This window comes from Delphinus delphis, chromosome 11 (genome assembly GCF_949987515.2).
Source record: "Delphinus delphis chromosome 11, mDelDel1.2, whole genome shotgun sequence".
Classification (NCBI taxonomy): Eukaryota; Metazoa; Chordata; class Mammalia; order Artiodactyla; family Delphinidae; genus Delphinus; species Delphinus delphis.
Window position 1 is genome coordinate 68,831,744 of NC_082693.1, and position 63,070 is coordinate 68,894,813.

At 35.4% G+C, this 63,070-nt stretch overlaps 1 protein-coding gene across 1 annotated transcript; it reads right to left on the bottom strand.

Moving 5' to 3' along the window:
* Positions 1–20,795: 20,795 nt before the first annotated feature.
* Positions 20,796–47,934, bottom strand: RASSF9 (Ras association domain family member 9). Its single transcript, XM_060025326.1, has 3 exons — positions 47,829–47,934; positions 47,282–47,590; positions 20,796–22,298 (listed from the first exon to the last, which is right to left on the bottom strand). Exons 2-3 carry the CDS (start codon positions 47,326–47,328, stop codon positions 21,038–21,040), a joined length of 1,308 nt encoding a protein of 435 aa, XP_059881309.1. The 5' UTR covers positions 47,329–47,590; positions 47,829–47,934; the 3' UTR covers positions 20,796–21,037.
* Between the last annotated feature and the right edge of the window lie 15,136 nt (positions 47,935–63,070).

Below are 63,070 nucleotides of genomic sequence, written 5' to 3' on the forward strand. Positions count from 1 at the left end.
CGTCCGGAGCCTGTGCTCTGCAACGGGCGAGGCCACAACAGTGAGAGGCCTGCGTACCGCAAAAAAAAAAAAAAAACAGTGCCTGGTTCATAGTGTGAACTGTGTAAATGTGAGTTCATATTATTGTTTATCCCCATCCCTGTTCTAGATGGCCAGGGTGTCTTTCTACTGGGGAAAACCTTTAAATAAAGTTTAAAGGCATAAACCTGGACAGAGACATAGAATTTGGGTGACTGATGGCTAATTTGAAGATCCTAGGGAAGTGGACTCAATAGTAGTGTGATAATTCCCATTAAAATTCAAACCTCAGGATCATGGACAGAGACAGCAATGAAAGGTCAGACTTTTATATTCTGGCTCTTTTTTCTGTTTCCTAGGCTATTCTTAGAATGGGATACTATAGGTCCACTTTCAATGTAGTTTTGGTTTACAGTATTCTCAATCTGTCTCCAAGAAAATACTCAGAAAATGTTCAAATTTTGAAAGTAATTCTAGTTCTCATTTTACAGATAAAATAACTCAATTTAAAAATGATTGCTTGATCTTTCTTATGTCACACAAGTAATCATAACAGTTAATCCCATGTTGGAATCAACTAGTCACAGATTGAAATACTTCCATTTGGAATCTCACTATATCAAACCAATCAAGGGTAAATTCAGTTAAAAAAACTGAAATAGGTGAGCTATAGAAAAATGAAAGATTTTAGCATTAGAACAGACCATGCTGTCCAAGTTAAAATCACAAAGACTTGTAACCCAAATGCCTAAGAGAATTTCATATTCTGAAGTAATCAAAAGTGTGTTTTCCTAAGTCAGTTTTGTTTGCTCCTCTGATATTCTCTCTTCAGTGTTAATGGTACCATTCTGTCGATGTGAATGGCAATCTGGTGATTCATCCTAGACTTTACCTTCTCTTGCCCCTACTTCTTTGCAAAAAGCCCAATTATTGGGGCTTCCCTGGTGGTGCAGTGGTTAGGAGTCCGCCTGCCGATGCAGGGTATGCGGGTTCGTGCCCCGGTCCGGGAGGGTCCCACATACCGTGGAGCGGCTGGGCCTGTGAGCCATGGCCCAGCCAAGTTTTCAGAGATGCCAAGATTGCAACAGATCTTCCTTTAATTGTCACAGAATCTTCATTATCTTTACAACATATCTAGTTTTTTGTATAAGCAACTTAATTGGGTTTCTGTCACTCACAACCACAGAGTCCTAACTATAAAAATACACAACCTGGACCACATGCTATCTGAGCACTCTCATTTTCTATTGATTTATGTTTGTGTATTTTATTCCCCAAATAAGACTGAAAATTTAATGGAGGAGGGGAGAGGGTGGTGCTTCATACATGATTCTGCAAATATTAACACAGTAAATAATACATAATTGTTGAATAAATATGTTAACAGATCACTAATTTAGCAAAGCTTTGAAAATAAAGCAAATTTAAACTCTTTATATATAATTATGGATTTTGAAATAATAAATATTTATAAATCAGTTTAAATTTTTTTCTCAAAATAAACTTATAATATTTGACCACAGTAGTCTTATAGCCCAATGTTACCATTTTGCAGATGAAAGATATAGGCCCCAAAGTGATGAAACTTGACCAAGATCACAGTGTTGATACATGGCAATCTTCTCAACCTTATCCAGACAAGAGGCAAAAAAAAAAAAAAAAGCTTTATAGTATTTGCTTGGAATATCCAAGCAAAAGTAATTCAATGAGTTAAGTTAGATAAAATTAATTAATCATCTTTATCAGTGTCATTGCTTTCATTTACTTAAAGCTTCCTTTATTTATATTTATTGTTTCTGCTTTTAACAACAAATTTCCCAGGAATCAAAATTCTAGTCACTATAAAAAATAGATTTCTTTCTTTTTTATGTGTTTATGTTTGTCCAACAGAGAGTAAATCAATAGTAAAGAAGAGAGTGAGTCTGTCAATATGACACTCCAGGATATGTAATTGATTCTTAAGCTTTTGATATTTGCCCTAAATATATACTGAGTATTGTCCATCAAGACTTCTTAAAGATTTTTTTTCTTTATTAGAAATAAACAGTGAAAGTTGATGTGAATCAGTCTTACAAAATTTTCTCTGAGATAGGCTTCTCACAGAGTACTTAGTGAGAAATGAAATATTTCAGAAATATTCATGAATGTTTTAAAGTTGAAAAAAATTCCAAATCAGATAAAGAGCATGTGAAATTTAAAAGGGCAAAATTCTTTTTTTCAGTAAAAAATATTATTTCCTTTAAGAAAACTAGTTTAAGCTGTTTATATGAAAATTTCATCAGTAAAATTAGGGATTCATTTTATCTGTTTAATTTAGTATCTGCAAAAAAAAAAAAAAAGCACCTACTTTGTTTTACTTATACACCACATCTAATTTTTTCAGTAAAACATTCACCACACATCAAAGTATACCCCAGATGTGGTCACTTCTCACCATCTCCACTGCTGTCACCTTCATTCAAGCCACCATTTCCCACCTGAATTGTTTCAGTGGATTTTTACTGTCCTGTATACCCCACCCCCAGTGTTCTCTTTTACATACAATATCCATAGGGATCCTATCAAAACATTGCTTTGATTTTGTCCCTCCTATGTCTTCCCAGTTTACCCAGAGAAATGGTAACCTTTATGATGGCCTACCAGGCTGACACAGTCTAGCAGTTTCCTCTCCGATTTCCCATTACTGAATCCTCCTCGCCATGCTTCCAACCATCCTCTCTTCCTTTCTGTTCTGCGAACACATCATGCATGCCCACAATGCAGTTTATGCACTCTCTCTTCCCTCTGAAGTGCTCTGCACCCTGTTATTTATACATCTTGCGTATTTTCTTCTTCAAGCATCTGCACAAATTTCAGCTGTTCAGGGAGACCTGGATTGACCATTGTACATAAAATTAGCCGCACTTCTGTAACATGCTTTGCTTTCTCATAGCAAGTTACGCTAGCTAAATGTTGAATATTTTTTTATCTCCATTAACTACAGTACAAGCTGAATGAGAGCAGGGACATTGTTTTGTTCGCTGACATATCCTCATAAACAAGTAAGGGTTCAAAAATATTTACAGGATGAAAGAATAGATAAAAATCTATTTTTAGATTAGATAAAAATAGATAAAAATAGATAAAAATCTATTTTTAGATTAGATAAAAATAGATAAAAATAGATAAAATCTATAGTGAGGGGCTTCCCTGGTGGCACAGTGGTTAGGAATTCGCCTGCCGATGCAGGGGACACGGGTTCAAGCTCTGGTCCGGGAAGATCCCACATGCCACGGAGCAACTAAGCCCATGCGCCACAACTACTGAGCCTGCGCTCTAGAGCCCATGAGCCACAACTATTGAAGCCCGCACACCTAGAGCCCGTGCTCCGCAACAAGAGAAGCCACTGCAATGAGAAGCCCGAGCATCACAACGAAGAGTAGCCCCCGCTTGCTGCAACTAGAGAAAGCCCACACACAGCAACGAAGACCCAACACAGCGAAAAGTAAACAAAATAAAATAAATAATAAATAAGTAAAATCTATAGTGAGGCATTTAAGAAATTTTTAATTGTTTCTAACTATTTTCATTACTTCTATCATTTTCATTTCCAAGTTTGTGGGTTTTATTCTAAATAATTTGGACAAATTCTGCAGTTGGAGTTAGATTCATGACTTTAAGGTAAATATGACGTATTTCTTCCAGGTTAGTGCTTGAGGACATACCCTTCCTACTTTGAGCCTTCAGATAAGACCACCTTGATTACAGTCTTGTGAGAGCTTTTGAAGGAGAGGACCCAGCTCAGCTGTTTCTAGGAAACTGTGAAATAATAAATTTGTGTTGTTTCTAGGCTGCTAAGCTTTGAGATAATTTGTTATGTACCAATAGATAAATAATCAGATTAGGTAATTTTGCATGAATTTATCTGTGCATAGAACTTGAAATATAAGTTTTTCTGGTGTTTTCTAAAGACATATTTTCTTCCTTTGGCAGTGCAGCAATTTATCATTAGCAAAGTATAGTTTCTTCATCACCCAGGCATCATCACCCAGGTCTAAGAATAAGCAAAACTCTTTGAAAACTTTTTCAGTTTTTTTAGTATAAAGGAGATGTTAGAGAAATTATTCCATCATATATTATATGTAAAGGTTAAATATGCTCTGATTTATTTATTGTCCTCAGTTTGTTTTCCACATATTCTATTCTATTGTTTCTAAGAGAAGTTGCTTATCTGTGGAACTTTCCGTTTCCTATCTCTTGTAGAGCCTTTTTGATTGTTTATTCTGTTTTTGTTTTTGGCACATCTCTGAGATTATTCTTTGCCTACATAATCGGTCACCTAGTTTTATGACCACTTTTTTTCTTTGTGAGTCACTACTGTTCTCTTTTGATTTACTGGATGTTTTTCCCCTCACAGTGATATATTAGCATTTCTTCTTTTGCTTTATGTAATTAAGAACTTGTATTCAAACAAGACAAAGCAAAACAAACTACAACCAAAACAAACAAACAAAAACGCCACAAAGACTACCAAGACTTTAGGGGATACTATTATACTTCAACAAAATCACCTCAGCACATTTGTGTTACAACACAATAGCAGATCATTTGTAAAAACAAGAAACTCAAGAACAGCTTTTTAAAGGAAAAATAATTGAATATAGCTAAAGTTAATAGAATTTATAAGTCACGAAACCAGCATCATTAACCTAGAATTTCTGTCTCTAAACCTTCATGAAAGAAGTAGGTGGTCAATATCTTGACTAGGAAGAGAATCAAATAAAATATGGGATCAAATAAAATATGCTCAGTTTTCAACAGGTGAGGATTGAAAACAGAGAGAATCTTATTAATTTAAGATAGTTTCATCCTAGAAAGAAAGCAATTACTGTGCCCTTTTCTCCTATTGGTGAGTTACACTGCATCTGTATATAATTAAATGTTTACTGTAATCTGACCTAAACCCTTCATCTCATTAGATTCCTGAAAGAAAACTACTGTATCCTCCCCATCCCCTGCCCATCACTTAGTAATATGTGTTTCTGTGTATAACTACACCCTGGAGCTTAATTATGTCTTAAGTATAATGCAAATCAAATTATTATTTGTCCTTGGAAGTCCTTGCCATCAGATATAAGGAAATAAGAAAAGGAAAACAGCAGAATGACTTTTCAGTCCTAAACAACAACAAACATCCTACTTACTTTCTTTTTTCAAGTTATTTTCTGCACAGGAACTAGCTCTCAATTCAGTAGATGCATTCTATTGTAAATTATTAACATCCTGATGACATGCATGTTCAAGTGTTAGTTTGAGCCAAATGAAATTGCAGATTTCTTAAGTGAAAAATTGTTTAATAGCAGTAACTTTATATTGCTTAACCTAGCAGGATACCTGATTTTCAATTATTCTTTTAAGAAATGTTAACCTACGTTTGGGTTATTATTCACTTGAAAGGAGCTATTTGTTTCCCACATTGTTTTTAAAATCCATTGAACACCTTTGCATATGAGATTTTATCTTTTCCAAACTCATTTATAATCATACTTCTCAGCATATTCCAGACTTGAAACAACACAATATTATATATAACACCAACTAGATTACCTCTTGACCCAGGTGTGGACCTGTGCTGGTGTAGGTTTACATTTGTGTTTCAGTTGTCTGTAATTTTCTATGAGAACATAAATCAGCCTTTTAAAGCCAGGATTGAATTTCTCTTGTGATCAGTGGAACATTTGGTCAAGCTGATTTTTTTTTTTAATTACAGATATAGAATATGCTCACTATAAAAAACTTAGTATGTATAATTGGACCAAATGGAAAAAATGAAAACCAATTTCTACATAGAATACCTAGGTTACTATTCTGATGTATGCTCTTCTAGTTTTTCTTCCCCTATATTATATTTATGTAAATCAGCATATGCACTTGTATCGTATATTTTGTGTATGTGCATGTATGTATATACAATTGCATAGAAAAAAATAAATGGTTGGTGAGCCTGTTAACATATTCTCTTTATGAATTCTTATTACTGTAGTATCCTCTACTCCTCTGCATCTATGGACATTTTGAGGCAAACATTCACCCATTCTCTCACATTGTTTTAGAAACATGAGTATTTGTAGATTCCTATAACACAAGTACACAAAGGTGTGCTTCGACTCATGTAAAATCAAACATAATAGAAATGAAGCTTTGTCTACTAAGTTAAAGACAAAATAGAAATTAGCTGGCTACTTATTTCAATAAATAAAGTAAAAGTAGAAAAAGTAAAAACTTCCCGAATAATTTAATTACTTCTCAATGAATGTGAAAAAAACAATTGTTAAGACTACAATGTAATTTGGACTAGGCAAGCCAGTGTTTCCCAAGATGCTTCATAAAATGCTACTTTAGTGGATCTTTTTTAGGTGTAATCGAAAAAACGGAGTTCAGAAACCAAATAATTTTGGACACATTCAGTTATCTTAAGTGAAGCAGGTTATTTGTTGTTGTTGTTTGTTATTGTGTATTTTTGTTTGTTCTTAACACAGATATTCTCAGATCTTTTAATACACTAATATACATTGCAAATATCCAATAATAGAAAGTAGGATACAATATTTTCCCAAATTTTGGGCCATGGAACTCCTCCACTTCTTTTATTTAAAAGAACTGACAAGGGTTTCAATGAACAATTCCTGACAAATGCTTGTGTACAAATATCAGAAATGATTTTCCTTGAATGTTTAAAATGTTGTTTCTTTTAGTAGCTTCTGTTTAGTGGTCTATGTAAACTAGATTAGAAGCCTTGTGCAAATTTTCTAACTTGATAGCCTCACATGCCTTTAAACTCTTTAAATTCAGTGATCTTTATTTACCCCTCTGACTCTTTAGTCCCCAAGGTATTTGGATGTTAATTTCCCCAGCTTAATCTTAAACTCTGAAATATTTTTCTTTTATCACCTCCTCTATTCTTCTTCTTTCACTTCTTTACTTGACTGAATAAATTCCCAATTACTAGACATCGGTATTTCAATGCACCTCTTCCTTCTTTCTTCCTCTTTGGTTTTATCAATATAACTAGTCACAGCTCTTCTTAAAGTCATTATAAGGGATAGCCAAGGCTTAAGGCCACTGCTCTGTGAATTTTCTCTTAGTTATAGAAACTAATTTTTCAATTCTAACAATATCTCAAAATCAGCAAATCAGAACCTTTATTTTTTAATCTACTCTTGGTTCTACTAAGTCCCAATCAATTTACAATTTTATATATCTTTTGTCTCCTTCCTCAACCATAACCCAAAGTTTCAAACACTTTCCTACAGTTAATACTGCTGAATATCTCTCCTGTCTTTCCCTTTGTAATCCCAAGAGCAGCCACCATTTAGTACCTCATTCGCTCCTAGCTACACTTTTGCAATAGCATCTATTCCGTGTGTCCTTCCAGAATAATAGTCTCAAAAAGGTTTTGATCATGTTATAGCCAATTTATTGACTATTTAAATTAAATAGAAGCAAATGCAACATTTATATATCACTTTTGCCAAGTCTATTTCCTTTAGCCAGGCTACACTGGCTCAGATCTCTTGTTCATTTGTTAATCTTTGTATTCCTTTGCTTATGCTTTTTCTCTCTACCTACAGCTTTCTAAGTCCTTCAGGGTCCAAAATAAGATCTTTGACATCATGCACTTAGTTTCAAATCTGACTATATTATCATGGGAAATTTGCTTATCCTCTTTTAGCCTCAGTTTTGTTTTGTTTTTTTAATCTGTATGTTTGAAGTGATAATATCTATCTCACCCTTGTGCAGTTGAAATGAGATAATGATTGCAAAATCCCTTGTTAAATATAGATCCTCAAAAATGTTAGGTTCCTTTCCTAACTGATTTTCGCTTCCATATAGGCTTTCTTTAAAACTCTGTCGTTACTTTTTATTATAATTATCACTTCCACTCTTTCATGGCTGTATGTCTTGCTTCTTCAGTAAGCTCTTAGAGACTGCACCCATCTTGAATCATACTTCTTTTGTCTCCACCACAGTATATAACATGTATTATATTCATTGTTAGGATCATCAAATATTAGTTGAATGGATTTTGCTATATAAGTTATAAAATCTTCTATTGAAGTACAAACTAAAATCTTGAAAATTTAAATTGTGAAGGATTTCATGTGAGCTCCTCATCTGTAGATGACGAAAAAAAAGTCATCTAACTTTTGGTATTTAAAAGGAAAACACAAAAAGGAGGAAGGAAGGGAGGGAGGAAGGGAGAAAGAGAAGAACAATTAAAATCTGGTTTTTGAAAAACAAAATGTATATACAGTTTAAGATGAGAAACTGATATGAAAGAGCTAGAAAACGAGTTTTATTCTCTGTCTACAACATTAACAGCATGGTAATGCTTGGAGGAAAATACTTTGATATGCCTTAGTTTCAGCAACTCTAAAATGCAGGTAAATTCACTTTTAACTCTCTTCCATGTGAGTTATGATGGTAGGACAATATCATATGTGGAAATGTTTTGAGACTTTTGGAAAGTTTCAAAGAACTGCTATATATAAAGTGAGATCATCATTGTGTATACTATAAATATTGTATAGATGTGTTTCTTACAGATTTATAATATTAATTTATTCTTATAACTTATTAGTCGTGATTTCATATTTACATGGCATTCATTATACCTGATATGATGTACTCTTTCTTCCCTGACTCTCTTGATGAATGTGCTCCCTGAAGTTCAGGTGTCTCCAAGTTCAGCTATTTCACCCATCCGTAAAGGCTGTGTGTATTAAGTTTCTAAAGTTCAAGATGTTTTTTTATAATTAGAGTACAGTAAGCTCTCAATTATCTATGATAGTGGGTTACTGGGAGAGCCTATATAAACAGATTGGTTTGGAGATTTGTCACTTTGAGTAAACTCTCCCAGGGTGTCTGCTGGGAGTGGCAGAAAGGGTAGGGTGAGAGGAACAGGCAGGCTGACTCCTCACAATGACTGGAGCTCCAGAGGGTGGCTCAACAGATAACTTCTGGAATGTCCCTGTGTCATTCCACCCTCGAGGATGAGAAGACTGACAAAGCTGAGAGCCTCTAGCAACAAACATTTGTTGAGCAAACGAGTGAGTGAGAGGATTGACTTGGTGTGGCTCCAGCAGGGGAGAGGTCTCTTCTTTTACTTCCATCCCAAGTTTGGAGTAAATAAATGCATGCTCTAAAGAAAGACTGTGGTACTGCAAACTCTTATCTCAGGAAGCTAGACTTCCATGAGAGACATTTCTGTCATATGTTCTGTAAAATATATTCACTGCAACAAGGCAACAAATAATAACGAAATATTTTTAAATCAATGCTAAATATGGAATATTACTTCTTTAAAGATTGTACAATATTTATGACATTCAGAAACAATATTTCTGGGACTTCCCTGGTTGCACGGTGGTTGAGAGTCTGCCTGCTGGTGCAGGGGACATGGGTTCAAGCCCTGGTCTGGGAAGATCCCACATACCGCGGAGCGGCTGGGACCGAGCACCACAACTACTGAGCCTGCGCTCTAGAGCCCACGAGCCACAACTACTGAGCCTGCATGCCACGACTACTGAGGCCTGCGCGCCTAGAGCCCATGCTCCGCAGCAAGAGAGGCCACCGCAATGAGAGGCCCATGCACCTCAGCGAAGAGTAGCCCCCCACTCGCCGCAACTAGAGAGGGTTTGCACGCAGCAGCAAGGACCCGGCGCAGCCAAAAACATAAATAAATTTATGAAAAAACAAAACAAAACAATATTTCTTCTGTTCCTTTGGAAACTGCTGTTGATTTTCTGTAGTAGATATATTGAAAATTGTAAACTATTTATTGAGACAGGGGAGAAGGTGCACACCTTCTAATTGTACAACCAGTTGTCGAATGATTGATTCATTTGAATTCAACCAATATTCATGAAATACTTGTCAGTTCCAGGCATTTTCTAGTTACTAAGGATGAAAAGGTAAACAAGATACTTCACCTGTCCATTTGTTGCTTCTGTGGGTACGTTGGTATGAGTTGCAGAGAGATTTGATCCCAGGCTCTAACTCTTCCAAGGCTACATGACACTTTTCTATCAGTTCCGTTTTGTTTTTTTTTTTCCAAAGAAGGAAATGACACTAAGATAAATATTCTTAGACTATTATAATTGGGACAGTAAGTGTCACATTAACACAGACTGCGAATAATCCACTTTCCTAAAGGCAACATGTGGAAAGAGAACTCTATTGGGGATTCAAAGGTCTGAATCTCAGTTATAATTCCACCATTAACTATCTATAAAACTTCAGCTGTCTGGAACTCTGTAATATGAGATGTTTGGACTACATGGACTCTTAAAGATGTCTCAGACTCTAACTGCAATAAGACCATAATAAAAGAAAGATGGGATTTTTGAGAACTACGTGGATGACAAAAAGCAATGGAACATGGAATATGAGGATTTGGTAGAGTGAAGAGTTTAAGGAGGTTCTGAGGATTCCAATTTGGATAACCTGTGTCTGGGTAAAAGTTTTAGAGAGGTTAGTTAACTGCTAACTCCTTCAAAATACAGGCGAACTGAGGAGAAAGCAGCAGCCAGGATGATTCATATATTTGACAACTGAACACTAATTGCCTAAGAAAACTATAATCAATCTTTTTTTTTTCCTTTCCCTGACTTGTGTGTTCTTGTTCTACCCATCTAGAAAAATTCCACTGGCATATGCATAAAAACTCATTACTCACTTAGCATGGAGTAAGCATACACTCTTCAAGCCTCATTTAATTTGTGTCTACAAGGAATGATGAATGCTCAGCATGGGATCTAATTATGATTTTAAGATAGTGGAGTAAAGCATAAAATAGTGACCACCATGATCCCAGCTAATGGTGGTATTAAGTACAATAAGGTAGAGACAGAGACTTACAGAGCCAGTTTCAGCCGAGCTTCCATGGTGACTGAGGCCTCCACAGAGTGCTTGTAAAAGTCTATTTGTAATGACACAGCACTGCATCAAGGCTTTAAAGTATTTAACTCGCATCACACCCTCCAACTGCATTATATACGGAAAGTTGCTTACTTATTTATGTGTGTATATGTGAAAAGCTGAAAGATTTTAGTTCAAAATAAGTAGATCATTTTATCTTTTTATAGTATTTTGGGATTCTTCATCCTGAATCATTATCATTGATATTTTGGTTATAATGTAATAGCCATATGATTTTTTTCCTATAGTATTTTTATCACTTGTATCTCCAAATATTAATTGCTAAAAAAATCTTTTTAAAAACTGTAACATTGAGATAGAGGTCAGAGCTGTTTTCTTTCCAGTTGTATCATAACCATCATCTAATTCCTCACGTGCCAAAGTTACAAATTGCCTTCTCTCTAGCTCAGCTAAAGTGAAGTAACATTAGAGGAAGATGGTCAGCAATCCCCTGCTTCCTTTGGAAATTGGGGTCTTGATTATGTCTTTCTCGATGTTGTCTGTTATGAAATAATAGTTGTAAGGTGAAATGTACTATGCATAGAATAATGCATATTTGCTCAATAATGTTTTTTGAGAAATAAAAGAAACACTTCATGTGATAGCATTTTTAGCCAAAAATTATATCACTTTCTTATTCTGTTATAACAGGAGTGTAGGTCTGTCTTCCCGTTAAGAGCTCCTAAATTGTTCTAAGTCACGAAGCATTAGAAATTATGACTCCTTCTTATGTATATAAAATGCCGGTTATCATAAAAAATATTTATGAACTTGATCTCTATCTTGAGAAAAAACAGAGAATGTAAACATTCTGCACCTCTCTTTTGTAATAACTTGATTCCTTAACAATTAACTATTACTAGAAATTAATTTTTCCTGAAAATCAGTCAGATGTTTTTGACAAATCGTCATTTGGTGTCTGAGAGAGAGTCTTCACGACACATAAGTTACTCACACCAACATCTCTTAACTTTGAAAATTCCATGGTCCATTCTAAGATTCTTGGAAATTTTTGCTGCCTTTAACTGTCTGTTCTGTGAATAGACAATCCCTTCATAATTTGTCTCAATGACCAGCTATGGTGCAACTTTATCTTATTTTTGTTAAAATTTTGGTTGTTGCTTCAAATTCAGTATAAACATGTAGTTATTATATTTCATTTCATTGCTCTATTTCTGTCCTTTTTCTTCCACACACAAATTTTTAATTTTCATGCTGGATTGTAGTCAAGTATGTAAAGTGAATTTTTATGATGTAGCACAAACCGTATAAATAAATACACAGCTGAAATGGCAATGGGATGAATAGACAGACACTGTAAATAATCCCCAAAAACTCACAGCAAAAACTACAGCATAACCTACTCTTCAACCTGGTGGGCATTTAAATTTTTTGACAAATAAAATGATGCATACTTCTTTTATTATCCTTAGCATATTAAAAAGTAATAAGATCAAGAATATATTGTTATAATAATACTTGCTATAATAATAAAAGCCTACTTATGCCAAGTGCCATGCTAGGTATTTTTTTTAATTAATTTTTATTGGAGTATGGTGACTTTACAATGCATGCTAGGTATTTTTCACGCTACATCACTTATCCTTAAATTATTACAAAAAGTCAGATACTATTATCTCAGTTTTCTAGTTGAGGAAATTCAGGCATGAAATGCTTGAATAATTTGACTAAAATCATGTAGGAAAAAAGGCTGGAATCCAAACTGAACTGAATAGATCTGGCTTCTTGAATAAAAAGTGTCTTAGCTATTTTGTAGACGAAATCATATTTAATTTAAGCCCGTAAAACACAACATTTTTGGATAGTTTATTATTCTTAATATGCAAGCCTACTTACTGGCCTGTTTGAGGAAAAAAGTATAAGACACATCAAAAATATCTGCAGTACTTATATGGCAACAGTAGTCCACACAATAGTCTAATTTCTTCTATCATTTTTGCCTCAGAATAAGCACTATTTAAAAAATGAGACAATAGGCTTCTGTCCTTGGTCACCTGCCATCTCTGGAGCTAACTTTTAACAAGTGTCTGTTTCCAGATTTCCTTTGGCTTCTGACCCTAGAACTGTTTCTGTCTTTCCCAAGCCAATGACCTCTCTTGGTCATTTTGAGAATTCTTGCACTTCACATCCTTTCATTTTTGCTTGGTAAAGCCTTCAGTTACTCACCAGCTCTGTTAGAATTAATAAACTGCAATTGAATGTCATTGCTTTGGAAACATTCAGGTAGCTATTTTAAAGCACAAAAGTTGCCATCTAGACCTCCTCAGTCAAATTCTCCAGGGTGAAGTTTAGGAATCTCTATTTTTAACAAGAACTCTTTGTGATTCTGTTGTGGAGACAGCTTTGGGAATTACTGGAGAAAGCTTCATGGCTCAGAATGGCCAAAAAAGTTAAATTTCCAACCCAGGGCATGTTCCTCCCTAGTTTGACCTACTTTTGAATTATAAATCCCGGTTAGCATTACCACCCTTCATCCCGGGAAATTGCTGTTCCTCTCAATATTTGACATTTGTCATGTTATAATCCTTTGGAAGATGACCTCAGGAGTGAGTGGTGTGAGTGAATGCTGAAAAGGGGATATATAGCCTTCCTGTCCATCTTTGAGCTCTTTCCCCTTAAGGTAATTTATCTTTTCTGTCAATACTTGAAAAGCAGAAAAATTATTGGTAATCACTGTGTCAAATAGCTGCACTTACTAGAGGAGTGATTCATGAAACTCGTATACATAAAACGTAATGCTGAGAAGCTTTTCAAAATCTTAGTTTCAGTTCTGAAATGGTATAAAACTTTCTCCACTGTCTTGTGTGGAGTATGACGAATGCTACTTAGAGTGAAAAATAAACTTTAAAAATATGATTCAGAATGGAAAAACCTTACCTTGAATATGCATCTATATAAATGCCAGCGTATTTGTGCTGAGTGATAGTTACGATATAATCTTTCCAAGATACTTAAATTATAAAATGGAAATAATTTATAGAAAGGGAAAGAGGTAGTGTTCATTTTGAATATAGTATGTAAGCGTATTTTACTCAAGGATAGAAGTTTCACTTTTTTTCATTACTTACAATAATAGTTAACATTTACAGAACAACTTTTATGTTCAAGGAACTGTGCTAGCCCTTTGAGTTATGAATCTGATTTTACTAACACTTTTTTTGGTGACTACTAGGTGCTAATCTCTATTAGACACTAGAGCAATATAAAAATAAATAATACAGGCGCTTTTCCTCTCCATCTCTATTTCCAGCATAGTTTTTCTGTTCTGGAAGCACAAATGATGTTCTTTTTTCCTGGCCATATATTGTTTAGCTAATGTAACCATGACTTTTTTGTCTATCAGGACTGGTACTAACAGCCCTACAGCCCTGCCCTAACTAATTTGGAAAGAAATGATAAGAGTGAAAATGTTGGGAGAGGCAGAGTTTTGAGTTTTAACTCCTCTTTTGTCAGTTAGTGGGCTACTTTAATTTAACCTTGTGTAGACTCTGCCAGAGATAAAAAAGAGAATAGAGCCAAGAACGATAAATGTATATCTAACATGTGTTGTGCATGTACCAGATCCATTGAATACATTACCTGACATAATTTAACCTAGCTTAAAAAAAAACCTTAAGGATTATCTAATTTATTTTTAACTTTTCTTTTTCTTAAAGCTTTTAATTTGTTATTAGCCCTAAAACTGTGATAAATATCATAGTTTGTGTGTGTTTTCACAAAACTTTGCATATGTTTTTTCACAAACTTTGGAATATATATTTTTATAATTATTTTATAGGTAGGTATCTGACATCCTGGGATTCAAATGGTTTGCCTACAGCACTCAGGCTTTCTGTTCCCAGTTGGTTGACCTTGCCATTACTCATCACTCTCTAGCTGTTTGGTGTTCATGAAGGTCTCTGGAAAGCCTCAGCAAAGAAATGAGAGTCAGAAGGGTATTCTATTTTATACAAAAAACCATTTTTAATGTGTTTAAATTATAAAGATTATATATATATAATATATGTATTATATATACATATATACATATGAAGAATATTGTGCCCCAAATTATCACTTTAATATAAAAACCCAGCAAAAATTATGCATCTCCATTTTTATATGATTTGCTTTCTGGTATGCATGGGTTTTTTTAAAACAGGGTTGGTCTATATACATTTTTAATTCCTTTCTTTTAAACTAGAATTTCACTGTTGTATGGTCTTATAAACATCAGAATTAATATTTATAAATTTCTCACACAAATAATACCTCAGAATTTACCTAATAATTTGTCTATTATTGGACTTTTAAATTGCTATTATTCATAAAACTATAAAACCTAAATGCATATGTGTTTTCATAACTTTTGGAATACTTTCTTGCCATTTATTATGAACAATAGGAGTACTGACTGAAAGCTGTGAATAATTGAGAGTTGTTGATAGATACCAATATTCGCAAGTTACTTTCCAATGTTAGTTATCGCAATTGCCTTAAGTAAATCTAGGTGACTAGCAGGCCATTTCATTTACAGTTGACCCTTGAACAACACGTGGGTCAGGAGCACGGACCCCCAAAAGCTGAAAAATCTGTGTATAACTTCACAGTCTGCTCTCTGCTAGCCACAGTTCCATATCCTCTGATTCAACCAACCGTGGACCATGTAGTACTGCAGTACATATTTAATGAAAAAAATCTGCATGTAAGTGTAGTGGACCTGTGCAGTTCAAACCAGTGTTGGTCAAGAGTCAACTGTATTCTACTTCCAAAGTGAGAAGTTCTTCAGTAATCTGAGTGGTGGGGCCCGTACATGGTAATAGCACAAATTCTAATAAAATACACAGCCAAATCAATGGACTGGTATAGGAAGTCCAGAAATAGACCCCAAATACATACCAGAGATTGGTTCACCAAAGAAAGGTGGGACAAATTTATTTGGTAAGTGGTGTGGGATAACTGGTAACTATCAAAAAAAACTCTTTCTACTTCTGAACATTGTAACAAACTGAATTTCAGATAGTTCAAATGTTTAAAAGTAAAACATAAAACATAGTATAAAAAAGACATGATAGAAACTTATTTTTAAAATTACTTATCACGCAATAGAAAGGCCTTTTTAAGAATAACCAAAAACAAGGAAAAAACCCTCATGTGTTATTAATGAGAAAAATCCATAAATTCAAATTCAAAAAATTAAAAAACATTTTTGCATTCAAATAAAATAAAAAAGACAAACACACACCGTGGGAGGGAGGCGTACATTTCCAACTCAGTTCTTAAAGAGTTAATTTCCATAAAGAATAACCAGCAATGTTTGTTAAATTTAGAAACATCCATTTGTCACTCTTTGACACATTTCTACATCTAGTAATCTAGCCTCACAGAAATGCATTGATGGGATAATAGTAAATCATTGTTTATAATAGTAAATGATTGGGAGACACAGAAATGCCCATCAAAAGAGGACTGGTGAAATAAAATTATGATAATTGATATAGTGAAATTCCCTGCTGCCATCAAACAGAATAAGGAATCGCTACATGAATAATGTAGGAATATATATGTATAGATCTGTATATGCATAGATTATCTCTAGAACAATAAATAACAGTGACATTTCTGAGGAGGATATCTGGGTAATTAGGCCATGGGACAGAAGGGAGACTGACTTTTCATGGTGCACATTTTTTGAGTAGTTTGAGTTATAGTAATAATAATTTGAATATCATGTGTCTGTTTTACTTGAAAATAAATTCAATGGTATTACACATGCATTATATATACATATGAAATGTAAGGAAAGACTTAGTAGTCTTTTGTAAAAAGGTGTCTGATATTTCTATTCAGGAAAAATATAATATTTAAGTAGCTTTTTTTTTAAATATGAAGGTAATCATTTAGTTTTTCACTTCCTGATATGGAACTATTAATTATGAAACCTACAAATTGTGATTCTCAATTCCAGCAGTTGTTGAAAACACAAATTAATGCTAGATTAACAAAATGACTATTGTATGTTTTCTCCCACTATTGAGATACACTGGCTAAGAAAATAGTGTTAACTTATTTCTGTGTGTCATTACTGAACATTATATACAGTCTTTTAATAGAGTAATTTCATGGTCATTTATAGAAGGAGCAAATGAGTTTCCTTAATTTTCAAATGATTTAGTTATCAAAGACAGTCAAAATTAAAGGCCTATTCTGAGAAATAAGGGTAGTGACAAACTGAATAATAGCAAGTAAGATTTACACTTGAGTATTTTTACATTAAAATGGATTTCATTCTAGAAAGCAACATACCAGGCCATAAAACCAGCTATCCAGTGTAAAAGTGAGGACATACTTTCATGACAAATTGAAACAAATATGTATGAAACCTAACAAAAAGTTTTGTTAGATCTTTTTTGCCATATATATTGTCATGAAACAATATCTGATCTTAACTTGTGTGAGTTAGCTCAGCAATTATATAATTTCAACTGATACAAAATTTATTTTTAATATAGCCAAGTAACACACCCAGAAAAACAAACAATATCTCATGAAAGAATACAACCATTCCTTTTATTATTCTGGATCAGTTACACTTGAAGAAATTATTTGTACTCTATATTTGTCATATCAGGTCATTAAACCAATCAGGTAGTATGAAATGAAATAGCCTAATAGTTAAAAGAAATCTATGTTAAAAGGTATTCCTTTGTCACTAGAAAAATATTTTAAATCGAACAATAATCCTACTTAGAAAAATTATGAAATGCAGCCACAGAAATATATTTTGTCATGTACAATAGATGTTTAAATAAATATAAAAATAAAATTTCAATGGATTAGAATAGCTTCTGCACGCTAATGAGAGGCCATTTATGTTTTTAATTAAAAAGAAAATAAAATAGATATTTTTAAAAGAGACTTTGAAGTTATTTTGTGTGTCTACCACTTAAAATCTAGTTCTATAAAATATAATTTTTCTTACATGCAAGGGATGCAGAGGAAAATACCATAATTTAACCATTGAGGGGCTTTAAAAAAAGACAATATTTCCATTGTTTTAAATCAGTAACTCTGTGAATTAAAAGTAAAAGAGAAAATTGACACTACTTTAAAATTTTTTCATAATAACCCTAAGATTTAGTGCTTTCCCCAAAGAATATATAAGTAGAATTACTGTTAATATTTTGTCTTCTAAAATGCATATTTCTGTATAAAATGCACAAGCATCATTTACCATGTATGGAAATAACTTTTTTAACAGGTTACAATCTTCTAAAATTTAGCAATTCAATTCCAAAACTGAGTAGGGGCAAAGAGGTTGTTGTAGGGAATAAGGTCAACAAGATAGAAGACAAAGTAATATAATCAAAAATACATTGGGGGAGGGAAGTTAGATAAGTACATAAATAAACATAAGCTAAGCTAGAATATAAATGTTCCTCTATGAAAAATACACTAAAATATTTGTGGGTTCAGAGATTTACAACAGGTTGAATGGAACAATATATGCTTTATAGAAGAGATAACATGTTAAAAACCTGAAATGGGTGGGATTTCAGTGTATAGCAGATGGAGGAAAAAGACATTGCAAGTGGGAGGATGAACAAGGCACAGTCAATGAAAATCTGTCTTGTTATAGGAAAGATTAGTCAGCTTTGGTTTGCTACTTCTAGCTGCATATAGCAATTTCATAGTTAACCTGTCAGGTTACTCAAGAATTTATAAACATTTTATTTTAAAGCCTCTATAACTAATTAAAACATGAAGGTTTCTATCAAGTTATAAATTCATAATATAAATTCTCACTTAATTTGATAAAGAATAGCTCAGTATCCAGAGGTGAGTGCATCGTATTTTAGTATTTTTATTTGTATTATTACTCTAAATTAGAGATTCACCATGGTAACTGATGATTTAATATTGTAATGAATCAAAAGCACAAATACATTTGTATATAACTAAAGAACAAATAGAAATTCTAATATGAATTTAAAACTTGATGGTCTGGCTTTCTGACAAGAGTTTTTAACGTTATCTACTCTAAAAATATAGAATTGGCCCCTAGAATGCATCCCTGTGCTTAACTGTATAAAGGAAGACATTAATGCAGTTTCTAAAATGAAATTATCTGTCTAGTCCTGTTTCTTATCAGAACCTCTTTTGAATTCAGATAATTAATCAAATTATATAGCAGATAACAATGTTCTTTTCATTATTTTCTCACTAAAGAGTAATACAAAGAGATGACTTTCACTTTAGAAAAACATTACGATTGGTTTATCTTTGATGATGATCTTCTGAGTTTAATCCCCAGTAGTGAACAATAAATATCTCAATAGCTTATCATAGTGCTGAATGATTTAATGGGATATTAGGCAAATAAACTTCCATTTCTCAGATGACTATTCAATTCCCTTCTTATTTCTTTTAAATTAAACCCATGTTAGTGTTATTACTTACTGTTTATCACCTCAGTTTCCCTAGAATGGAAATTCCTACTTTTCTTACCATCCAACTTCAAATGAGGCCTTCAGCAATATCTTGGCATGAAAAATAATAACATTAGATGTTCTCCAAAAGTGAAATATTAAGAAAGTTCTAAATATCTTCCCCAAAATAGGTGAAATCTGGGGGATGGAGAAATTTTAAAATAGATTAGGAAACTGAGTTAAAACATACACTACAGTAAACATAAGGATAAAAGGGAAGAAATGAGAAATACTGGGAATCTTAACCAATATTCACATATTAAAACTAAGTAAAATAATATTTCTACTTACATGTGCACTGACATATGGGAAAGGTGTTAGCTAGAGAAAAAATAAACTGCGGCTGTATTCATTGAACAGTACAATAAAACAAACTGTTTTCAATATGATATATGCTCAATAGCAAGAAATAAAGAAGGGAAAGAAGCAGGAGAGAAGAGAGAGAAAGAGAAAGGAACTTCCTAACTAAAAATGAAGCAAAACCAAGCCTCTTCTGGCACTGTAATGACTGTCAGTCAAGATAGGATCTAAATAATCTATTCAATTTGTTGAATATTTACTCTCACGCTTGAGGGTGGGGTAGAGAGTAGAGCTAGCACTTTTTTTTTTTTCAGTTTGCACCTTAGATGAAGTACTACAAAGATAATCTGAATTATAGTGTAGCAGAATAAAAGATTTTTGTCCATATTAGGTCCTATCTATATGTTCAGAGACAAAGTGCTAATATTAATACTTACGGCACATAGAACTCTATTTTACCCACACGAAGGACCCCAAGTTGCATCCCTTCAACCTTTGTACATAAGGTATAATCTAACAGGACTAGGACCCTGTGATTTTCTCTGTAACCCACGCCATATCTCATTCAAGGAATGAAACTGCACAGACCATTGGTCTGACCAAAGTTTTGCATATCAGAGAGAGAAAGCACATATATATCCCTTAATAATTTTAGGCTTCTATACTCCTCTCTGATCCACTGCTGGTATTTGTACATGTCCCAATAGCAACCCTTCCCACTTCCTGTCATCTAGGCCTAACAGGTAGAGGGGTTCAGGAAGTAACAGAGATGATACACATTCTAAATATCAATGAAAAGAATCAGAATTTGAATTAATACATTTACAATATAGTAGCTGTCATGTACTTTACAGATTATGAAATTCCAATGATACATTGTTGAAAAATATATAACAGTACATTTTAATTTTACTTGTTCACGTGTATAGTTTCAATATATTGACTAATATCAAGAATTAGTTTGCAGTTTGAATAAATCATTTCTCACAGAAGCTATGAGATGATAATTCCCATCAAATTATTTCTGTTATATACCTGCAAGCTATCTGTGCTGCATTCTTAATAAAGAGTTCATTGTTTGAACTTGCAATAATTAGGTCACATTGGAACTCTTAAATCAAAAACAAACTTACAAAATTCTCTAGTTTTTATTAACTACCGAACACTTTAACGTGATTTACACTTTTTTGCAGAATGGAATATTTAACGTTTCCTACTAAATTAAACAAATGCGAACAACATTGAAGTAGGTCAGAAAGAAGCCATTCAAATTATGTTGACAACAGCACCATATCTCCTACCGTTGTTTCTGAGTCCTGACTGTGGTTAGAGCTGATACCAGTGTCCGAGTCTGTGTCATTTGAATACATGTTAAATACTCTTTGAGTAAAAGGAGGAACCTCCCCACTGCTGGTAGGGACCTCAGATTCCTTTCCTCTGTTTTCCTGTAGCTGGCATTCATCTTTGTTGCTAATATGAAGGGAATTCAACTCCTTGGCCAGGAGCTCATATTCTTTAGCTTTCATCTGAAGCAATGAGTCACTGTATTTAATCTCTTTCTGGATGCCACTCAAGTAAGAGTGGATTTTCAAACCAGCTTTCATGCTTTTCTCCAAATCACACTTAACACTTTCTAAATTAGAGCCTTCAAGTTCACTTGCAGCTGCCCCTTCCGCATCTTCATTTATCTCTGTGCAAATACTTTTTACCTCTTGTTCTATTTCGGCAGAGAGCTTATCAATGAGCTTTCTATAATATGTTAGTCGTTCCTCCAGCTGTACAATTCCATCACTTTCTCTCAGGTCCTCCAGAATCTGGTTTTCATCATACTCCAAGCCTAGTTTTTGCTCAACTTCACCGAAACTGGGCATCAAATATGCATCCTGGACATAATTTTCTCCATCATTTTCTACCCGGTTGAGGTGGAATTTAGCTTCACACTTTTCAATTTCCAGATCCAGCTCTTTCATTCTCTTGACTTGTTGATGAATAGTATGATCCTGGGAAATAATCAGATGAACTAATGTCTCCATACTATCTCGCTCTTGGGAAACTGTGTCCTGCTTAATTTTAGCCAGTTTCCGGAAAGTTTTTCTGACTATTCTCTTTTGCTTATCTGGTGGTAACGTCTTCATGTAATTTGCTGGGCTGAGCTCCCACAGTTTTTCTGTGTTTTGCATTAATTTGGCTTCAGCTGTCCGCCACAAGGGAACTGGAAGAAAAGCATCTGCTTTAACCAAAACAAACTGCATATTAGGCTGCTCATCTCCCCATGCTTTCCAAAGCTTCAGGATTCTTGTTAGTGGGGGAAGAACCCGTTCAGAGCCTCTCCACTTTTCTATGATGCAGTAATCACTGGGCTTCCCCAGAAGAAATCGTTTGTCTCCAAACGTAGTCTCGTGTTCCTCAAGCAAAGCCTGGATGATGTCAGCAGAGGTGGTGCGTTTGGTTAGCCCACAGACAATCTTCTCTTCTTGGCAAACCCAAACCACAATTTCTTTCTCTTCTGAATCCATGTCTTTAGTTGGAGATCTGAAAGAAAAACAAAGTACATTATATTACTGTCATCACCTGTGTAAACTCAGAAAGATGATTTAACTTTAATACCCTTTCTAGATTTTACCATTAATGAGAGATGCATTTTGAGGTTGAGACTACATAAGAATCAGAAGTTTTATGGCAAGAAAAAAAAAGTTAAGACCATGAAAGATATCTTAATTTCCTTTTTAATTCCTAGTGGGCTCTGGAAAGAGCAAATTGTCATCAAAGACAACGGAGGCTATTTTATCGTTAGAAGTCAGCCACAATATAACTACAGTTAGAACTGGCAGAGTTAAGACAAGAATCAAAGTGGAGATTAATGAGAAGTAGAATAAGACTGTTTTGCTGGAGCCTTAGGACTGGGGAATAACCATGGAAGCATAAGTAGGATGTTATTAAAGTCATAGAGTTGAAAATAGTCCATTACTGAAATTAGTGATTATTTAATTCTACGAGTATTTATTGTATGCCAGCCATGTGCCAGACATATCAGAAGATGCTAAACATACAGCAATAAGCAAGGGAGACAAGGACACAGACATAAATGTGTAATTAATATAATATCAGATAGTGGCAAATGCTAGGAAGAAAGTTAAACTGAATGAAGGGATAGAGAATTACTTAAGGAGAGGTCTAATTTAAAGAGCTTAGGAGAGACTTCTCTAAGAAGGTGACGTTTGAATAGGAACATAAATTCACACAGTTAGCAGTGACGCAAGTGAAGATTCAACCCAAGGAAGAAAGCTGGCTCCAGAGTATACTTCTAACAGATACACTATAAAAACAAGTTTACAAGTTTGATGGTTTAGACGTGTGGATTAAATTGGAAAAAAATCATTAACTACTTCTAAAAGAGGAACTTTATAACATTAATTCGCTTTTGATAGCAGTGGAACCATAGCATCTCATTAGAGCACCCAACTGGTCAAGGAAGGACTTTTCCCAATGGTCGGCCATGGAGAAAAGTATGTGGAAATGTGTTACCTTCTGTGCCTTTTTCTTATTAATCTCTTTCCTGCTTCGATGCAGTAATAAAGGATTTTGACTGGCCTGGATGCCTCCCTTAGCTGACAAAACTCTCATGTATATAAAAGCCCTACTGCTATCTCCTTAGAGTAATTCCTACGTCCTGTTCCACTTTCTGGCTCGGGAAACATCAGTTCTGGGTCTGTAGCTAAGGATGACACATGAGTTATAAAGGCTTCAGCTCTACACTGCAGCTGTGAAGACTGGGAAGCAGGGATCAGGGAGTCCTTATGTATACTGAATAATAATAAGGACATACATGACAATTCCCCAGTACTTCCAGGATCCCCGCTCTAATTGGGATTCTCTTGTTTTGGAAGGAGCAAATTCTTACATATTACAGCTTCCACTAGAGATCTGCTAGTTTTCAGCTCGTGTGGATTATGTAACACTGACAGTCATTACGCACAATCAAGAAAGATATTATTATTTCCATATGACATATGAGAAAATTAGTGCCTTTATTAATAGCCTCACAGTCCAACTGGTTCCAAACCCCTTTTTTTAAAAAGTCTACTCTAAACGTCCTTGTATTTTCTTGAGTCAGTTATTTTCTAAATATTTTGAGGAATTTTTACAACCATCATTCAAACCAGATAATTTTCAAAAACTTCTGCCACTTGACTGAGCATGTTTAAAAGTAATGACCATTCTTTATTGAATGTAGGCAATAAATCTTCCATACCTAGTATAAACTTCATCATGTTTAATTCTACTTTGTAGCAGGCTTAGGGTTTTGAAAACTGTGTTTATTTTATAGTGTGGCTCCAATTGAGTTTCTGTTCATTCATTCATTTGACAAATATTTGCCGAGCACCTCCTCTGTGTTTGACACTGTCATGGAAATGTGGATCATAGAAAGACTTGTATGATTTATTAGACAGTATCCCTGGCTAATTGTGGGAAACACTGCTTGGGTTGGGAAGGAAACACTTACGTGTCAGTTCTAGTGCTAAGTTTCTTATTACATCAACAGTTCCCAAATGTTAGACTGATGACCCCTGGTATTATTTCATTAAAAAAATTAGAAATATATAAAAGATGCAAAATAAATATTAAAAATAAACCAATTTAGGAATCTTATAGAATCACTACTTTTTCAAAATAATTGTTTTCATTTGGTCCCAGATCCATGTAAACCTAGTCATCTGATATAAGTAAGGAATTTAATTCTAGAGCTGGGACTAAATAAAATGCTCCCTTCCCAACCTTTGAAAGTTTACTATCTAGTATAAGTAATGACACCCCCAAACACATATATAACAAAGGTTAAAAATACAAACTTAACACTAGATAATTTGGTTTGTTATGTAATATAATGTAACAAACTTCTTACCTAATGGTTCAAATTTAGCAGTTGAGACATATAACCTCCAATTCTAATGCAACAAAATAAAAATAAACACATCCATTGCATGACTTAGTGTTTGTTTTGTTTTGCTCTGCTTTGCTTCTGTGTATGTTTATTGGAAGGAAGGGATAAAGATTTTTACTGGATCTTAAACTTCCCAGAGAACATACTATAACCACATAAAGATTGAAAAATCATAAAGCTTTAATTCATATAATCGCATATTCCAATAATTTACTTCTATTTTCTGTTTTTATCCGTGTTTTAGTTCCATTTATAAATAACTTCATTGTTGATCTGATTAATTTTTTTTTTTCTTTTCATATTTTACCTTTGCTCACTCAATGTTACTTAATGGTGCAAATTAAATTTTTTTTTCTGTATATTGGAATATGTTTGTTGATAATTACTATTTCCAATCCAACAAAGTTACTTTTATTTTAGAAATTTCTTGGCTTGCAGCATTCTTGATTTTACTTATGTACATGGTAGTTACTAATATCATCCCCATTTTACAGATAAGGCAACTGAGATAAAGACAGGGTAAGTAACTTGCCTAAAGTCACAAAGCTAGAAAGTAGAAATGTTCCTTCCAACTCTGGCTTTAGATGTTAACCTACAACTAATCCCTGAAAATAAATTACAATAGCCATTATGACCACCCACTCACAAATATTTCCCAATTTGTGAACTGATTACATTTCAAACGTGATTTTTTTTAATTACTTGAAACTCAGTGCATTTTTCCTATAAAATTAAAATTCCACCTTATATAATCAATGAAATCCCCGTTTTGAATGCTTTTAGGTAAAGTATAAATTTGGTTCCTTCAACTCTATCATTCTTTTCTTTTTGAACACCCAGTATAAAGGCAAGTATTGAGAGAGTCCCATGTATCTGATTCTGTAATATTAAAGGAGTAGAGACAAAGAGATTCTCAGCAGATGTAAGGTTAACATGGATGGAGGTTACAGGAGTGGTTCTCTCTAGATACTATTGGAGAAAGTAACAGCAGGTGGACATTGAGATAGGAGGCTATATAGGAATATGATAGCTGTTCACAAGTATAGGTTATTTACAGTGCAACTGGCTACAAATTGGGAACTGCTTGGATTAGAGGATTCAAAATTTATAACTTCTATGTTACATTATAGGGTAAAAGCATTTACCTAAAAATACTACGTTAATCAAAATAAAGTAACTACCACACTGACATTTAATTCACACCAGTTTAAATTTTTAGGTTAATTTGCTAAATGTTCATGTATACAATTCGAAAGTAGATATGAAAGTTGATAAGCCAGAATTTAATCAGTTCATGGTTTCATATAGCAAGGATATTTTCTTTAACATCCACTTCAGGGAGGCAGAAACAAAGGAGACATAAAATGTTTTAAAATGCCTTGCATAATGTTACGTAGGGTACCTCAAATTTTGCTGATGATCAAAACACACAAAAACCAATAAAGCTTAAGAAATTTTACCATGAAATAGTATTAACAATTGAATAAGATTATGGCTGTGTTTTGTCTTGATTTGAACTAGTTTGTTTATTTCAAGAATGGTTCCTAAGAAAAGAGAAAATGCTCTTGATATCTAAACTGTGACTCCCACCAACACATAACTGTTGTACCCAATCATCTTTAACTACGCTTTAGTCATTGGAAACTGAATTAAAAGTAATTTGAAACACTGTTCAACAGGTTTTACTACACATTCTAAATATATGTTATACTACATCTATGATTATGTAGTATACATTATGACATTTCTCATGCACACACTTTTAAAAATTGTGTATGTATTTAAACACTTCATTAAATTTGATAATATTAATATATCCTAAGATTCTCATGGAAGAATTGTCTTGTTGCTTAGCATGCTCTGTTTAATTTATTTTAAAATAGTTTATAATCACAAAATATGTTTGAAAATCATTTACATATACAGAAGAAAATAAAAAACATAATGCTACAGTATCCATTTTTATCTAATGCTTTAAATTCTTTTTTTTCCCTCTGAAACATTAACAAGATTTATTTGTGAAGATTTGCAAAATAGATATGGTGGGAACAATCCTTGATATTTTAAAATATATTTCATCCTAACTATCACTAATTCATTTTGAATTCTGATAAATCATTTTTTTCTACTCCCCTGTACCCTTCACTGTAATACTGCAGTATATATATATGAGACTCACATTTCTCACAAGATTGCTTCAAATATCAGATAAGTGAAAGGAAAAGAGTGCTTTAAAAATTGTGAAAAGTGTAATGGCTAAATATAGGTTATTAACTCTAATGGTAAAATTACTGTTATTACTACTTAATGCAGAGAAGGGTATAGTGTTTTTAGTATTGTTATTCAGTAACTTTACTGAGCTTGCCACAGTAGTTAACAATATTATTTTATAAATATTTTCCAAGCTATCCCACAATATTTGTTCACCTGCTTTGACTAGTCAATATTTTTGCAAGTACACTTCCCACATAACACAACTGTTTAGCTAATAAGAGATGTTTAAAAAGATCATTAATATAATCTTTGCATCACAGATGAGATGAGAATGCTTTTAATCTTTCTCTGATTTATAGCTCTCTGATTCTGACTGAGTGTGTTAATGAAGCATATTACTCTGAAAATAAATATATACATATATTTATATATTTATCTGATTATTCTTCTACGACTATTTCAGTATTCAGTTTTTGCCTTTTTAGAGTATCTTCATCAGACAATTAAGAAAATTTATATGCCAAATGAAGCTCTTCAACAACGTGTGTCAGCCTCACTTACAGGCACTTTTCCATATTTATTCTGAAATAGAGTGAAATATATGAGAATTTTTGTGAGAATTTTTGCATTTACTCTATTATCAATCAGGAACTTAAAAATATTTCTCCAGTGATAATTAGTTTTAATGCCACAAAAACACGCAGAATTAAGATGCGTTGGCTAGGAATTACAAATGCAACATTCATACAATCAAATATTTCTTCAACAAACTTTCACTGAGTATGGTGCACAAAGCACTAGGGAATAAATCAACTATTTAAATCTGGAAGTCTTAAGATAAAGTATTAAATAGGATATTTTGATGTCAAATTGAAGATCCCACAAAATAAGTATTTACAGAAAAAAGATTGTGTGAGGGCAGAGAAAAATAAAGGTAAATGGATAATATTTGGTTATCTTTATTCAGTTGTCCAGAAAGAATAAAAGGCATTGAAGTTGGGGCCCAGGAGAATAACTCAAAGGACAACATTTCTTCCTAGTATCGCAGACATTAAGGTTTAATTGAAATTTGATGTATAAAACTTATCAGGACAAATATTTCATATTGACCCCTACTTTCAAAAAAATAAGAATCATCAAAATAATAAATTATTAATTAAGAATAATTACATTATGATATGCTTCTAAAACACAGTATATGAAAACTAGCAACCTACAGGTATTTATAGAAAATATTTGGATTTCTGAGTGCATCTTTCCTTAGAACCTATGTTATAATTCTTTGTTTCCTAAGCCAGCCTGGAAAGTATGATACTAACACAATCTAGCTGCCATATATAGGAGTGATTCTGAAATGCTCTTATTGCTTGGCTCTCTGCAGAATCATATTCCATGCTTGGAAATCAAGAGTTACAACTTTTTCAGTTCCAAGCTATTGGTGGCACCTGTGTCTGCAAATAGTGACGCACAAGTCTCCAACAGATTAAAGGATAAAGACCTGTGAAGCTTTGGGGGCATATTGGGGGCATATCTGAATGTTGGCCCAATGCCCGAAGACAGTTCTCTGTTTCCTTTTTATTACCATTACCATTACCATTACTTATTATTTACCATTACTTACCATTACTTATTATTTACCATTACTTATTATTACCATTACTTATTATTTAAACTGAATACTCTCCTTATAAACCAGTTGTTCTCTACTAGGGGTGATTTTGCCCCCCAAGAGACATTTGGCAATGTGTGGGGACATTTTTTTTCACACTAGGGTCTGGGGGTGCCACTAGCATGGGCAGAGCAAAGAATGATCTAGACAAAATGTCAACAGTTGTGCTGTTGAGGAATCCTGATCCATGTTTACAACAAAATATACTTCCATCACAGCTTTATCTATAGCCTTTTCTTCTTACATCTTCTGGAGAATCTATGAGTAAAATACATGAAAATAAAAATAACAAATAAGGGAGACATTTCCAATCTCAAGACTAAAATAAACAATACAAGTTGGTATTCTACTTAATGGAATGCAAATAGAACTTTTTCTCCTTTCACCCCATAGCCAATCTTTATGCTTATTATTATTAATCTGCCTAACTGGACTTCCCTCTGTTAATCCCAGAGCTGGTCCTACGAATACTAATATTTGCATTAAGATGCTATAGAAACACAAATATTCAAAATAGGGTTAATTTGTTCAGGAAAAAACTTGTATTCACAGACTTCATTAAGAAATAGTAAATCTTCCTTCTTCATTAAGAATAGTATTTGAGGGCTTCCCTGCTGGCGCAGTGGTTGAGAGTCCGCCTGCCAATGCAGGGGACACAGGTTCATGCCCCGGTCCGGGAAGATCCCACATGCCGTGGAGCGGCTGGGCCCGTGAGCCATGGCCGCTGAGCCTGCGCGTCCGGAGCCTGTGCTCCACAACGGGAGAGGCCACAACAGTGAGAGGCCCGCGTACCGCAGAAAAGAAAAAAAAAAAATGTCAGTAAATAACACTTGGAATAGACTAACTCAACAATGCAAGGTTCAGAAATGATGATTAGGAATGGGAGCAATAAAACAGCAATAAAAGAAATTTGATTTCAGTATATTTATTGCAGGCTCAAATCTAACAATACCTTGTAGAAAGTCACATTGCTTTGAATAAAAGCATATAATTAAAGAATAAAGATGGGTGATGATGAAGAGCAAGTTTACTGAATCATGTTCCATACCAAATGTTATAAACTGGTATTTGAATTTACAAACCCAGCTCTATACCAATTATGAAGTTTAAAATCCTGAGGATGCCACAAATAGTTTGGATGGTGAAGGTTTAAATTACATGTCACAGCTATTTTCGAACTAAAAGATCAAACTTCCAAATTTAATAGCATCTCTTCCCAATAATCAAAATTATCACAGTACAACTACAGTGAGTTTAGGTAATAAATTACTTAGCTTCACTATGATTATGTAAGAGAAAAATTTATATCTGTGTACTATAATTGGCTTTTATTAAGAGAAAAGTAATGACCCAAACATGGAAATTTCAAGACAGAATTTGGTAAAGATAAATGTTTAAATAAACGATTGACAAAAAAGTTCTACGTAAATCAACTGAATCCATTCTAAGTTAGTTATCCCCCAAATAAATTGTCCTTTTGAATTATGGTACAAATTTTTATAACTGGATTCAACATTCATTTCTTAACAGAACTGTAGTTTTAGTAAATGTAAACAAATGCTGAGGGTAAGATGCTACAGAAAATAAGATGATCTCACGGGGGGAAAGTGGCGTGTGTGTTGTGTGTGTGTGATGAATTGGGAGATTGGGATTGACATCTATACACTAATATGTATAAAATGGATAACTAAGAAAGAAAAAAAAGTGCATCAAAATTTACTTATAAAACTGTTCATCCAGCATTGTTTGTTATTAACAATCCAACAAGATCTACATTCATACACTGTAAAACTATTCATTTTGAAAAATTAAGAAGTATGTAAAAATTATATCATTTCTGTGTAAAAACGCTTGTATACACATCACACATTACACATAAAATGTATTAAAAAAGAAAGAATAAATACTAAGGGAGTAAATTTAAAAACAAAAAAGAAGATGATCTTTACGTTCAGAAATGTGTCATACATAGGAAGGAGAAAAGATATGTTTAGAGAGAAAGAGATTTTAAAAGTTCAAGACCGTCTTAAACATTATTGGAAATCATGAGATACATTCTGTATAAATATGCTACAAAATTTAAAGAATAAAAACAACAAGTATCAAAGTTGAGTAATATTTAATAAACAATCATAAGACGCAGAAGTTGACCTCAGTGTCTTCAGTTCATTCTCAATTCCCATAACCCTTTGAAGAAAGTCAGATTAGGTAAAAGAGCCTCATGAGATTTCATTTGGGACAGGATGCTGATTTGGAGCTTGTCTGTAAGGAAGATCCTTTCAGATTTTTACTTAACATGATTATGTCTGGGCCTGGTAGCTGAGGAAAAGCTACTTGGAAAAAAATAGTAAGGCGACTAGGGAGAACAATGGGATGTGTGTAAAAGGAGACATTAGATAATAATAGCTCACATTTATTGACTGCTTAATATGTGCCAGACATTGTTCTAAGTGCTTTATACATACTAACTCATATAATTTTTGTCACCTATCAGATAGGTCCTATAGTAAAATCCATTTCACAGATTAAAAAGCTGAGTCACAAGAGATTAAGGATTTGTTCAATACCACCCTCAGCTAATAAGTGGGGGAAAATAAGGATAATGTGGAACTAAGGAAAATAAGAATAATTTGGATAAATGAGTTAGAATTGAATCCACACTGAGGAACTCCCTACTGCCTAATACAATAATCAACATGTTTCATTAAGTTTTATCTCTGAAAACAAGGTACCAAATCTGATTCAGATGTAGTAATTGAGCTTCCCTGGTGGCGCAGTGGTTGAGAGTCTGCCTGCCGATGCAGGGGACACAGGTTCATGTCCCGGTCTGGGAAGATCCCACATGCTGCGGAGCGGCTGGGCCCATAAGCCATGGCCGCTGAGCCTGCACGTCCGGAGCCTGTGCTCCGCAATGGGAGAGGCCACAGCAGTGAGAGGCCCGCGTACCGCAAAACAAAAAAACCTATTTTAAGTTTGTTTTGGCTATTTTATTTTTTTATTTATTTTTTTAATTTTTAAAAAATTTATTTTATTTATTTTTGGCTGCGTTGGGTCTTCATTGCTGCGCACGTGCTTTTCTCTGGTTGTGGCGAGTGCGGGCTACTCTTGGTTGTGGTGCGTGGGCTGCTCATTGCGGTGGCTTCTCTTGTTGCAGAGCACGGGCTCTAGGCGCGCAGGCTTCAGTAGTTGTGGCACATGGGCTCAGTAGTTGTGGTGGACGGGCTTAGTTGCTCCGTGGCATGTGGGATCATCCCGGACCAGGGCTTGAACCCACATTCCCCGCACTGGCAGGTGGATTCTTAACCACTGCGCCACCAGGGAAGTCCCTTGTTTTGGCTATTTTCTGTAGTTAAAAATTGATCACCTTAGGCACCCTGATGGCATTTGATGTAAACCAAATATACTATTGATGGGATTCAAGACATGATACCCCAAAATATGGCACCTTGGTATACTGAATATGGTAAGCTGAAGGTGTTTTAGAAAATGGGAGAAACAGGGAGTTCACTTGGACTTTCCACCCAAGCCTCTCCCCTGAAACAGGTCCTAACACCCTCACTTGAGAGATACCCTTCCTATACCTGAAGGAAAGGAGTGTCCTTATCTCTGAAGACAAAGGGATGAGAAGAATCCAACCAAACAGGCCCTGCTAAATGTCTCCCAGTTTACTACGCTTACTTCATATCCTTTGACCTACCTACCACACTTCTCCATGAATGTCCACTCTTCACTAAACCTAGCATAAAACAACACAGGTTTAACCATTTTTTTAGGTCTTCATTTCCTTAGGAAGGCTCCTGTGTCATGCGAAACTTACGTTAAGTCAACTTGAATTCTTTTCTCCTGTTAGTCTGTTTTGGTCGGTTTAATTTTCAGAGCCAGTCAGGGACCTTAAGAGCGTCAAGAAAAACTTGTTATTCCTCTACACTGTGCATAAAATTAAAAAAAAAAAAAACAACGATATTAAGTGACAATTTTGATTCCTTCTGTAAAGTACACACGCACAGACACAACACAACATAAAGTTTAAGCAAAATTAAAATTAATGAAGCAGGCAAATGGTGAGGCAACTCTCTGGCCCACAAGCTAACTCAGCTCTGGTTATTTTACACAGAGTATGGTACACGCCCTCTGAAGTAACATTTTTTTGAGATCACAGTACTGCAGTCTCAGGAAGATAATCACAGGGCGTGTCTGCCACAAATAATACAAGTCTTTCCTTAGGTCTCTATGAAAATCTGGATCACTGTTTTGATAGATGAAGCATGAAAATAATGCTATCAAATAATTTTCACGAAACACAGACTATTAACATTTTATTAAAACAGTTTTAAAATTGGAGTCCTTCAGAAAATTAATCACTCTGAAAAATTGGGGCAGTCAAAAATTAAAACTACCTTGAAAATTAAAATTTTATACATATATACGCATAGAAAAAAAATCACTAGTTTTGTGCTCTACTAACACCAGTTTAATTTTCTAGGGAGTAATAATATAAGTCAGTCACGTAGGACAAGAAAAACCCTAGACATTCCATACCTGCAGGGTAGCTATAATACTGTACATAATTCCCATAAACAGAGAAAAGGGAAGGGAATATGTAAAGAATGTGTATTGGGGACTATGGGGGGGTTAAGTAAACTAAGCTCATAGCTCAGATTCCAGAAATTGATTATACTCAAAATGTAAATATTTAACATGTAGTATTTACTAGATGAAATGCTGAGAAAATATCTACTCTCATTGGAAATTCTAGGGCTAACTTCCAAGTGTTACCTGTTCCTGGCAAATACCTAAAGTTTCCTTATTGATTTATACTTTGTAAAGAAATATTTCATAATAACAAAGCATATTTATTAAAGGAAAGTTACCTAGCCTGAATATTTAGTTTAACGATAGCTGTAGTTATGTCAACTACTAACAGTTTTTCTTTTGGCAGCTAAGCCCGTAATTGGTTTTGCCTTCTTAGTGGAAGCTATTTCCTAATGATGGTGACTTTCAGCTTGTATCTGCCTGCAGCCACCTACTCTCCCCTCTCTAAATGTATTCTGAAATATGTTGGCAGATTTGAATGGCACTAGAAATATGTAAGAATTTGAATTATCCAGTAGGATAGCTGAAAATACAAGATGACCTCCTTTATCCCTGATTTCCATGTTCTGAACATACTCTATAATAAACAGTAATAAACTGTGACTTCCAATTGGAAGCTTCATCGAAAATAATCAGCTCTTCACATTAGTCACAGATCAATTACCTAAAGAACAACAAAAAATTAATAACTTTTAGGAACAAGAATATACCAGGGCCTGTCATGCCATTTTGTTAAGGAAAAGGAGCTACTTGAAAACATCACTGGTAAGAGAAAAATACTGGTCATCTACATCAAAAGTATCTTACATCCATTTACTTTCCCAAAGTTTTTAACTCTTTAATGTGCTCTGAATTTCACGGCTTTCACCTCCTCTAGGACTTTGCTTCATAATTTATCCCTTCTTAAACTCATTTTATCTTCTACCTTTACTTCTGGGCCTTCCTGCTACCAGGTCACATTATAACAACCATCATTTGATCACATACACACCTCAACTATCTTCCCTTCACAGACTCAAATAATAACCCACAGTTACTTTCTCTAGTTTACCTCTTTCCAGGAACAATCACCATAAAGTGACTTCCACCCCCCACACACACACCCACAACAGAAATATTTCTTCCTAGGTTTATCAGAGATCTAACCTCCAAACCCAAGTGCCATTTTTGGAACTGATCTGCCTCGACCTCGTTGTAATATTATGCATTGTGACCTTTTCCTCCCGTTCTTGCAGCAGTCCATTCCTTGATTTCACTCTCCACGGCTCTTCCTTTCCCTTTCTAGCTTCTTCTCAGTTCTGACATGGGCCTTGCTTCCTCTGCATATTCAGTAAATGTAGGTGTCATGCAGGGGTGGCCACAAATTCTTTGTAGCTCCTTCCATTGAGAGATGGAGTCTGTTTCTTTTTGCTTGACTAGACCTTGGGACTAAGTATGGCCAATAGAATATGGTAAAAACCATGTGTGCGAGTTCTAGAGTCCAGGCTTCAAGAAACCTTGCAGCTTCTGTCTTCTTCTTCCTGTAATGCTGTCCTGAGACTGCTGTTTGATGGAAAAGCTTGAGATGAAAGACCACATCAAGAGAGAGAGAGACCCAGCCATCTCAGTTGTCCCATCGGAACCTAAGCCTTGACTAACCCACTGCTCGTGAGATAGCCAAAGTAAAACTCAGAAGAACCACCCCAGTTTACTCAGAAAATCATAGCAAATAACACATTGTTGTTTTCAGCCACTAATTTTTATGGTGTCTTATTGCCAGTAAGTGATAACTGATACAATAGGCATCCCGCAGGTTTCTATGACTCATTTCTTGTCTCATTATATACACCTTATGGGTGACTGTAATATCACCCACAACTTTATCAACCAACTGAATGATGATAGTTCCCAAATTTACTTATTTTTTCCCTTGAGCTCCAGACCAATATTCCAAACTTTGTTTTGACATGTTTATTTGATCATTATGTTACTCACAGCCACCTCAAATTTGGCCCATCAAAACTAATTCACCATCCTCTCCTCTCATATCTCAAACTATTCCACCTCTTGATTTCCCATCTTACTAAATGTAATCACTATCTCCCCACCCTTTCTCTCAAGTTTGAAAACTGGGAGTCTTCCTAGATTCCTTTGTCTATCTCATTCCCCTTTAACAACCAGTCCCCATGTCTGTTTTACTCTTTCTCCCGAATGCCTCAAATATACGCCCTCCTATCCATCACCACTACTACAATTCGGACAACTTCCAGTTTTACAATAAGTTACTGTAATAAGTTAGGACATATTATATTATGATAAACTCCTGCCCACTTCACATTTGTGCTCCATAATACTGTCAGGCTTCCCTTTTTAAACTGCAAATCTAGCTGTGTACCTTCCTTGTTTAAAATCTTTAAATGGTTTCCAAGTCCTGCATTTTCAATTTGTTTACCTTTCTTCCTCTCCCTCATCACCCCTCCCCTCTCTGTCTGTCTCTCTCTTACTCTCTCTTCTGTTCTCTGTTTCTCTCCTGCCTGTTCCTAGAATTCCTTCCATGATCTGATTCCTCCAACTGATAGCCAAGCACTCTGTAATAGACACCTTGAGCTAGCTATTCCTAACATCTTGCTGATCTCTGACAGATCTAATGTGAGGGTAACTGGCTGTCACTGTAACATCTATCACCCTATGAATTGCTAGACTGGATTGCACTGTATCTGCCATGCTTTTATTTTTCACTCTGGGCTTTTCCATAACCTATTTCCTTGGCTTGAAACACCTTTTTTCCCCTTTCTTCATCTAACTCTTACTCTGTTTCAAATGTTGCTTCCTCTAGGAAAATTCCCTTATCATCTCTGAATAACCCCATTCCCGCCACTCCAGATGGAAATGGATGCCCATTCTTGATGCTTCCACAGAACCCATTGTACATTGAGTGGTAGCATTTTCTACCTTCGTTTTTTGCTAGTTTGCCAGTCGGGTCCTGGACTGACTCTTTCATCTTTGAAGCCTAAGAGCCTAAGACAATAAATGTTAAATGTTCTTTTATTTTTTGGAGCATGAGAGGAGGAAGGGGGTTCGGGGGGAGGTATATAAAGGGAATTTTTCAGTCAACTAGGGCCTGGCGGTTACAACTATCCCACCATATATTTTTGTAAATAAAATTTTGTTTAAGTACAGTCATGCTCATTTAATTATGTACTGCCTGTGTCTGTTTTCACGCCACATTGACAGAGTTGAGTGGTTGAGACCGTGACATTATGGCTGGAATAACCTAAATATTTATTATGAGGCCTTTTACTCAAAATGTTTGCCAACTCCTGACCTAGATGATTTACCTGCACCAAAAATCTAGATTTTGTTTAGTTAAATACTAAAATGTTATTTGAACTCCAATATCTATATAATAGTTCTGTGTATTATTCTCTAGGGGACAAGAAAGTAAAAATAATGTGGTCTTTAAACAGAAGAATGTATGATCTCATGGAAGTCATGGCCTTGTTTGGAAGTAATTTCAACCAAAGGCAATGACTGAAGGCTCACTAAGAGGATGGCTGTGAAATGCTTCATGGAGAATGAGTGGGTTTAACATAGGATTAGTCAGCGTGAAGGCCTTGGCTGGGAAACCAGTGTGTTTTGCCTTTAAAGTCCCATTCCAGGTGCAGTGTGTTCCATATTAATCAGTCCCATATGGATGTCAGGAGGGCTGGCAGTAGGTTGGATGAAAGGCTGCTTTCACAGCGCAGTGTGTCCAAACACCAGGTGTTTGGAGGTGGAATATTTGGAAACATTCAAGTGACACCTTGAATTTTTTTACTCTAAACCCTGATGTTCTTCCCTCCCCCGAGTTACCCTTGCCATTTTTCCTGTTCTGTATGATAATGCAACTATATTCCTATTTACTCAGACCCCAAATTGTAGTTATCACTGAATCTTTTTTTCCATCCTGATACTTTCTATTGTCCCCATACACTCAGTTTTGAATTCCTATAAATTCCGCCTCTATAGTGACTCTTATAACTGTAATCTCTATCTGAAATTTCTTGTTCATTTATTGTTTCCTTACTGTCTGCCCGTCCACCACTGTACTATAAGCTCAATGAGAACAGAGACCTTGACTGCCTTTCTCATTGCTGTATTCCCAGCACCTAGAATAACATGTAGCACACATTATAAGGTAAATATTTTTTGTTGAATACATGGACTTTATTAGGATACTTTAAAATGCTGCCTTGTATTTTAATTATTTACATATGTCTGTGTGTCTACTAATCAACAAGTTCCTTAAAGTATGGTCCATATCTGATTCACATTTAATCTTAATAAAGCCCTCAAAGTATGAGGTTCATTTGATATTTCTGAATTTTTAAAAATCATCACATAACCCGTATCTTGAGTCCCCAAAAGGGAAATATATACAAGTAGATGCCCAACCTGATACGGTGGGATAGTTTAGAATGTTTTGTTTTAAGATGCTAAGGTAGATAAGAAAGCAATACTATAATATGCTCAGATATGTAAAGCACTATATAGCACAAGCTGCCAGCTTACTTAATTCTCTAAACTGTGACTACAGCAAGGTCTCCTAACTAAAAGTAGAACCACTAAAAACGATCATTTAAAAAAAAAATGACTTAGTCTAAGTTTCATGCCGATCATTAATAATTCTAGGAAAATGTTCTTTGACTTTCACTACTAGAGTAAAAGAACAAGCAGTCAAGAAATTAAAGCTAATACTTTGTGGTCCACTGCTGTAAAGTGGCTAACGTCCTGTGCTCTGAAAAAAGATGAAATCTCAAAGGTCCAGTATAGCTTCATAAGTGCTTTTCCTAATGGCGCGCAACTCTTTTCTTCATATGAGACTGTAGTTATTATATGTCTACTCCATGAAGACATCCATGGTTTTTCAATAGCACTTCTCATAGGTTCCACACAAATGTAATTTTATGCAGAGCTAAAAATAGGTATCTTCAGTTTCTACTGTTGAGGACTGTGGTCTCCCCCAAACTGATGTGCTGCTGCTAGATCTTAAAGTACTCTCAGTTAATCATAACTGCAGGGAATTCCAGAAGGATTGACAAATGCCAGAGTAAATGAGGAGTGAATGAGTAACCAAAGGTATTGGAGATGGCTGTAAAATGTCTTAGTCATTGGTTGAGAACAGGAAGCATACACTGTGCAGTCCATCAATAAACCCCAGACACAAAATTCCTACCGATTATATACCATCATTAGTAAGAATAAAAATTTGTTGAAATTGGACCACTATCTGCATTAGTGGAATTACCATTTAGAAGATCCACAAAATAGAAGAATAACTTAATTCTATAAGCTGATACACTGACTAGTTTAATAGGATTATTAGAACAAATAGCAGTCAATTACAGTTGACTGTAAGTCTATTACTGTTATATAAACACATCCTTAACATTTTTTTCAATTGTAAAATACTGTTTTCACCAACCAAGCAAGATTCTGGATTCTCACCAAACTGACCATATTACTGCCTGCTTCCTGAATTCTTTTCTTTTGACTATCCTGAGTCATTCCTAGCTTTGTGTGCTTCAGCCCCTCCTACATCTTTCTGTACACCTTGTCGTGTTCCCTTCTCTTGTCCAAGCCTGTCCCCTAACTGTGGAAGTTTCATAAACACTATCTAATGTGATGATGCTCCATTTATTTTTCTTTATCTCCATTCACTTCTCTTATATACTTCTACTTAGAGTCAATCAAAAACATTTAGTGACACCTACTCTATAGAGGAACAGCCTTCCTAAGACATTATACTTTCATTTTATAAATTGTATTATAAATATAACTTTATTTACCCTGTCAACAGTAGTTCCCCATGGAAGAGTGATTTTTTTAAAAGTTCATGCATGAGATGCTAAACTATAGTGCTCTTTTCTCGATTAGGAGTTTAATCCCTTAAGAATGAGGTGGTGTCTTTGCATGTCTGGTATAATACAAAACACAGAGTTTACCAGTCCTAAAGAAATAAAATAAAAAGATAGCTACTCCTAACATTCTTATATTTGTATTACTAAACTTAAAATTGTGCTTAGCAAACACTCAATAATTCTTAGATATTATAATTTATAAACTAATCATATGTCTTTATAATTGGAAATAAACGCATTTGACTTTTACCGTAATGGTACCTTTCCTGGTGGAGGTTATGTGGCAATGCATCATGTTTAGGTAAAATAAAATTACCAAAAAAATCCTTCTTTCAATTCTATTTTTAAAAGTTTTCTTGAAAAAAAGCAGGACAAGAGAATTAAATTCTACTCTGCAGAGGAAATTTTAAAACCACAGAAGCTTAGAGATGAAAGGGACCTTAAGTATCCAATTCAATCTTTCATAGTTTTAGACAAAGATAACACTAAAATATTCAAATTATGTATCCTTTGTTCTTATCAAAAGTCCACAAAGACACATAAGGAACTGTCTCTTAAACTATGCTATGCATTGCAAAATCATTAATAGTCTCATAATTTTGCTCAGATGCGGTGTGAGGATTAAACATAAAAGCTGTCAGAATTGAAATATTTCATCAAGATCCAAGGATAGTATTGCACAACATTTATAGACTCATTTCTAATTATATTCAGTAATTTATAATGTATCTCTTTGTATCTAGGGAGGAAAAGAGATCAGTGATGATCAGGAAAAGAGAACAGAAGTTCTAGTGAGTCAAGGTTGAGATTTTGAAGCCGCAAATATCATGTTTAGGTGTTAAAAACTTAGATATACTTCATAACATATTTAATCCAAGAGGCCTGAACAAGGAGTGAATATTTACTGAGCTTTTATTATGTCCTAGCACCATGCTAAATTTTTATATATAATCAGATTTAATCCAAATTCTTGATGGTTTAGGATTAACTCTATTTTAGAGATGAGAAAACTAAATACTAAATAGGCCATACAGAGTAAGGGTTAAGAGCATGGATTCGAATTCTGTCTCTGCCACTTATTAAGTGTTGCACTGCTCTGGGTCTTAATGGGCTTACCTGTGAAATAGGAGAAGTAGTAGTACCTTCTTCACAGTGTAATTTTTTTTTTTTTTTAAACAAGATGTTGGGGGTAGGAGTTCATTCATTTATTCATTTATTTCTTTTGGCTGTGTTGGGTCTTCGTTTCTGTGCGAGGGCTTTCTCTAGTTGTGGCAAGCGGGGGCCACTGTTCATTGCGGTGCACGGGCCTCTCACTATGGCGGCCTCTCTTGTTGCTGAGCACAGGCTCCAGATGCGCAGGCTCAGTAGTTGTGGCTCACGGGCCCAGTTGCTCCGCGGCATGTGGGATCCTCCCAGACCAGGGCTCGAACCCGTGTCCCCTGCATTAGCAGGCAGATTCTCAACCACTGCGCCACCAGGGAAGCCCCACAGTGTAATTTTAAGTATTATGTAAATTACTTAGACCAGTGCACATAATAAGTGTTATAAGAAGTATTAGCAGAGGTGGATTTACCCTGAAGCTAATGAAGTTTAAGCATAAGGGCTTCCTCATTTGCACAGTCACATTCCGAGGCCCCATAACGACCTTAGTGATATTATTAATCAGAACTTTAAAGAGCAACTTATTTAATACCCATTAAATATGTCAGCATATTTAATACCTATTGCTCATTTTAAAGAGCAACCCCATCAATTGTCAAACTTAAATTTGCCTTTGCTTGTTGTTATTATTGTTATCGTCGTATTAGAAAGATGAAATATTTGCCCCAGTGCATACAACTAGTAATGGCAAATCTGAGATATGACCGAAAGTCTAGGTGACTAAAGAGCTGGAGTTCTTAACTAAGATAATTTTCTGCCTGGTTCTAGCATTTTCCCTTTGTCTTATAACTGTAATTATCTTATAGAAAGAGCATAAATCCTCCTTTCATGTGAGAAAATAAGTATTTCCCCAACTGTATTTCCCTCTTACCTCCAAAGAAGGAGGAAATGTTCCACATTCAACAGTGAGTGGGGTCTATAGTAGCCAACTACCATCATCCACCAAACCTCACTCACATACATACATGGTTGCATTCCAGGAGCATGAAAGGAAGTGAGAGCATCCCTCGAGAAGAATGAGTAACCCTGCACCTTGGTTTGTTCTCTACCAGAAGTCCAGTAAAGTCTCTTACAGCATCTATTTCTCAACTATGACCCTTAACCATTTGAAAGCAAGGAGTTAAGCCTAGAAGCAGGGGTGATGAGAGATCAACCTTGAATTTATGGATTCATTCTTTAACTTACCCATGAGTCCATTCACTGCAAATGTACTGATTTACTACTCTGACACAAGTGCTTTATGGGGACCAGCTGTATTTGGAGAGTATATGTTGAATTCATTTGTTCAATCAACAAATATTTATTGAGCATCTACTCACTGTTTATCTAGAAAGAAACAAGATAGATGAGGTCCCTGATCTCACTGAGTGTATACTCAATTTTTTTATAGCTATCTTAAGTCACTTTACTTATAAAAAGAGGGCATTCTAGCCTGCAGATATAAACCTTTGAGAATAATTTGCCTTGTTTGTCAGCATATTTAATACCCATTGCTCATTTTCATTCTTGAAATATTTTTCTTATCACTGCCAATGCTAAAATGTCTCCCCAAGGCTCTATTCCATTCATATAAGTAATGGTCACTGTTGGGTGACCATTCACATTACTAATCGCTTTAAATTACTATCAACAGATATGCAAACTTTCTCTAGAAGGTGTAGCCTTACAACAGGCTCCACAGTAATTGAATCACAATCTATTTTAAAAAACCAAATAATTGACTCTTAAGAAATCAGTGTTGTATGTGTTATGTATGTTTTGCCAAAGGGATGTCTTTTAAAACTCCTAAGCAAGTATACATGAAAGAACATTAGCACACAGAAGTATGCTGAACTTTTTCCTTTCACATGTACTTGGTGCAGATGGCATTTTGCCTTATTTTAGAAAGCCAATATGCTAGGGACAAAGAGATCTCTTGTCAAGGACTGGAATACACATTCACCTGGAAGAGGTAAACTCATACTCCTACTTCAACTTTCTTTCATTTTTAGAACTAAAATCAAAAGAAGAGAGCCATACTTTTGTGAATTACCTAGCGCCATTATCAGATCTCCCAAACGACATACCAATCAAATAACATCAAAACTTTCTAAGTTATACAGTCCAGCTAATAAAGAGGCTATGTAAATAAAATTGTTAACCAGCTACAAACTTTTAAAAACTTTTTAAAAATCCTTAAGATTTTCACCTTGACATTCTTCATGAATTGATACGGTACATAATAGAACATCTTATGTAGTGGATTTTAAGTTGGGTTATAGTTTTTTTTGAGTGACAATTCAAGATCTCACCTAGAGCTCAATTTCACCGCTGCCACTGCTCTCAGGATATTTTTGCCAGGGATAGAGCATTCCAATCATTGTTCCTAATGCGCTGTCTCTGTCAAGTAATAACTACTTAAGTTACCAGGTATTATCAGGGGAAATCTCTTTCAGGAACACCTGGGAACTAAAAAGATGTATGTACTCAAATATCCAGCATTTCTCAAGCCAATTTCAGGGCTCTTTCAAATATTTATTGGAGGTTAGACAAAACAGTACAAGATAATTTCCTGTTCTGCAGAATTCATAAATTACCATACTTCTAATTACAAAGAGAAAACATCCAGCTTGCCAGCAACTTCTACCATGACCTCAAAACTCAATTCTTCCTTCTGATGAAGTAACTGCGGCATGAGGTGCTTAAGAGAGCAATATGAGGCACCTGGTTTTAAAACAACTTGGTTAGATATGTTCTAATTCATTCAAAAGCAAATGCAGATTTTATGTGTCAATTATACAACAATAGAGCTGTGTTATTTACTTCTAATAATTTTATTACAAATATATTTTTTGGAGACTTTTGATTTCAAGTTGATATTAGGACAATGCTTGTTATCACCTGTGATATAGGTCTAGGAAAAGGCAAAAGAAAGCCAAGAGCTGACTGAATGGTACCTAACAATAATTATAAGGCCTTATTCACTAAATTAGATCCTTTCGTATTCATTGTTATTATCAATGAATCACCTGAAAGAACAATTCTGATTTTATATATCCAACAAACATATGAAATACTGCTTTAGTCTGGCAATTTTTTGCTCCTAGCAAGGTTTGGTTAAAAAGTCCAACCAATTTTCTGCCCTCAAATTTTATTAATTAAGACACCAAGGAATCGTAACTCACAACCGAGAATCCCCCAGGTCTTTAAAGTGACATTCCACTTTTCTGAACTTATAAAAAAAAAATGTTGCTGATTGCTATTTAGAAGCATTAGCTTTTAAAGCAATCATTGTTTTGAAAATAGAACCTACAGATGGAACTTATGTGAATACTTGAATATGTTAATAATCTGAATTCAATTGTTGAATGACCATATGAATGTCAAGTAAATTCATGCTTCATTATTTCCTTCTTTGGGTTTTCTATGAGAAACAAAAGCCACCTAGAGACTTTTAGAAAATATTTTCAGAAACTTGAATAGCTTATTGAAAAGAAAATATCTAGACTCTCCAACGTTTTTATTCTTTACGTGAACATAAAGTTGCTTAAGAAGGTAGTTATCAATCTTTGGGATTCAGTCACAGAACATTTTATTATTATGGAACCAAAGTAAACAGTCCATCTCCTGAGACCAAAAGGTCTTCTGAAAATTGTACTCTTCCTATTAAATGTTATGAAAATTAGAAAATTTTAAAAAAATAATTCTGAGCATAAAGATTTTACATTGGCTCCATTTCTTTTATTTGCATGAAAGTTAGAAACGAAAAGCATCAGGGCGGGGGTGGGTGGGATGAACTGGGAGATTGGGATTGACATATATACACTAATATGTATAAAATAGATAACTAATAAGAACCTGCTGTATAGCACAGGGAACTCCACTTCGCCGTACAGTAGAAACTAACACAACATTGTCAAACAACTATACCCCAATAATAATAATTTAAAAAAAAGAAATGAAAAGCATAAAATGTTTGTGTGTCCAAATAAAATCATTTTGTGACCAAGTATTATTTTCAGATTTCCTGAAGACTGTTTTCCAGATTTTTAAATCGAATGATTCTTAACATTTAGAAAATATTTTCTGGTAGGGGAGGATTAGCTTGGTGTCCAAATCCATATAATTATTTGTCCATCTCCCTGGTTTTTGGATTTTATCAAATATCAACCAATCCTTTATAAAGTATTCACTTTTATATAATACCAGCTGATCTCAGATGATGCTAGAGAATAAAATGATTACTGTGTTTTTGATTTGAATACAAATTATAATTTTAGTTTATAAAATTATATAAACAACTGTATTATATACGTCCATCACGTACCAGGCACTGCCCTGGGAATTAGAACACAATGGGGACTAGACAGATATGGCCCTGCCCTCCTTAACCTTTACAGTGTGTGTTTTCTAAAAGTTTTTTATGCCTCATACTTTGAAGTTTCATTTGTTTTCCATCCTGTCTCTAAAACTCTCAAATATCCATGTATTATGAGACTATTTACAGAGCTACCTTAGGACATTCAATCTGGGGTGATAAATATTCTGAGTGAACAAAACTGAAAAGACAGAACAGGATGCAGAAAAGTTCAATAAACTTTCTCAAAATTTTATGATCTCAAAATCCTAATATTCCCTCGAAAAATCCTCATTTTTTCCTGCTGACAAAGATACAATTATATTCAAGTTGTTCTTTTAACTGTATAAATGTTATATCACAATGTATACAAATACATTGCTCAAATTTTTCCTTTACATTCTACAAGTAATTTTATACGATATATTTGAAGAATGCATTTGCTGTTATCAGATAACTGTTTTATCATCAATCGAAGAATGAATCTATCAAAGGATGAATCACTTGTCATTTAAGGAAAGTTATTGGTTTCTATATTTTGGAGTGGAATTATTTAAATCATTATGGAACCCAGGAAATGAAATTGATAAACTTAATCATGTAACTAAGTTTCATCTGTAGTTTCACCTTTGTGAAGGTGAAAAAACAGACAAAACAAAAATATCTCATCTATATCAAAACTAAACCTTGAAAAAAACAAATATACATTAATTCTATTTCAACACACCATGTGGCTTATTTACTGCTTAGTTTGAAATACCCATATTTTTACGTCCCTAGCTACCCCTGTGGTTTAAGCAACGTTAAGGATTGGAAAAATACAAATCTTTAAAGGGAGGCACTCAGTTATTACAGCAACTCATGCACAGCCTCACTATTACCACTTTCGCCAAAACACACGTTCATAAAAAAGCATCACCTTCAGGAAGCACCATTCCATTTTGTCAGAGCAACTTAAAATACTATTAAGTTCCCCATCTTTTATTGTTTCCTTCCACTTTTTCATAATTTTGCATAGAAAAAATATTTTAAAAATGTTTGTATACTCACCTCCCTGAACAAAAGCTAGTTTTATGGGTAGAGTAGATTTTGCAGTGGCAAATTAAGGCAACAAAAGTGGCCATATGAGGGAAACTCACAGGGGTGCATGCAGTTTTATTGCACTGTTATTTGGCGTACCAATGACAGAATTCTTGAATTAGTTAACACACACACACAAATACACAACAACTCTGAACTACAGGGATAGTATTCAGAAAGATCACTATGCCAAAAACATAACTTGTTTTGTAATACCATGAACTTTCCTGAAGTAATTTTTTATATATTTTTACAGCATTTAAACAGATACACTTCAAAACTGATGCTACTGAAAAATCCTTTAAAAAGTAGGAAGGATTTTCTTTTGGTAAGGGGAGTTGTCTGAAATATTTTTTAATGCATCGACACTAGGAAAATACAAGCCTATTTTTGATAACTATCACAACCATAGTTTTTAATACTACCCAGACATATTTCTTTATTTTAACATACAGTTTCATTAATTATCATAAATACCATATTCGTGACATATCAGATTATTAGAAAATAAAACAGGTTTAGCAAGTTTGATAGTATTGATTATTGCTGCTTTTGTTTCTTAAGCTAGTCAACTAAACCATAAAGACATTGGAATGAGGTAATAACAGAATTTTTCAAGTAGACATTCATGCCCAAAATAAAGTCTGGAGATTTACTTTAAAGTTGTACCACTATATTGTCATGCAGACCCTCTAAAATAATTGTATCATTTCCTACCATGTAATTGTATGCTTTTAAATTGACACTAAGTAAATTATGACAAGTACAAACAGGTGTGATTGAGAGAAGAGTTGTGGAAAAGCGCTTATGCCAAAACAAGTATGTTTATAAAGTAAAGCCCGTGTCTACAATTAGCCTCACATTTTTTTAGGCATAAAAATGTAGCACTTGAGTTAATAAAATATTTAATAGGACTGATACACACATACTGACTCAAGAAAAATCTGTGTGTGTATGTGAAATATGTTTATTTACACAATGGGCATTGCCGGCTTGAAAACAGCAAATCAAATCAAAGTAAAATAGTAATAATAAGGATTAAGAAGGACAGCTGTTTGAATCCTTTTTTAGTGCCTAAAATCACCTAAATTTCTCAAAGATTTTTGAAAGAATGAGTTCACAAAAAGTTTCTCTACAGAGTATTTTCACTTTAGGAACTTGCCAGGTTTTAGGAATGCCCCACTCAAAAAGGGAGCCAAAGCATTGTTTCCGGATTGTATCAGCAGCTCTGTTTTTCTGTTCTAATTAGTGGCTAATAAATTCTAGTTATGTCTTCATCAAAATGTTAACTCTTCCTATAATATACTAAAATTCTGTCTAAAGCAAAATAAAACTTGCCATCCCACTACTCTCAAATAGGCGAGGCAACAAACAAGAAGAAGGTGATGCTAGTGGTGGAAACCAGAAGTGGCCAAAGGGAGAAAAAAGGAGTCAAAATAATCATCCTTTATTTTCAGAGATCCTTGAACTGGTCACTGCAATCATTGTTACTGGAACAATATCCTCACCAGTTGAGTGTACACACTAGCCCTAACTCCCTAGAGCTTTGTTCCCCAGGAGCAATTTTCATCAGAATCTAACTGCAACAAAACACATACTTTCACAACAGAAGCTCCCGAATACACACACGCTGGACTTTACCTGTTTTTATGTCGAGTCTTCAGCAAGTTCCTTCCAAAGGGAGCCATGGCCCGCCAGGCCAGCGAACAGCAAGGACAGTATCTCAAAGTTCTCTGGGGATGGGGGAGATATCTGGATTTCTAGGGTGAAGGGAAGAGACCTGGAAGCTTCCTCTTCACCTCCTCAGATGCTCCTGGCTTTCAGCTCATTAGTATCCGTCTGAAGGGAGCTGCTGGAAGTTGTGCAACTGTTGCTTAACTTTGAACTGCAGGATTGCTGTGGCTGCTGCACCTTTGGAGACCTGCCCAGCTTCAGCCTCGAAGGAGGCGTCTGGAGGCAGGAAAAGGAAAAGAAAAAAAAAAAAGAGAGAGAGAACGAGAGGAAGGGAGGAGGACTCTATTGTGTTCTATAGTTATTTGCAGACTTGCTAAAAGAGCTGCCACCCCACAGGCATGGTAATACCCACGGAATGGGAATTTCACTCGCTTTGGAAACCCCCCTCTTCCGCTCTCCACGCCCAACCACACAGGGTGAAGTGAACACACATAAAAGATTTAAAAGTAAATACCTCCACCTCCCATCCAGCTCCAGTCTGTGAAAAGTAATCTGACGGAGGCAAGCAGGAGTGAGGGCCAAGAAGTCTTTGCCCAGCGATTCGACACAAAATTCCCCCGCCCGGGGTGTCAGTGCTGTAACATACATCGAGGAGCGAAGCTGGAGGCTGGATCGAGGGAGACTCCCAGACCCCTGAGGAATCTGAGCCCCGAGTTTCCCCCAACTCCGTCCCTCTACACTTCAAGGTCATCTTCCAAAAGCTGGAGGACCTGAAGGACCAAAGGGCTCCAGGGCTGAATGATCACAGCACTGGCACAGGAACCAGCCAAGGTTTGGGGTCCCGACCCCGCCGCATCTTTGGCACTTACTGGCCCTTTTAGACCACGGGCGTTTGAACGAAGAGCCAACTGTTGGCTCTCGCCCCTCGAGTAGTAAATTGAGAAAGGACGCGCCGCGAGGACTTCAGGGAACTGAAGTGTGCAGGTCGAGGGGCTGGCTGACATCACCTAGTCTCACGTGATCTCGAACCCTGGCCCACGGCAGCCCCGGCAGAGTTGGGCGAGCGCACGCGGGTGCGGGCGGCAGCGAGCAGCGCGGGAGGAACTCCCCTGCCCCGCGACGCCGTGGGAAAGCGCTGTCCAAGGGCGAGGCCCTGCAGAAACTTCCCAAGACATTTTTTCTAGGATTCCGTTTCCACTCCCCTCCTCCGACTCCCCTCTCTTCTGCCCCCGCCCGCTCGCCCCAACTCCTGCCCGCCCCAGGCCCTGCCTGCTGCGCTTCTAATCTTGGGCTTCCGTAGCAGAGGGAGGGAGGGAAAAGAAACTGTGGCTTCACTCTGAATACCACTTCAGGACAGGGGATCTCTGGACCACTAGAAACACGAAAGGCTCAGACTTTCTTTGGGAGCACACCCTCCACCCTCAACAAAAGCAAGCAAAAAAAGTGATCTCAAAGGTTTCTATAATTTTTATATGTCCTGATTTATGCAGAATTATACAGAGCTCAAAAAAATCATTTTTCCAAAGTTTACTAGCATAACTCTTCTCTAGTCCTCTATACTGTATAAACATATATGTATTTTATATAACATTATTATCTAAAATTTGTTGTTTATTGTTTGTAATTGTACATAAATATTATATATAAGCCATATATATATATATATATCCCTAACTGTTAGAAATTAGCCAATTTATTACAATAGCCAGTGCTTTAATTCAGTTACCTTTTTTCTACTCCTGGAAGATAGGATAATTTTTTTAAAAAATACAGTCATCTTTTAAATGGATCTGTGGTAGTGGTACCAGAGAAAACCTTTAAAATACTGAAAGTCGTAAGTAGTAATGACATATTTTGTTTTACATGTATGTGTGTATATATATATATATCTCACATATACATACACACTTTACATGCAGCGTAAATAAAACCATATTTAGGGTGTACTTCAGTTTCAGTTCTTGACTTTATTTTACAAGCACATCACAAAAAATCATTTAAACTATCATGGAAACTTGCCCAGTTATTCTAAGTTGTTCAAAATAGAATCCCCTAAAGCTATACTGCTTGCTTATTAATATGATGGCTGCAGCCAATTTGCAAAGAATGTTGCATTTACAAATATCCCTGCATTTCCTATAGTTTTGGTTCTCCACCCTTATTAACATTATTTGTATATGTAGTTTTCATATAAAACAATTTTTAATAGAGGAGTTTAATGGAACAAGAGGAAACATTCTTTACTAGCATAATCTTATGCTGAGTTTCAAGTTCGCACAAATGAACCTCATTTAGGATGTTATTATTCCTCACATAAAATATTCTATTAATACTATTTATGACAAGCTCTTTGATGTGTAAGAATTAAATATCTCTCAGATATTAAAAGCTGAAAGGAATCAAAAACATGGGCACTAATATCTAAATAGAAAAGTAAGCAAGTAACAATTTGAAAAGAAAATAAGAAAACCATGTTTAAAAAAAAACTAGTAACCAGATATTGTATAGGTAAATTGAAATGAGATTTTATTTTGCATCTACCAAATTGCCTGATTTTTAAAATGATGATTCTCAGCTCTGTCAGTATGATGGTCAGAGTGGTGTTGACATATAGTATTAGACAAGGAACTGGCTATTTTTCTTTACAGGGTAGAAAGTAGGTAAAAAATTATCTCAAAGTGAAAATTAGGCAAACTAATGACTGCATGTCCTTTCAGTGATATAATGGAGCCTTGTCTAATAGTTCTTCCCAAAGATAATCCAGTCCCCTGGCAGAATGCAATTTTTTAAACTTACTATTTACTACTGATTAGGCCCAGACTCTGTGAAATTTAGGTTTAAGTTGTGTTTTAAGAAAAAGGAAAGATGCAAGTAGAAAGATAACTCAAAAGGTTATAGTTTTATTGCACTGTAGGACATCAACCAATTTTACATCTAACTTAGTTTTATTTCAGCCTTCTGTCTTTAATTCACTAACTATATATAGCAGTCTTCCCTATCCTCTTTTGGGCCAGTTTTACAATTCTGCTGAGTTCCTCATTAATAAGTCAATCTTTGACACTTGCCCACTATATATTTGTATGAGATTCATAATAGCAGTTTTTTGAAAATTATACTTTGAAAAACTCTGAGCATGCATCTGTCCTTTTCTGAACCAATAGGAAATCTTCATAGAAGAAAGATGGTTACTTATCTGTACAATCCCTATCTTTCCCTATGTGTAAAATGTGTTTTGATGGCAGAAAATAGAATGTTCTTTCAATCATCTCTAAGTATACAGCTCAACCAAAATAAATAGAAAAGGTATATTTCCTTACATATTTAAATTAACATGAAAAATCAACAGGGAGGATGGTACATTATACTTGATAATAAAAGAATGAATATTCTCTTCAATCAAATGAACATTATTTAATCTGTGGTTGAGGTGTTATCAGAAGCTAAACAGTGTTAAAACATGTATTCTGATACAAAACCCTGTTTTTGAAGGAGGTATAACAGACAAATGTATCAATTTTTTGTCTAGTTCATTCATAGCCTCTCTTCATATTAGGAAGTTGTTGGTTTTTTGTTTATTTTTTGCTGCACCACGCAGCATGTGGGATCTTATTTCCCCGACCAGATATCAAACCCATACTCTCTGCAGTGGCAGCACGTGGAGTCCTAACCACTGGACAGCCAGGGAATTCCCTAGGAAATCTTTTTTAAATCGAATTTTTCCAGTGTTATTGAGATATAATTGACATACATCACTGTATAAGTTTAAGGTGTACAGCATAATGACTTACATATATTGTGAAATGATTCTTGCAATAGGTTTAGCCAGCATCCATCATCTCATAGATACAATAAAAAGAGAAAGCAAAAAAGAAAAACAAATTTTTCTTTTTTGTGATTAGAAGTCAGGATTTACTCTCTTAACGTTAATATACATTATATACCTGTGTTAACTATAGTCATCATGCTGTTCATTACATCCCTAGTCTTATTTATCTTGTAACTGGAAGTTTGTACCGCCTACCTCCAATTCCCCCTCCCCCCAACCCCATCCTGACTTCTAGTGGCCACACTCAAGACATTTTATTATATGAACTTTTCTGACTTTTAGCTTTAGCACAGATGACTTCACTAAAAGGGTAGCAGATATAAGTATAGGGGTTAAGAGCATGAGTTTTGTAGCCACAGAGATCTACGTCATAGTAAAGATCCTGGCCACTTCCTAGTAAAGATCTTGGATAAATTACTTGATGTGTCTGAGCCTCAGATTTCTGATAATAATAATGCATTCTCAGTTTTCATTAGACGTAAGTTTAGAAGAATTTTAACTTTTTAAAAAAATACTGCCTTGTACAGATGTGTTGTATTCTTATTACTAGAAATTTACTCTTCACATTTTAATGATTAAATTGGCTTACTGGTGTAATTATCATACACATCTGTGCTAGTAAGAGCCAGTTTTCCCCAGGGCCTGCATGAAAAAAATAGCAGAGCTGAGGTTCTAGATCTTGGATTACACACAGGTACTTGACTCTGAGCCAGTTTATCACCACTCATATGGTAATCTGTGAGGAAATAACATACTACAGAGCTTGTTATAATCAATCAGTTTATCTGATTTACTGAAAACCCCATTTTCAATTAAGGGGAAAAGAGTAAGATAGAGAACCTGTTTTGTTTGGACAACAAATAACTCAGAAATAATTAAAACTGGCCAGAAGAGTGGAATCCAAACTTGAATGAGAATCTTTGGACAATCAAGATGTGGCAAAAGGGCACCATGTAGAACAGAGCTGTTTATATAGCAAAAGGTAGAAAATCTCAAAAAAGTTAGTGGAGGATACGGTTAAACTGAATTCCAGAGCTATTATTTTTATTCCAATGAGTGTCTATCTTCTAAAGTTCTTTCCTATCTTAAGATTGCTCATGGAAATAGAAAACATGTCTAAAGAGTGGAACAGATGTATTTTTTTGTCACAGAATCTTTTAAATAATGAATGTAGGTGTCATGGGTTATGAAATAACCTCTCTAAAAGTTTTGAGCAAGGAAGAGATAACAATTTTGAATGGTTTAGGAAAAGCCCAGAAGCAGAGATCCCATTTCAGCTCTAGGATTCTATTACTGGCAGTATTCTTTTGATTCTCCAAAAAAAAGTTTAGAATGGCCGTCTAAGCTTTTGTAGGATTTACATAATCATGTCTAATTAGTCATCCAGCTAATAGGTGGCTCCAAGCTTTTAATTAATTAAACAGTATTTGAATAGCTGGCTGGTTGGGGGTTGGCCAGATACCTGTGTCCTAAATAAAAGGCCAAATTTCTTCACTTGGTAGCCATGGCTATTATTAACTCTAAATGAGATAAAGTGACAAATCCATATAAGGAAGGCTGCTACTAGTAATTGCTCAACTTCATGGGACTTCCCTGGTGGCACAATGGTTAAGAATCTGCCTACCAATGCAGGGGACATGAGTTCGATCCCCGGTCCGGGAAGATCCCACATGCCACAGAGCAGCTAAGCCCGTGCGCCACAACTACTGAGCCCGCGTGCTGCAACTACTGAGCCTCTGTGCCTAGAGCTCATGCTCTGCAACGAGAAGCCACTGCAATGAGAAGCCCACACACCGCAACAAAGAAAGCCCATGCTCAGTAATGAGGATCCAAAGCAGCCAAAAATGTAAAAAAAAATCGCTCAACTTCGAAGAAAGTGTTGTGAACAAAGATACTTTAATAAAATGTGTGCATATGAATATATAAACACCCTCAAATATACATTCACCTGCTATATGAAACAATAGAGTTATAATGTGTTTTGGTGCTTTATGCAAAGCATTTTCATGTCTGATATCTGATTCCACTATGGTCAGCAGAAGAGAAAATATTATTTTAGTTTTATTAATAAGAAAACTGAGGTGTCGAGCCATGTGATGATTTAACTATTACTCAAAACAAAGAACAAACTGGAATCAAAGATGACTTTAGGGCTTCCCTGGTGGCGCAGTGGTTGAGAGTCCGCCTGCCGATGCAGGGGACACGGGTTCGTGCCCCAGTCGGGGAAGATCCCACATGCCGCGGAGCGGCTGGGCCCTTGAGCTATGGCCGCTGAGCCTGCGCGTCCGGAGCCTATGCTCCGCAACGGGAGAGGCCACAACAGTGAGAGGCCCGCGTACTGCAAAAAACAAAAGGATGACTTTAGTGTAGGTAAGCATCATAGATACCCTCTATTTCAATTGTCTCATTATGTAAATAAAGAAGACAAGACTCAGATATAAATGCACTTGCTCAAAAACTTATGTTAGCATGAAGTAGAACCAAGAACAGACCTTGTTGGCTATATTAATAACTCAGATATACCTTTTCAATTAACATTAAAATAGAACAAAATAAAAAATATAGAGCCTAACATGGACCTTAGAATTCATCCATGCAAGGACTCATTTTACTGCCAAGGACTCTAAGTGCAAAAGAGAATAAATTAATTTCCATACTTCATGCAATATTAGGCTTGAAACTCTGTTCTCCCAGTTCAGTATTCTTTTAAAATTATATAACTGTATGTGCTTAATCTATTTGCAAGCATTTAAATGACTTGGGTTCAAATCTCACAGGCCTAAACTACATCTATTTCACAGTTTATAAAGAAAGAAAATAGTTTTAATCCAGTGACAAGAATTTTCATGTGCTCTTGAAGCACTAGCAGAGTTTTTCTTGAAAAAATAGTGTCTTATAGAGATATATGTTATGCTTATTACTAGAAATTTACTCTTCAAATTTTAACGTGTCAAAGACAATAATTTTGAAATTTGGAGCTCTCTTTTAGTAAATATGAAATGGAATGGATAAGAAAAGGCGATACCATATGTTTCCAGTCAGGATATTAAACACCACTTTAGATCGTTCAAGCCAAGCAAGATTTGATGCAGCGAATTGTTTACAAGGGTGTTAAAAAGAATGGAGAAACATAAGCAGAATACCAAGAAGCTGCTACCATGCTTGTGCTGAAACCCATGAGCCAGCAACGGCTTCTCAGCTGTTGGAGACACTTCTTCAGCCTTCCACTACTGTTACAACTATTCCAGGTGAAAACCCTGAAGTGTGCACTCCAACAGTGCTGGGTCAGCATTTGCAAATCTCTCAGCTCCTCCCACTTTCCAAACTTCTGCCCGTATTTCTCAATGTGAGGACTTAAGAGAAAGTTGGCACTGAAGCCACTAGCTTGGCAAAGCAGCTCAGAAATATAGTTCGTATGCGTCTAACCCTGTCAGCACAGGGGGAAATAGAGAATGATACGGAGTCAAGAACAATTAAATCATACACAGTTTGACATTTGGTAAATAGTTTTTCAGTGTAGAGCTACCTGGAAGATTATAGAGATAAAAGACATGCTTTCTGTGTATGCACTAAATGGGGGAGAAAAATAATTCAGGAACGTGGTATGTATGTCTAAAAGAGAGAGGCTGAGTAAAGTGTCAGACTGTGGGTATGTCCCATCTTATGACTGATGTAAACAGAAAACTGTAACAGTGGGTGCTCAAGACTTGGTTCATACTGGTAATAAAAGCTCCCAGCCAATATTCCCTTCCTTTCGGGAAGGCTCAAAAGCTCTAAGAGAGAGAATTCTTGTCATGTAATATAATTTCCTAACTAACCTAAATGGATAGAATCCATACCTAATGTGATTATCATGAAAATTAATGTAGTAACAGAGATAACGTTCCAAGTCCATTACACATGGTCAATAAAAGTCAGCTCCATCACCCTGCAGGCCCTACCACTTGGGGTGTGTATGATTCAGGCTAAAATTATCCTCTTGGTTGGATTGTTCTCGACAGAATTGGAATCACCTCTTCTTTTCTTACTTCCTCAACTATTCACACATGAAATTGCTAGAATTATTACTTGTGAAAAATTTAAGTTGGTTGTCAGTCTTCAGGTCTGACTGGGTTATAGATATTATCAGTAAATATTAAAAAAGAGTTTACATTTGTATGCTGAATACAGGAAATAATTAGAATATCCTTCAATTCAGAGCATTTAAAAAATGTTACAAAGAGCAATCATTTATTGGTTTAAGACTCTGGAGTTTGCCTCAAATATTACTAATACCCAAAATAAAAGCCTGAAATCTGGTTTCTCCTTTGAAATGCATTATGTGAGCGATTCGAATTAATCTGTGGTAATTTTCAGAGAATATTATGGAATGACAAATCTTGATTTTTAACAAAGGTTTAAAATATTTAAATTATTAATGTTAAAAAAGATACAAACATACTAATACATTTGCTGATCAGTATTTCTTACCATTTATGTTTGGCTCATGTTTAACAAGCACGTTGAATTGAGGCTAATTAGTTCTTTGATAAAATAAATGTTTATTGGGCACCTAGAGTATGCAAGACACTGAATTAAAAGTCTACTATTCAGAGATGAGAAGGCACAGTTCTGGTTTTCAAAGAGCTTGAGTTGAATGGGAAAAGCAATTGTAATATAAAGCATCGTTCCTTGAATAGAGCTATGCATAAAGCACAGTGGTGATATGGGAGAGAAGCAATTAAATCTATTAAGGCAAGCTGAGGAAAATCATAATAACTCTGAGAACTAGGTATTATTATTGCCATTTTATGAATGTTAGCAATAATGGCTTAGAATTATAATACAATCACTTACATAATCTTTGGAAAAATTTTCCTTAATTGATACTTAATAGATAGTTTATTAAGTAGATTTGGGAATGTTTCCTTTATAAACTTAGTAAAGACTTTGTGAATGTAATTTTAATTTACCACTATCAACCATCTTTCTTTATGATGTGGAGAACATATTAGCCTCATATGTATCAAAACACCAGTACCAATTGTTATGGACTGAATGGTGTCTTCCCCAAATTAATAAATTGAAGCTCTAACCCCCAATGTGACTGTATTCAAACAGGGCATTTAGGGAATCATCTAAATGAGGTTAAATGAGGTAATAAGAGTAGGGCCCTAATCCCATAGGGCTGGTGTCCTTATAAGAAGAGAAAGAGACACCAGCGCTCTCTCACTCTGCAGGCACGGAGAGGAAAGGTCACGAGGACACAGAGAGAAGGTAGCTGTTTACAAATCAGGATGAGTGTCCTCACCAGAAACCGAATTTACCAGCACTTTGATTTTGAACTTCTAGCTTCCAGAACTCTGAGAAAATGAATTTCTGTTGCTTAAGTGGCCCAGTCTATGGTATTTTGTTATGACAGCCCAAGTAGACTCAGACACCAATAATATGAAGCTGATGAACTTGGACTAATTTTCCTTGGGGAAGAACAAACCAGTACCTTTTTTCCCTTGGAAAAAAGCCACCTCCTTTAATACCCACTGTGTTCTGGTAGTAGAGGTGGGTGAGTTTGCACCTGGATCTGGGAACCTCCTGGGAAGCTCAGGGGTCTCAGTACACATCTTCCCCTTGAGATTTAATGTTATAGAATTTCTCAGTGAATAAAAGTGCCATCTTGGACTGAAAGGCTACCCGGGTTGCCAAAGGTGATTCGAGTCCAACTGGGAGGAAGTTTGCAGGTTGCATGTTTCTCACTAGGGTTCTACAGAAAAACCTGTAGTCTGTGAGGGAGGACTTATCTGCACTTGCTTGTTAGGGCAGTGGGCACAGATCCGACTTTGTGGTTCCAGTTTTTGAGATTGAAACCTTGTGAGAGCCATAGAACAAGGGCAGCTAAAAAACTAGAACTGCAAGGAAGCTGTTCACATTTGCAAAATTTCCTTCCCAGTATTCTCTGTAAGCAGGACTGCTTTGTTTTTACAAAGAAGGAAGGAAGTAAAGGAAAGAGGGAGAGGTGGTGGTATTAGATTTCCTGATAAATATAGGCATTTACTCAAGTGATTGATGGGAGAAATATATTTAAAAATGTGACTCTATTGCTACTCCAATCTAGTGGCTAGAGCTTGTAGATTTTTCACATGTAACAGAGCCTTAAAACTACAATTCAAAAAAAAATTGTCATTCTTATAAACAGGCAATTCACAGAAAGATTAAAGGAGCTCACTGTTGAAGTGTTAAAAATATGTCCACAGATTCTTTGATGCTCCTCCTTTCAATAGGTGAAAGCTTAATCCCACCTCCCCCTTGTGTGTTGACAGGTCTGGTGACACTCTTCTAACGAACAGCAGTAGGTTCAACTTAGTGACTTCCTTCTAACAAATAATGGCAGAAGTGATGGTGTGTCATTTGCAACATTAGGTTATAAAAAGGCTGTATCTTCTATCTTGCTCTGGGGTAAGTCATGTTGTGAGCAGCCCTCTAGAAAGGCCCACATGATGATAAATTGAAGGCTTCAGCCAGTGGCCACATGGGTGAGCTCAGAAGCAGATGACACCCACCCCTTTCAGAGATTACAGCCCTGGCCAATAGCTTGACTGAAACCTTATGAGAGATCTTGAGACACAACTTTCAGATTCTTGACTCTTAAAACTGTCCGAGTTAATAAAGGTTTTTAGCTGCTAAGTTTTGGGGTAAATTCTTAAACAGAGTACTTGTCTACTGATCACAGTTCCAACATATGGGGGAGGGGGAGTTGCCCGCACACCACCAAGCAATGCTCCAGGCAGATACCAGCTGGGTGTCCTAACATTTTAACTCAATTCTGACACATCTACCCAGAGATAGCATTGGATTCCACAGGTTAAGGGTTTAGTCCTACGAGACTCCACTGACCCCTCACTTCAGGATCCAGATACAAACCCAGGGTGTCACCTATCCTTTTGATGAACAGCCTGTAAATCAGAGGTTCCCACAACCCCCTTCTTGGGTTTGATTAATTTTTTAGAGTGCTCAGAGAAACAATTTTACTTACTAAATGACTGGTTTATTATAAAAGGTTATAACTCAGGATCAGCCAGGTAGAAGAGAGTATAGGGAAAAGTATGGGGAAAGGGCACAGTTTCCATGCCCTCTCAGAGTGCTCAACTCTCCCCACATTGCCAAGTGTCCACCAATGCAGATGCTCTCTGAACCTCATCCTTTAAAGATTTTCTGGAGGCTTTCTTACATAGGCATGAATGATTCATGGTGACTGAACTCAGTCTCCAGCCCCTCTCCCCTCCCTGGAGGTGGTAGAGGCCAGGAGACTGAAAGGTCCAACCCTTAAAACAAATGGTTGGTTATCCTGGCAGCCAGCCCCCCATCCTTCAGTGGGGTCCAAAATTCACCTCGTTTATGTTAAAAAAGGCAGACATCTTTACCATTCTCACTTAATAAATTCAAGTGTTTTAGGACCTCTGAGCCAGAAATGGGGACAAAGGCCAAATATATATTTCTTATTATAAATCACACTATTACACAGAGTTAAACAATTATTATAATCAGACTTACTAGATACCAGAGAAATGCTGAATAAAACAACAAAGTCAAGTACCTTCTTAAACATTAGACTGGCCAAATTTTAAAAATAATAATTCCCAGTATTTTCCAGGGCATACACTTTTTATGGGTATTTAATCAAAATGCTCTGTTTGGGGAATAATTTTGGGTGCAGTGGTTAAGAATCCACCTGCCAATGCAGGGGACAAGAGTTTGAGCCCTAGTCTGGGAAGATCCCCCATGCCGCGAGCAACTAAGCCCATGTGCCACAACTACTGAGCCTGTGCTCTAGAACTCACAAGCCATAACTACTGAGCCCGCGACCCACAACTACTGAAGCCCACACGGCTAGAGCCCATGCTCCGCAACAAGAGAAGCCACCGCAGTGAGCAGCCCGTGCACTACAACAAAGAGTAGACCCGACTCCCCGCAACTAGAGAAAGCCTGTGTGCAGCAACAAAGACCCAACACAGCCAAAAATAAATAAAATAAATTTATATAAAAAAAATTATGTAATAACCTCTGTGGGAAAAAGAATGGATATATGTATAACTGAATCACTTTGCTATACACCTGAAACTAACACAACATTGTAAATCAACTATACTCCAGCATAAAACAAAACTTAAATTTTAAAAAAGAAGAAATATAATCACTCCATTTATAGACAACCCTATTAAAAGTAATGTTAGAGCTATATACAGTTTGATGAAATGATATCAGAAATTATTTTCCTTCAAGTTAAGCTACATATTAAAGATTGCTAAGGAAAATGCCTGAAGTTGTTAACAGGTGATGCTAACGAATACAGTGGCCTGGACTGCTCTAGCAGATTGGAACTATGTGAAACGTGGGTCCATTAATTCTAAATTTTATGATTTTTTTTCAAGAGAATCCATGAAAATTTGATTTTTTTAAAATGTGAAATCTTGCCATATTAAACACATAATAAATTAAATTTTTTAAGATTCTAAAGCCAAATATAATATTTCTGAATGCAGACACCACCCACAGTGTTCCAGATTGAGATCACCCTATAAATGAACAATAATGGATTGAGGAGATCCATAATAATGGATTAAGGAGATTAAAACTACCTGAAAAACATTACTGAAACTTTATTGAATTCATTATCATATCTAAAAAAATAATATCTTAGTCAAAGAGACAGTAGCCAGCCACTGAAACACAGAAAAGTAGAAAGAAAGAAATGTGTACTCAATACAAGTACTGCCCATCCCAAGAATCAATATATCAGATCTTGATATATTGTACTCTGTATTGCCCTGTAGCAGAGCAGTTGAGGACTTGGGGTCTTGCGCCAGACTCCATGTGTTTGAATCCCAGCTCTGCCACTTACTAGGTACTCAATCTTTCTGTGACACAGTATCTCTATTTGTAAAACAGGGATTATAACTGTATGTACAACACTGAAATGCTGTGAGAAAGTAATGGCTGAATAAATATTAGCTATTATTACTGTGGAGGTGAAGTATTAGATTACCAGAGACTGGTGCCAGAAACCATTCTTATCATTTAATCTTTGTGCTGATTTCATTCTCACAAAGCAATTGCTGATTATAATAGACTTGTGTAAAATGAAAGAATGCCTTGGTCTGAGGGTGTAAGAGCAGACACTGGGGTAGTTAGAGACCTTAGTATAAATTAAGAGATTGCTATTCTGATTAAAGTACTTTACTCTCGGTGAGTTCAGTTATCATGAATTAAGTTGCCTAGGATTTGATTATATCTAGAACTAAGACATGATTATTTTTCTGGATCCTAAACCATGGTGAATTCACGAAGACAGACACCAACCAAAGAGAACTCTTGGCATCTAGGCAGTTGGAATGTTCTTTTTTTCACCGTGAGATTTTTCTTTCAGACTTTCTCTCTTAAAACTGTAATTAAAAAAATTATGTCTCTCTTACTCATTGTTTAATTCCCAATCTTTAGCACAGTGTTTGACAAAAAGTCAATGTTCAATAAATATAAATGATTGAATGAATGAATTTAAAATGAATCAACAATCGAAAAACAGATTTCTTTGTATCAGGTTGTTTGTTGCCATTTACCTTGTTTCAATCGAAGTGTTACTTAGAGAATTACTTCTGGTTCATTGATGGTCCCTTTTAGTTGAGTTCCAAGTATTGAATATTGTGCTGTGTCTTTTACAATTGGAGCAGGAGTTGGAGAGTGGAAAATGAGAAGTGGAAGAAAGGAAAAGCAACTAGCTATTTGAGAGAACATCTTTCATTCATTTGAGGGTAAGGGATTGCAGGAATGAGGTATATACACAGTCAGTTCTGGACACAGCAGAGTAATGAATATCAGGTTTATCTTCCTGACATAAAAATCAACAAAATAGGATAAAATATATGAAACAACTCTTTTCAGGCTTTGGAAAAAACACAGCATATAACTATAATTCCTGAAAGAACGATAACTCCTGAGCTGAGTCCCACATTTACTCTGGTTTTCTGCCTGGGAACGTCTCAAACTGCTGCACAGGGATGAAGAGCCTCCAAAGAAGGCAGCAAACCTGCCGGCCAAAGAAAACAGCGATTCTATTTTGTTGCTGCTGAGGCTGCTGTATTCCATGGCACAGGGTAGCAGAGATGAGGGAGTTGCACAGAGGAGCCTCAGAAATCTGCATAGTGGCCCCTCCAGATATCTGACTAAACAAACACATGGCAATGATGTACAAGGCTTGACTCCACATACCAGGCAGAGAATAATTGTTGGGAGAATGAGAGCAGAACAGAGATTCTGGAAGTAGGCAGATGCTGGAAGAAATCGGATTTCCAAACTGCTAGAGTGAAGAATCTTCAGAAAGGCCACCCCTTGAGAATAAGAACTGTGCCTGAGAGCAGTGGTCCCTCCAATCTGGTCCGCAGAACAGCAACCTTAGCATCACCTGGGAACTCGTTGGAAATGCTGATTCTCTGACACCAACCTGATCTACAAAATCAGGAACTCATCAGGTGGGATCCAGCACTCTGTGAATCAAAGAAAAATCCGCAAGGAAATTAGAAAATGTTTTTAAATGAACGGTAATGAAAATACAACTTAATCAGAATTAGTGAAAAACAGCTAAAACCACGATCTGATAAGATTTATGTATTTAAATATTTATATTTGAAAAAAAGAAGAGGTCTGAAATTAACGTCCTCAGCCTAACCTTAAAAAGAAAGAAAAGGAAGAATAATTTAAACCAAAAGTAAGTAAAAGGAAACAATAACGGTAAGACTGAAAATCAATAAAATAAAGAACAAATGATGGAAAAAATTAAGACCCAAAGTTGCTTTTTTGAAAAGTTGAATAAAAATGAAAAATATCTAATAAAATTGATCAAGAAAAAAGAAAAACACAAACAAGATCAACAATGAAAAAGAGAATGTTGCTGTAGAGCCTCCAAGCAATAAAACGATAATAAAGAAATATTATTGATACTAATAAAGGTATATGAGTAAGTCTGATAACTTAGATAATTTAGTAAAATTCATTGAAGGGCACTAATCACTAAAACAAGGAAAATTCAATGGGGTTGCATATACACATTTAAGAACAGTGAGATACTGAGGCAGCATCTCAAACTGGTATTGGGATCACGTCAGAATTAGTAGACAACTTCCTATAATGATCATGATGAAAGACAATTTTTGGGAAGTGTTGGTCTTAGCATTTATGTTCATTTAAACTGTTGGTTATCCATGGCTTAAATAGTTTGTGATACACCCTCAGAATCTTGCAGACCCACATCAAAATACTTACAAATAAGCGTATGTCATCTTCCATGATTAGTTTAGATAAAATTAGACTGGTGGGAAAAAAAATAGAACATATAAATAGAAGTAGATTTGTTTAAAAATAAAAGAATTTCAAAATTTAAATTTCTCACCAGGCCAAAGTGTTTTCTCTGATAGATTCTAACCAAAGTTAAAACAATAGTACCAATCTTATACAAATTTTTCAGAAGATATAAGAGGGAAGATCACTCCCCACTTCATTTTATGAGACCAGAATAATCCCGATACCAAAATCAGTCAAGTATACTCCAAGAAAAGAAAAGCTACAGAACACTATCTCTCATGAAAAGATATGCAAAAATCCTTAACAAAGCACTAGCAAAACACATACAACAATATATAAAAAGGATAATATGACAAGACATAGCAAGGTTCATCCCAGTAACAAAATGTTGGTTTATTATTTTAAAAAATGAGTACAAATACTCATCACATTAATAGAAAGAAAGAGAAAAATTCATATGATATCTTAATAGATGTGGGAAAGTACTTGACAAAATTGAGCACCCATTCATGATAAAAACTTACAGCAAACTAGGAACAGCAGACACTCACCAAAAAGTACATAATGTTTGATTACCTTTATATGAAGATCAAAAATAGGCA

Coding starts and splice junctions, on each gene's coding strand:
- RASSF9 (XM_060025326.1), bottom strand. CDS start 47,328: ATGGCTCCCTTTGGAAGGAACTTGCTGAAGACTCGACATAAAAACAG. Junction 22,299..47,281: donor AAGACTCGACATAAAAACAG/GTAAAGTCCAGC, acceptor TTTTTCTTTCAG/ATCTCCAACTAAAGACATGG.